This window comes from Bufo bufo, chromosome 8, assembly GCF_905171765.1.
Source record: "Bufo bufo chromosome 8, aBufBuf1.1, whole genome shotgun sequence".
NCBI lineage: Eukaryota > Metazoa > Chordata > Amphibia > Anura > Bufonidae > Bufo > Bufo bufo.
In genome coordinates, this window is record NC_053396.1 from 15,870,724 (window position 1) to 15,930,099 (window position 59,376).

Sequence of the window (59,376 nt, forward strand, 5' to 3'; positions counted from 1 at the left end):
GTACAGAGCCTCGACATCAATGCTCCCTAAAATAGAGCTTTCATCAAGATGGATATTAAGGAGGTCTCCTGTGTCTCTCACAAAAGAGGGGAGGGCTAGGACAAATCTTATCTATGTATATACCCACATTCTGGCCTAAACTGCCCACCCCTGATACTATGGGTCGTCCCCTTAACGGGGTACCACCCTTGTGCACCTTGGCTAGGCAGTAGAATGTGGCCGTCTGGGGACATACAGCAGTTTATCAGTTTTGCTCCTCTCTAACATTTATTATGCATGTTCTCACTTACCAATATATATATAGCCACTAACTTATTTACCACCTTCATATATAGGGGCTCAGATGATCACCTTATTTCTTTGTCCTATCAGCCCCTATTCAGATGTAGTTCTAAGGCACTCGCCTAAAATCCGATAATCGGCAATTTGGCTGTATGAGTAAATGTGCCACTAGCATATCGACTGTGGCTGTTGTAAGTGCGGAGGTGCGGGGGATTCTGTTGCTAGGCAGCTGGTCGTGTTGCGCCTCCGTCTCCAGGACGAGCTCCATTGTCACGTGACGACTCCTTCCGATCACAGGGAACCTGTCCTGTCTCCTGATCAGGGCCCGCAGCGACCCTCCATTCATTGTTATGGGAAATACGAAAATAAGGAGTGCACTTGGCTATTTTCGAAAGTCCCATAGCATTGAATGGAGAACAAGCAGCATCAGTGCAGACACCACTATGGGACTTCTATAATATCATAGTCGTGCCTCCTCCTCCTGAGGAAGGGGCCTCATTTATCAGAGCTGTAGGCCTGATTTCATTGCCCATAGTGACCAATCAGAGCGCAGCTTTCATTTTTACAGAGCAGTTGAAAAAATAAAAGCCGAGCTCTGATTGGTTGCTATTTTACACAATGACAGTCTTTTGGTAAATGAGGTCTAAAATGTACATCGCAACACATTTTTCACATGTCTGTACCACCACAGAACCCCAATAATACCACAAGCCGCATTCCCAGTGTCCTCATTGTGCCCTTTCCCTGTGCCAGACTGAGCCCTCATCCATTTAGTCAGTGTCTGGGATTGCCCTCGTAGCTCCCGACCATAGTTTTGTAAATCCTCTATTAGTGCCAGCCACAACACCCCTAGAATTATGGGCCCCTTGTGCTATTAGAGACATATAAGTGCCAACCAATGTCCCAATAGGTGTCATCTGTGCCCCCAGAATTGAAAGCCTCTGTGCCCCCAGAATTGAAAGCCTCTGTACCCCCAGAATTGAAAGCCTTTGTGCCCCCAGAATTGAAAGCCTCTGTACCCCCAGAATTGAAAGCCTCTGTGCCCCCAGAATTGAAAGCCTCTGTGCCCCCAGAATTGAAAGCCTCTGTGCCCCCAGAATTGAAAGCCTCTGTGCCCCCAGAATTGAAAGCCTCTGTGCCCCCAGAATTGAAAGCCTCTGTGCCCCCAGAATTGAAAGCCTCTGTGCCCCCAGAATTGAAAGCCTCTGTGCCCCCAGAATTGAAAGCCTCTGTGCCCCCAGAATTGAAAGCCTCTGTGCCCCAGAATTGAAAGCCTCTGTGCCCCCAGAATTGAAAGCCTTTGTGCCCCCAGAATTGAAAGCCTCTGTGCCCCCAGAATTGAAAGCCTCTGTGCCCCCAGAATTGAAAGCCTCTGTGCCCCCAGAATTGAAAGCCACACTGCCCCTACAAATCTAGGCAATATTGGTAACATAGGAGCTATCAACACTGACACCGATGGTGCAAGCCCCAGTACCCCCATAACTGCTAGCTACAATACCCAACTAACAGAGCAACCACAGCGCTACCATAACAGACAGCGATTGACCGCCCCATATTAGTGCCAGCCAAAGCCCCAATACATTTCATCCATTGCCTCCTCAGTTCCCCCATAACGGATCAATATCTTCTAAGGCTCAGCTATTGCCCCCTATAAGTTTACACCATATCCATAGTTGTGCCATAACTGACAGCCGCAGTGCCCCCACAAGTGCCAGAGCCCCCTGCAGAACCCTCTTTGACTTCACTACACGAAGCTTCCCGTCAGATGTACGCCGCACCAGGTCACCGCACGTCATGAGAATCATCTCTGTACAGAGAATTCATCCCTCCCCAACTCTGTCCCCGCCCGCCTCGAGGCCTGAAACATTGGATTATCGGACTTTCATGGACCGATAAAATTTGTTGTGATACCTAGTATAAAACACACTGCTATCGTTTTGGTTTTAATCAGAGGACTCTGTACTGTCCGTGGGAAACATCTGAGTTACAAACATGTGCCGGATTATCAGAATGTAAAAAATACTATATAAAATTATATAAAAGCTACATGTGTCCGTGGCCAATAGAACTTGGAGCCAAGACATAGAGTTTAGCTCTTTTCTGTGGCCAAGCAAAGGACAGCTACACAATGGACGTCATAATTTCCAAGCGCTAAGGTGACGTCATCATCTACGCGCCTCCTCCGCCTGCGTCTTCGTCTGCCTTCCTCGCTCCCTTGCCCAGTACTGAGCCCGGAAGCTGACTCTTTCTTGTGAGAAGTCTCCATTGAACTCTATCTCCACTTGGCTTCCAAGAGATTCCCAGTAGAATAAATTATTCCCGTGGAAGGCCGAGGATTTTAACGTCTTCATGTCTCGAATCTGGAAAGTACAACAAGATATGTTACATTTTTTTAAACATACAGTCTGTGATACAGGGCCATATTATGTCCACCAGCACAGTCTCATCTAAATGTGTAGAGGTATTATATTGCTAGGATATCCCATAAATGTCCGATAGGACCTGGTCCCACCTCTGGGAACCAGTCCTATCTCCTGAACAGGGCCCCCGAAGAAAATGGAGAGGACACTGCGCATGCGCAGCGTCCTGTATAGCAAATGCAATGTGACCGCATTCGCTTGCAAGTCACAATGAAGGCTTGAAGACTTTTGTTAATCATCCGACTGGCTTTCTGAATTAGAATCACTTGTTCAAGAAACCTCCGGCATTAAAGGGAATATGTCAGCTTCGAAATTCCGCCCGCATTAAAGTGAGTGGTGTATAGTGTAAGTAGTGAGGAGTCCGATTATGTCATTTTTATCTTCATACCTGTATTCCAATGCAGTGCTCCGACATACCAGCAGTAAAATGCATGGAGAGGACTCCTATTTGAGTCCTCTCCATAATGTGCATGAGCTCAGGAGTCCTCTCCATAATGTGCATGAGCTCAGGAGTCCTCTCCATAATGTGCATGAGCTCAGGAGTCCTCTCCATAATGTGCATGAGCTCAGGAGTCCTCTCCATAATGTGCATGAGCTCAGGAGTCCTCTCCATAATGTGCATGAGCTCAGGAGTCCTCTCCATAATGTGCATGAGCTCAGGAGTCCTCTCCATAATGTGCATGAGCTCAGGAGTCCTCTCCATAATGTGCATGAGCTCAGGAGTCCTCTCCATAATGTGCATGAGCTCAGGAGTCCTCTCCATAATGTGCATGAGCTCAGGAGTCCTCTCCATAATGTGCATGAGCTCAGGAGTCCTCTCCATAATGTGCATGAGCTCAGGAGTCCTCTCCATAATGTGCATGAGCTCAGGAGTCCTCTCCATAATGTGCATGAGCTCAGGAGTCCTCTCCATAATGTGCATGAGCTCAGGAGTCCTCTCCATAATGTGCATGAGCTCAGGAGTCCTCTCCATAATGTGCATGAGCTCAGGAGTCCTCTCCATGTATTTTGCTGCTGGTTTGTGGGAGCATTGCATTGGAATACAGGTATGAAGATAAAAATGGCATAATCGGACTCCTCACTACTTACACTATACACTGCTTACTCTAGTTTTGGGGGTGTTTCGGAGCTCATAGACTTCCTTTAAAGGGGTTCTCTGGGCTCTCCTATATTGTTAGCCTATCCTCAGTATAGGTCATTAATATCAGATCGGTGGCGGTCGCTGTATGAGGCTGTATGAGGAGATGGCGCACGCAGTGTGCGCATACCGTCTCCCTTCTCTCTTCCTGCTCTGCTGCTGTATGACTATGGCAAAGCAGCGGCGAGCAGGAAGAGAGAAGGGAGACAGCACGTGCACACTCCTCATACAGCTGATCGGCGGGGGTGCCGGGTGTCGGACTCATGTTTCAGTCACCATAATCTGTTTATCATAATCAACACAAGGTCAAAGACCTCATGGAGGTAAGATGTTGATTGCAAATTATATGACTGAAGCTATTAGGTGTGATTAAACTGCCTCGAGAGAGGTGTTAGAACAGCATTGTAACAATAGATGACCCCTCTATTCAAGCTTGTTTTTTCGGATTTCACATGAACAGCTTTTTTTCACATCTCTTTTCAATCAGTTCCCCCCCCCCCCCCCCCCCCCCGTGTCTAAGGCTGAGTCCACATGACGTTTTTGTTAACATATACGTTGGGGAAAAAGGACGCAAAACTACATTCTGCATAGGCCTCTTTCCTTTCTCCTTAAAGGGGCTGTACCATGAAAAAATATTCTACAGTTTTCAAACCAGCACTGGGATCTGAATACTTTTGTAATTGCATGTAATTAAAGATGTATCATAGTCGGTGAATTATTCAATGAAATGTATCTGTACAGTACAGCGCCACCTGCTGTTAGTTTTCGTATTTCTGTCTGGCTCACTGAGAAGGCCGCACATGCTCAGTTTCATCTTTCAACTGCCTCGTGAGCTGTGATAGGGAGAGAGCTGCAGCGAAAGGACACACCTCCTGAGCTGTGATAGGGAGAGAGCTGCAGCAGAAAGGACACACCTCCTGAGCTGTGATAGGGAGAGAGCTGCAGCAGAATGCACACGCCCCCTGAGCTGCAGCAGGAGAGACACTTATTTTGAGCTGCAGCAGAATGCACACGCCCCCTGAGCTGCAGCAGAATGCACAGGCCCCCTGGGCTGCAGCAGAATGCACACGCCCCCTGGGCTGCAGCAGAATGCACACGCCCCCTGGGCTGCAGCAGGAGAGACACTTCTTTTGAGCTGCCAGCTTGATATAAATCTTGCAGAACAATTGGAGCAATGAATGGGGAGATCTCTGAACCCATGTGAGGTACAGGGCTGGTTTTAGCTTTGTTAGAGGTTGTCATGTACTATATGATGTCTGATTTAATTTTTTTACATTAATCATGAGATAACCGCTTTAAAGGGGTCATCTACCTTCAGCAAATGGCATTTATCATGTGGAGAAAATTAATACAAGGCCGTTACTAATGTATTGTGATTGTCCATATTGCCTCCCTTTTCCATCTCATTATACAATGCTCATTTCCATGGTTATGACCAACCTGCAGTCCAGCAGTGGTGGTTGCGCTTGTACACTATAGGAAAAAACACCGACCTATGTGCATTCCCACAGTCCCAGCCACCAGAGAGTCTGGCGCCGTTTCCTGTAGTGTGCCAGTACGACCACCACTGCTGGATTGCAGGGTGGTCATAGACCCCTGGAAACAAGCCGCGTATAATGTGATGGAAAAAATTTATCCAGCCAGCAAAGGAAGCAATATGGACAATCACAATACATTAGTAAGTGCCTTGTATTAAAGGGGTTTTCTCACTTCTGCAAGTGTCATTTATCATGTAGAGAAAGTTAACCCCTTCTACACCAGGCCAGTTTTCGCTCTTCTGCCCAGGCCATTTTTTGCAAATCTGACATGTGTCACTTTATGTGGTAATAGCTTTTAAACACTTTTATTTATCCAAGCCATTCTGAGATTGTTTTCTCGTGACACATTGTACTTCATGATAGTAATAAATTTAAGTCAATATATTTCACCTTTATTTGTGAAAAAATCCCAAATTTACCAAAAATGTAGAAAAATTCCCACATTTTCAAATTTCAATTTCTCAACTCGTATAATAGATAGTGATACCTCATATAATAGTTATTACTTTACATTCCCCATATGTCTTCTTCATGTTTGGATCATTTTGAAAATGACATTTTATTTTTTGGGGACGTTACAAGGCTTAGAAGTTTGAAAGCAAATCTTGAAAGTTTTTGGAAAATTTCCAAAACCCACTTTTTAAGGACCAGTTCAGGTCTGAAGTCACTTTGTGAGGCTTACATAATAGAAACCACCCAAAAATGACCCCATTTTAGAAACTACACCCTCAAGGTATACAAAACAGATTTTACAAACTTTGTTAACCCTTTAGGTGTTCCACAGGAATTAATGGAAAATGGAGATGAAATTTCAGAATTTCACTTTTTTGACAGATTTTACATTTTAATCCAATTTTTCCAGTAGCAAAGCAAGGGTTAACAGCCAAACAAAACTTAATATTTATTACCCTGATTCTGCGGTTTACAGAAACACCCCATATGTGGTCGTAAACTGCTGTATGGGCACACGGCAGGGCGCAGAAGGAAAGGAATGCCGTACGGTTTTTGGAAGGCAGATTTAGCTGAACTGGTTTTTTGACACCATGTCCCATTTGAAGCCCCCCTGATGCACCCCTAGAGTAGAAACTCAAAAAAGTGACCACTTTTTGGAAACTACGGGATAAGGTGCCAGTTTTATTGGTACTATTTTGGGGTACATATGATTTTTAATTGTTCTATATTAAGTTTTTTGTGAGGCAAGGTAACCAAAAAATTTATGTTTTGGCACAGTTTTTTTATTTTTAACAACATTCATCTGAAAGGTTAGATCATACGCTTGTGCAGGGGCTCGTTTTTTTGCAGGAAGAGTTGACGTTTTTTATTGGTACCATATTTAGGTACATATGATTTTTTGATCATTCATTATTACACTTTATGGGGCAAGGTGACCAAAAAAATGGTTGTTTTTGCGCAGTTTTTATTTATTTATTTTTACAGCGTTTACCTGAGGGATTAGGTCATGTGACTTTTTATAGAGCAGCTCATTACGGACGTGGCAATACCTAATATGTCTACTTTTTCTTATTTATTTAAGTTTTACACAATAATAGCATTTTTGAAACCAAAATAATATTTTTGTGTATCCATAGTCTGAGAGCCTTAGCCTTTTTATTTTTTGACCAATTGTCTTAGGTTAAGGACTTATTTTTTGCGGGATGAGGTGACGGTTTGATTGGTACTATTTTGGGGGGCATACGCCCTTTTGATCGATTGGGTCTTTTTTGGCATTGTTTTTATTTTTTTCGGTGTTCACCTGAGGGGGTAGGTCATGTGATATTTTTATAGAGCTGGTTGTTACGGACGCGGCGATACCAAACATCTTTAGGGTATTTTATTTTCTTCATTTTTATCCCATTATAAATGTGCGTATATGGGAAAATGTTAGATTTATATTTTTTACATTTTTTAATTTTTTATTATTTTTTATTTTTCCACTTTTTTGACTCAGATCCACTTGGTTTATGAAGATCCAGTGGGTCTGATGGCTCTACAATACTGTATAGTGTACTGCAGTACAGCAGAGCAGCGGCCCGATGGGAAGGAGGGAGCTCCCCCCTCTGTTATGATCAATCGGGACACTGCCACAGCAGCGCCCGATGGAGGAGGGAGGGTGCTTCCTCCCTGTTAACCCTTTCCATACAGCGGTCCCTACGGACCGCGGCATGGAAGGGGATAAACGTCCGACATCAGTGCCAGCACCGATGTTGGCCTCTACAGTAGATTGTCAGCTGTATGTTACAGCTGACAATCTACTACCGCTCGGCCATCTTGAAACATTGTGGGGATGGGGGGTCCCGCTTTTCCATCCTTAAAGATTGTGGAGGAGGGGTGGGAGGGGTCCGCTCGGCCATCCTGAATGTTGGGGGGGGGGGATCAACACAGCAGAGCAGCCCCAATCTCCTCAACACTCACTGAGGAGATCGGAGCTGCGCTGCTGAATGCTGCGATTAGTCAGTCAAATCTGACTGACAAATCGCAGCGATTCAAAGGCAGGGACCACGCTGATTGGGGGCACCCGATCTCTGCTGTCGGGGCACCCGTTTAGATGCCGGTGTCACTGCAAGCGTACTTGTGGTGACACTTTGATCAGATGCGGTAACTAACACCACATCATGGCGTACACAGTACGTCATTGGTCATTAAGGGGTTAACTTCCTCTACATAATAAATGTTATTTGCTGAAGTGAGACAACCCCTTTAAGATGTAGGTTCTGAGTCCTTACCAAAGGTGTTGGATTTTCTGCGCCGGGCCATACGAGAGCCTACTCACCAGGATATAATTTGCGTGCGTCTCGTTGTGCCCTGGATTCAGATCCATATACAGGGCGTGGATAGCGATGGTATACATGGGGGGCACATCAATAAAGACACGACAAGCAGGGGAGCCTGACTTTGGCTGCACTGGATTCTGGATGTCGCCTTGCATCTCAAATAATTGAACGTCACAGTCTGCAAGAGGCACGGAAATGAATGACAGGGAGATGCATCTATAGCTATGACTGAGTCCCTTATGGTATTGGGTGCAGAAGTAACAGTCATGCACGGGCCCTGGAGCCCTATCAGAAAACGCTGATATTATAAATGGCAATACATACAATGCTTTATAGCCGGATATAATGCAGTAGTTTCCCACTTTCCTGCAGCCCTGATTTTGGAACGATTTTACCACCTTGACCACCCCATGCGACCCTAGACCAAGCGCCTCCAACATACAAGTACGGGCTGTCGAGGTGTCCCTAGTGCAGTAGGTTGTCCATCGCCGCTCTAATACCTTGGTGGTAGCTGTCGGTGGCTGATCTGCTCCAGTACGCCAGTACAATACCATTACCAGGATGAATTTGGCGCTGCCTCACTGTTAGGGTGTTCGATCTCGCAATCACGGTCACCGAAGAAAGCCGGCTACATGACTTCCTCCACATGGCTCTGCCGTAAAACAGCACCAGCTCCTCTATGGTCAAAAGGAGAACAGTATTATGTGATATATACAGTATTGTGTCAAACTGGTAAAATATTACTATGGATTGGAGTGAACAAAATTGTCTGTGACCAGCTAAGTGGTCCTAGCACACACTTTAAAGAGAGTCTGTCAGCAGTTTTGACCATGCAAAACTGCTGACAGCACTAGGTAGGGGCTGAGGAGGACAGGACAAACATACATTTTGTAGAGCTTTTATCATATCGTGTAATGAGAATATGAACTTTGGTTCCGCCAGATTCTGATCCTTGGGTGCACTGAAGGCGGAGCTTCTCTGTGTTGAGCTACTTCTTAGCCCCTCCCTTCTACTTTAAGGGACAGCTGTAGCATCCAACCAGGAGACCGCTATAGCTGTGACTCAGAGCAGAGTAAAGCCGCTCCATGCAGAGAGCATTTAACCTCCATTGCACCTTAGTGCTGTCAGCAGTTTAGCATTGTCAAAACTGCTGACAGATTCCCTTGAACACATTGGCTACGGAGCGGTACATAAAAAACTAGTGAAGACACTGAAACTAGTTCTTGTAACTTTCACTGAGGAAACCTACTGGTGGTGCAGTTCAGGGAACTGGATAGGACTTTGACAACAACCACTTCTCCCAGTGGCCGTCCAATTGAGAAAATACAGTCCTTTTCAAGAAATCCAGTCGTATTTATGACTCCGGATGAGTTGGTAAAGAGGCGGCCGCAGACACCTGCATGAGATAATGAGACTGATGAGAGGCGAGATCTCCGCTACAGAAACTGCATACACACAGGTGAAAGGGTCACTGACTGTTTGCAAAACCCTTGATATGTCATAGAGACAGATGAAAACTTTAGATCGGTGGGGGTCTGAGTGCCACGGCCCCCACGGTCCCTAGAATGAGGGGAGAGAAGCACCTGGATAATGCACTCTCTCTCTCTCCTCGCTGCACAAGGCCGGCTCCATAGCAGTCTATTCATTTATCCATCCTCTGTAGCAAGGAGGGAGAGAGCGCGCGATATCCGCATGTCTTTCTCCCCTCGGGAGGGGATTGATGGGTGTCTCAGCGTTCAGACCCTAACCAATCGAAACTTTTGGTCTATGTCTATGACATATCAGAGGTTTTGTGAAAAGTGAGTGTCCCTTTAATTACTATGACATCACCATATATATGTCTTACTGTACTGGTAGCCCCTTTAGTAAATTCTATAGGCTGATTAATGCACACCACTATTTAACTATATCAATGGAAAGAGCTGCTCTCTTGTAGATAGGAACAGACACGGACAGTGAGCCCTGATCTGGAACCCAGGCCACTTTTCCGATCTACTTGCAGTTCAAGCCCTAGGTAGCAAGACCGCAACTGGTCGACTGTCCCTATGCTACTAAGGTGCAGAGACAGACAAAAACAACACAAAGGAATGGTCGTACGAAAATAGGTCAGAACCATACTGATACAGCAGTACTGAAACCACAGTTACCATTTCCACCGTCTCCATCCATGTGCTTTGGAAGGTCTCCTGGTCTTTCAGACATTGGCACCGCTTTAAAATGAGGTCCCTGGTTAGGGGCAGCAGATGTCAGTGGTGGGGTGGTTGTCACGTCTGGTTGTGATGTCTGTGTGTCCAAGCGGCAGGGATTCTCCGAGCATCCTCTCAGGGTTATGGGTTTTGGGGAGTTGAGGCAGAACGTGGGGCTCACTTGCTCATGGCTCTTGGAGTTGATGCAAAACTCCTGACGTCTCTGAACGCCATTTCCGCATGTAACCGAGCACTAAAAATGAGAATGTACTGATTAAAGAGAGTTGTATTATTCCTGATGGGCTCACTGGACTGAACCCAAATTTACAACCCAAATCCAAACCTTGAAATTGCATTCCCAGCCCCAATAACCGGGATCGCACCAAGTCCTCTTATCGCATGGTGCCAAGGTTCATGGTTGCTCCGTACCTGAGTCCAGGCCCCTACATCCCATGTGTAGAAACAGCTAGCGATAAAGCAAGGGATGACAGACAGAGGTCTCTCCTGAGATGGACAAGATGTTGCATCCACTTCATTCTCGGCTCCAGCCGCCGTCTCCATACATGACACCTTCTGCTTGGATATTCCATACCCACAAGCTGCAGAACATGGACTGACTTCTAATACTCGCCACCTTGCAGTCAACGAGAAGATGACAAATATTCCAATCAAGATGTCTACCTGTAGACTACATGGAGACCCCCGAAATCTCTAGACTCATGGGCCATTATTACCTTTCTTATTTTGAACTGGCAACCCCAAGGCTTATTGTTTTTTGGGTCACCTGGCCTTCACTGGCCAACCACGAGGAGCACAGACCAAGGCTTACAGTGCTGCTATATGTACAAGACCTCATGAAACCTGACTGAAACCTTGTTTTGGAATTATAATGTGTGCCCATATGGCCAGCTTAAAGGGCATCTGTCAGCAGTTTTGTATCTATGACACTGGCTGAACTGTTGCATGTGCGCTTGGAAGCTGAAGACATCTGTGTTGGTCCCATGTTTATATATGTGCCCGCATTGCTGAGAAAAATTGAGTTTTCATATATGCAAATGAGCCTCTAGGAGCAACAGGGGCGTTACCATTACACCTTGAGGCTCCGCTCTCTCTGCAACTGCTGTGTCCGCTGAACTTTGATTGACAGGGCCAGGCAGTGTAAATGTCATCATGCCTGGACCTATCAAAGTGCAAAGGGTACGGCAGATGGAGAGAGAGCAGAGCGTCTAGGTGTAATGGTGACGCCCCTGTTGCTCCTAGAGGCTCATTTGCATATATAAAAACAATCATTTTTCTCAACAATGCGGGCACATATGAACATGGGACCAACACTGACGTCTTCAGCTGCCAAGTGCACATGTAACAGGTCAGCCGGTGTCATAGGTACAAAACTGCTGACAGATGCCTACTAAAAGTTAAGGCCACAGTGAATTTACTGACTGTTGTAAATCTTGCCTTGCATCCATCTCATGGAGTGATAGCATATCCCTAGGATATGGCATCACTTAAGGATGACTGGGGGTCCAACATTTGGGACTAAATACCAATCCTAAAAAGGAAGGGGAAGCTGCACTGCCAGGTGGTCGGGGGGCACCGATGTGCAGAGAAAAGATAAAAGGTGACAAAGTGACCCTATGGGGGTCTCAGAGGTCAGACCCCCACCAACTATAAAGCGATGGCATATTCTAGCTATATGCCATCACTTTATGAGATGTAAAGACCCCTTTAAATTTTGCAGGTCAACAGCAGGGACCTGATCCCCCCTATTCACAAAGAAACCAATGCTGATAATAGAAGTTCATTATGAAATAGCAGTTGCACAACGTGTACCTCGGGGGGCACGGTTGTCGGTTGCAGGGTTCCTGCTCTTGAGGATGAGGTAAATGCTGACATTCATTATCTGCAACTATTGTTTCTTCAGCTTCTCCTTCCTGGGCGGCTCTGGTGCAGTACAGGACTCTCTGCAAGACACCCCCTCCACAACTTACACTGCAAGATCCTGCCTTATAGCGCCACCTGGGGGACGAAATGGCAGCACAACATTGGAAAAGATTTGAGGTAACAGTTTTTTCATATTATACCATTAAAAGGGGGTATTCCCACCATAGACTTTTATAGCAAATCTGCAAGATGCCATAAATGTACGAAAGATGCAGGTCCCTCCTCTGAGACCCACACCTCTCTCCTGTTCCTGCTGGCAAGGTGGCTGCTGCATCCGAAGGAATGGACGGAGAGGTTGCCGCATATGTGCATGGCTCTCTCCATCCTCTTCTATGGGAGTTAGTTCAGCAAGCATGCTCAGCTGGCACCTTGACTCATCACTAATTATCTTCCTGATGACTAGCGGCCGCCATGACATGGCTCAGGGGACTCCCTTTCTAGAGATAGCTATGGGTTCCAGAGGTGGAACCAGCATCTCTTAGACATCCTGTGGATGTGCCATAAATGTCTAATATCGCATTAAAGCATGGACTCAACCGAATGTCAAAACCTGATTGCGTATGCAGGCTTTACCTTGAAGACACAGACATTTATGGCCTAGACGTCTCCCTGCCCGAAGTTATTAGAAGATGAAGTAGGGTCCTGTCAGCCACCATTGTCAGCTGATTCGGGGCTGGTGTCCCAGAATGTATGTCTCTCCCTTATCAGCTGTCCTACCCCTTTTCGTCCTCCCACTGAATGGGATTTATTGGTTATAGTGATACAGTACTGTAGGGTTGGCCTCGTCCCTAATTTTAAGAGGTGAGAACCTGTGCTGGGAGTCCCTGTCTACGGGCAAAGGAAGTGGAACAACCTCAAGATCATGGTAAGGAAATGGATGGGCAAACCACCATCAGTCTGGCCATCTGGGGTTATCAGGGGGGTCTCGTGGAGTCATTCTGCACCAGAAGGGTGATCCAATTTAATTATTCCTGTGGGACCCCCTACCCTGACCGTAAAGGGCAGTCAGTCTGAATAATCATTGTGGAGAGCTTGTCTCCTGAGCATTATTACCGGACAGGGCAGGGCTCCATGGCACACTTTTTGGTGGGGTTTGGACGGGGGCTTTGGCTGCACTTGGAGTGAGGTAATCGATGGGCGATGCCCTTGTCCTTCCTCACACAAGCCACAGACAGCGGGATTATTCCTCCTCCACAAGTCACGGGACATGGGGACAACTCATTTACTTCCCATCTACAGTGGAAAAAACAAAATGATTAAGAATAATAAACCACATGTAAGTTCTAAAAATGATTATTGCTGAAGTAACGCATAAAAGCAACAAATAGTAATAAACAAGTATTATTAAACCTCCTCACACCTGGGACTGTATGCTGGTGGTCCTCATAAGCCCTGTTATAATAGGGGAGAACCTGGACCCACAGAGAAATGGGAGAGGACCACGCGCTGGTGCCTTCTCAAACAGCTGATCAGTGGGGGTCCTGTTGTCGGACCCCCACCGATCAGATACTGATGACCTATCCTGAGGAAAATCCTTTTAACCCTATGTGACAAAACGGCTCAATATTTTCAATAAAGGCCAATAAAAATTATTTTTAGCCCAAAATGAGTAGAATGCAATCATAGAGAAAATGGCCCAGACGGTGTACATAGCTTTTAAGTAATACTGCCATACTGCCTTATAGGTGGTACATAATATTTCCATATCATGTCCAAATAATATAGTATAGTTAGAAGAAGCAAATTTGATATCATGCATAGGGTTTCATTACTCTGGAGGGCAGCTCTGAGGGCGACATGGCTTGTGCTGTGTCTCCGGCTTCAACGTTTGGTTACAGTTCTCCTCCAAGGTCTCCTCTTTGGCATAAAAGTCAACACAAAGATAGCGGAGCTCTGAAATACCTAAGAAGGTGATAATGTTATAATTATATTAGGACATAAGATTGCAAAAGAGACCATAAGTAAAAATGTAGAAGTCTCAGTCCTCAGATGTACTCCCTATAGCTACGGGATAGTCCTGAAGACCTTGTCACCCCAAGCAGATCTTGTCACCTTTAGACAGGTAGTTCCTAGTATTTAAGGCTGATCCGCAAGTATGTGGACATCCAAGGATATCCAAAGGTGGTGTCAAAGCATTCAAGAAATAATTACTGACCTGTACCACAAGTGACAGAGCATTCACTCTGGACAGGACTCCACACGTAGACATCTGTCCTGTTGCATGAGGTGCCGTTGAGATGGATCTCGTTATTTATAATCTATGGCAAGAAAACGACCAACATCCAAAATCTACTCGTCATTAAAAAAGCATTTCCCTCTTGAGCTTCAGCCAAAGGTGATACTCACTCTATCCCAGCCGACAGGACACACGCTGACCACACACTGGACCAGGGCTGTTGGCTGCTCTTGCTCTAAGCAGTTAGAGTCATCGACTATGGCTTCCTGGCCAGACTGTGACTGCACGCAAGAAACGTTACGCTTCGCCAGGCCTGATCCACAGACCGCTGAGCAAGGGCCCGGCTCTGACACTTCCCACCTGCAAGCAGAAAAGGTTTCATATCCCAAAGGAAGAACTGAATTCTGCATATACGGTATCTAGCAGCGGTATAAGAGTGCGAAGGAGCCCTCCTTCCATGTTGGAATTGTTCCTGTGTTTTTTCAGTGAAAAATGTATCATCTGGGTTATTCTTAAGGAACATGGCGGAGGTCGTGACAAACACAGAGCAGTCAGCAGCTGGGATAGTGGGGAGGTAAAGGACAGACGCCATGTTGGTAGAGAGAAGGCGCCCTGGCTCGCCAGCATAGGCACATAGGTTTATGATGACGTGACCCTCCTGGGACTCTCATGCTTAAAAGGAGACCCCCCTCATCCTGACAAAAGTAATTTGGGCGTGGTATAGTGTCTGGACCCAACGTCAACCTCAGAGGTTATCTAGGCGGCCAAGGTGAGTCCACTTGCTTGCACACGGAAGCTATAGGGAGATGTTAGTGTGAAATGAGAAGGTCAGCCACCCCGGGGGCTATCATAATGAGTGGTTTGACTGATATTCCCCAGCCCTAAAGTCACCACATGGTTCACCACACTCAGTGTGCTCCATCCTCACCATGCCCCTGGCTCTACACCTGTATACATCAAGACGTACCTAAAGCTGTTATCCGATGAATCCATTTCATACCAAAAATCATGAAATTCTGTAAGCAGCTGTTTTAAAGAAATTTGCAATATTTCTAGCATAAAAATGACCTTTTACATTATGTTTCACTCCCATGTGCCCCCTTGGTGCTGCTGCTAATTTGTAATATGTGCAGACACAATCAGTCTTCTTCCCCCTCTGGCAACTGACAGTACAGTTCCTCCTTTGTCTTCCTGTAGCTATACTGGCATCCTTCTGCAGAGGCCGACAAGCAGGCAGAAAGCTGTTTTGTGGGGAGAATGACTGAGCATGTGTGTCCACCCATTAGTTGGACCTGCACATTGCTATACACCTTGAACACCAGGTGGCGCCATACTATGCATATAAATGACATAGCCCTTCACTGGGCAGTTTTTGAACAGTATGCGAGTGGCAAATATTCTCAATTTTTGTAATCTATTAGATTAATTTAATATTTAATGGTGGGACAACACTTTTAAATTAAGAGGATAATAGATGGCCTCCTCCAACACCCCCCGCCCCCATCACCATCTGCAGCCATTTTTTTTAAATTAATAGCACTTAGGATAGAATGCAGCAGGAGGGCAAGTTTACCAAAGAGGCAAAATCAGATCCTTCACTATCTAAGCAGCTCAACCACCTTGTCTTCACCATATTTTTGTTGCTGTCTACAGATATCATACTATTTGCTCCGACCATTGCAGGAGGAGGGGATTTGGAAGAAGTAATAGAGTATGTATACAGAGTGAGTCAAAAGTCTCAGGACACCCTTTTATTTCAGAATCAAAAGGGAAAATGAAATATCTGAATACCCCAGCAAGTAATGGGTGAGGGGGCTTCGTTTTTAAGGCTATGTCTGGAACATGGCCGCCATCTTGAAAGCCACCATATTTAATCAAGGGCAAAAAAAAATTCAATGGGAAGGGGGTCATGTAGCATATCAAAAAATACCCGAATTTTCTCAGAAATCGATTGGTGCAATCAGATTTGCAATATCTCTTGTGGTTATCAACTACCCGGAATGTTCCCTGTGATGAACAGCTTTTTGACGTGTTCAATGTGTCGTCCCTGGTGCTGAACACGAACTTTGACGTTTTGAACTTTCTGTGTTGTAAACTTTTGAACCACAAGAGATAATGCAAATCTGATTGAACCAACAATTCTGGTCTTCTTTGATATGCTACATGACCCCCTTCCCATTGGAAAAATGTGCCCTTGTCCAATATGGTGGCCTTCAAGATGGCGACCATGTTCCGGACATAGCCTAAAAGATAGGCCCCCTCATCCATGGATTATTCAGTTATTTAATTTTCCCTTTTGCTTCTGAAATAAAGGGTCTGCTGAGACTTTTCACTCACCCTGTACTCTGGTTTCTGTAGACAAGGAAATCATGTAATATATAAACTATAGTATCAGGAAGCGGCCGCATAAAACCAGTCCTCTCGCAATCCCTTTTTATTTTAGGGTGTACCTTGCAGGACAGGCCTCTGGGTGACAGGTAGTGAAGGTGTTAAGTCTCGGTGTGTGGGCACAGTAGAGGTCAGCTACAATGGTCTCCATATCCTGCTGCTTTTGGACACAGTGCACTGTCCTGAGCATGACTCCACCACCACAGGACACTGTACATGGAGAAGACGCCTTCACATCCCACCTAGAGATGAAGAAAAAGTCAACGTGACTAATCCCTACCCAACAAAATCTTCAAAACTCTCCAAACTACAGTTAAACTACGTACCTTGGGGGGCAAGGATCATTTCCACAGGGCTCCTTGGTGGGTCTGATAAAATCAGAATCATTACATAACTTGGCTTCAACCATCTCTTGGAGCATATGGTCAAAGCATTCATGAAACACCATCTGGACACCTGGAGGGAAGAGGACATTCTCCTTAATGTCTCTGGTCTGAACTGCGACTGAAAAATGCAGATATATCATATTATTCATACCTCCTCCACAAGTGGCTGAGCACGGTCCCTGCACCGATATCCATGCATAAGAATGGTCCTCCTTAGGAACATTGTAACTGTAAGCAATGTCTGGATTGGTGATCTCTCCGTATTCTGGACCATATTTTCTGAAAACCTATAACCATAAACCAAACTTATGCCCATCTCAATAGTTATTGTTATTGTGCGTCCATTTGATCTCAGGTCATAACGAATCTCACCTGTAGTTCTATCTCAGATGTGGTTGGGCCGTCAACGCTGAGTCTTTCCTGATGAGGAAGCTTCTCGGGTGTTAGGAACAGTCTATACTCTATCCGATCATCTTCCAAGACTGAGGGATGGGTGACATTGGAAGAGATACTTTTCTTTCCATTTGCAATGTATTCGCCATTTTTCTTAACAGCTGTGCAAAAATCAAAAAGTAGCTGAAACGTACAATTTCTGCATTTGCAAAATCAGTTTTCAGGTATGTTATGGGTTCATATATGGCGGAATCCCTAATAAAATGATTGCATGCTTCACGACCCCACCTCAAGCTGTGGAGCATGGACTACTGTAGTCTGCCTGATGGACTGTGTTTAGTATAGATATGATGCTGACTGCCTAAAGCTAGGAATATCCTTTGTAGGACCTTGTACGCCTTTGGAATAGTTGACAGGACACTAAGTATCACAAGCCCTTGTTTTAAACTCCAACACTAACATGTCCTTACTCTTACTCCATTGCTTGGTTGGCCCACAGATACAGACTGCATAGACCAACTAAAGTGCCCAAATATTGTGACCTGTTTAGTGCATCGAAGACTAGAGGCTAAGGGTTTGTAGGACTTCTTTGCTTACCCAAATGTGTGAAAAGAGGCTTCCGGTTGGTCACTTCGATCGTCATGGAACCCTCAGGAAGTGTTAGAAAAGTGACATACACTGCAACACAACAAATTGTAAAGTATAACATCCGAAAATTCTATATATCTTTCTATAAAGATGTGACATTTAGAACATATCCAAAAGTCTTCCAAGGGTTTAGGTCCACAGAGGTAACCCAGAGGGGTCTGATCAAGGTATGCCCAGATCTATTACTGGTGACCTGCAAAGGGTCATCCCTTTGTCCAGTAATTAGTATTCCGGCAACTACAACTGGTGTTCAATATGGTGGAGAGAGTTGGCGGTATGAACCAGAAAATGGAAGAGGGTGTCCCCTTCATCTACACAACCATGCACTAGAACCTATACACACCACCATGAAAGCATTGTAATAAATAAAAGACGCTGCGTCTTATTATGAGTTTCTGATCACTCACCACCAGCTGTCCCTTCGGTGAAGGCTCCGCTGACTCGTCTGCAGGTGCTGTTGTCTCCACCACATACCCTGCAGTGGTCCACCACCATCCCAGAATCCATGACTCCGTCACAGCCAAAGACCTGAGCAAGACACCTGCATTACACACAGGGTAATTTCATAAGAATCGCTTCCCACCTACGTACTCCTATAGTAACATTACATGGTGCAGACTACCTTATTACTCAATCGAGCCCTGATTTTGCTTCTAAAGGTCGTATTGTGCACGAATACAATTTTTCAATGTCCAGTTTGTAAGCAAGGATTGTACTGAGAGCCTTTTTGCAGGGACCCCACTTATCATTGATTTAGACGTTCCTGACTACCATGTCACAGGGCCATGAAAGTTGCTCCACTATCGACACCATTGTTGCGCTGAATTAGCCTATGGGTTGATCACAATTTGTCATCTATGCTCTCCAGTCCCATGCAATTTGAGCTACCAATGCATCAATACTGCATGACATGTGCCCAGCATACTTTATCCCGCAATATGTGATTTATTCTTCTGGTTCTCACCTTACATCTTCCCTCTATGCACAGCTTGAAAGCAGCATCTGTCTCAGCGCTTGGCTCACACCGAGTACCATCCGTAAAAGCGTCTCCTCGTTTCACCATGAAGTTCTGCCCCTGAGCACGGCACATGTGTTGGCACAATGTGTCTCCTGAGGAACAGTACAAGCAGGGTCTGATACCAAGGTGTGCTGAGAGCTGCATCCATGATGAACATTCAGTCAAACTGTTTTAGTCCTTGTACACCTAAAGGCTATGTACAGCTTCAGAGGCAGTTTTCTTGTTATGATTGCATTTTATTCATTTTGGGCTAAAATTATTTTTCCAATTGGACTTTATTAAAAATATTGAGCTGTTCTGTCACAAAGGGTTAACTGTTTGTCCAGCTGTGTGACTGGTACTTTTTACTTTCACTTTGTGCAGTCATCTAATAACCCTTATCTCTAATTTACTAAGAGGTCATAAACACTTATTTAAGCCACATTCTTATCAGTAACATAACTGAGCTATAATGAGTGCCTATGAGGAGTTAAGGAGCCGTCAGGTGAGCTGGCTGACAGAGCAGAGAGAAAATTCAGATCCTGCTACTAGAGCTTCTCAGCCCTGTACAGAAAAAAGGGCTCCATATTTGTAATAAAGACCAAGTAAAAAAAATTATTTTAGCTCAAAATGGGTACAATGCAATAATAAAAAAATTATTGACCCTAAAGGTGAACATAGCCTTTAGCATAGCTTCTTCGGCCACGAAAATCAGTACTTTTGTCCAACATTTAAATTGTTTGTATGCAAACCGTTAAGGCTGGGTTCACACGAGCGTGTCCGGATGCGTCCCGGTGTGTTGCGGCAAACCCGCGCGAGTAGGAATGCAATTGCAGTCAGTTTTGACTGCGATTGCGTTCCGATGTTCAGTTTTTATCGCGCGGGTGCAATGTGTTCTGCACGCGCGTGATAAAAAACCGACTGTGGTACCCAGACCCGAACTTCTTCACAGAAGTTCAGGTTTGGGTTAGTTGTAGTGTAGATTGTATTATTTTCCCTTATAACATGGTTATAAGGGAAAATAATAGCATTCTGAATACAGAATGCATAGTAGGTGATCAATTGAGGGTTAAAAAAAAATAAAAAAATTAACTCACCTTCTCCTCTTGTTCGCGAAGTTCCCGTCTCTTCTTTACTTCTTTAATGATGAGTTGTGGGCTAAAGGACCTTTGGTGACGTCAGATCACATGCTCCAATCACATGGTACATCACCACGGTGATGGACCATGTGATCTGACGTCACCAAGAGACTGGGAGCTACGCGATCAAGAGGAGAAGGTGAGTTAATTTTTTTATTTTTTTTTAACCCTCAATTGATCACCTACTATGCATTCTGTATTCAGAATGCTATTATTTTCCCTTATAACCATGTTATAAGGAAAAATAATACAGTGAATAGACTGTCACCTAGCAACCATGCGTGAAAATCGCACCGCATCCGCACTTGCTTGCGGATGCTTGCGATTTTCACGCAACCCCATTCACTTCTATGGGGCCTGCGTTGCGTGAAAAACGCAGAATATAGAGCATGCTGCGATTTTCACACAACGCACAAGTGATGCGTGAAAATCATCGCTCATCTGAACAGCCCCATAGAAATTAATGGGTCCGGATTCAGTGCGGGTGCAATGCGTTCACCTACCGCATTGCACCCGCGCGGAAATCTCGCCCGTGTGAACGCAGCCTTAAATGCTATGGGCTCCTTTGCCCTTTTTCTTTTTGTTCATTTGCTTCCTATATGCTAAAGCAACTTTCTAAATAGTTCCTATCACCATTTTGCTGCTGTGAAGTCCTTCACATAGATGGCTGCCCTGATGAACCAGATGTAAAACTGTCTGTCTCTGCGCTCTCTCTGTTCTCCCCTTCTCTTCTCTCAGTGTTGTAGAAAGCAGCAAAGAGTGGGAGGAGGTTGCACACAACACATCAGAGAGTGAAGAGAAGGAAAAGCATCCAAGGAGGGCAGCTCACACAGGTTGTTGGAAAACACAGGAGGAGAATCACAGAAGTGTCTAGAGAAAGCAGAGTACTTGAGCAAACTCTACAGGGGGAGGAAAATGACATATTCTTCAACATCAGTGATTGTCAGTACTTGGGAGATCTTTCATAGGGAAATCAGTCCAAGAGAGAGCTGGTGAAGGCAGCAGCGTCCTGGACACACACATGTCACAACTAACATGAATTATTGGGAGGGACATGCTACATGAGAAGTCTGCAACTAACAGCAGGCTGCAAAATGCATATAAGGTAGTCTGAAAATGAATGGAAGAATGAATTTTGCAGTCTAAGACATAGTGGAACTTTTATTTTTATTCAGGATAACCACTAACCACATATTTCCATATCAGAGGTGTCTATAGACTTGGTCATTGGTACAAAAGGTGAGGCGTAAGGTACAGGGCGATGGGCTTTAAACCTGGCTTGTGTGGCTATCCAGCAATAGGGCTATGCTACAACGCACCAGTGTAGCAGGTGGGCTGTGTCCTAGGGGGACTAGAGTTGTAAACATTTGAAGATGTGGTCCATTAGGACTGAGGATTACATAGCAATGTTTTGTTGACCTGGAGATCAGTTATTTCCAGTTGTGCACCAATTGTGCTCTGAAAATGTATAAACCATTATAATGTGTGCAGCATTTTCCATGATGACATCATCAGTCTTGTGAGATAAGGACTGTTACTGCTGGACATGGTAGAGACCATTACAGTTTCTCATGTGCTAAAATGAAGAGCTTAGAAGACATTTCCCTCACCGTGTGCAAACCCAGCCACCGATGTCCAGCGGTAGTAGGAGGCCTGACCTTGAGAGAGGAAAAGCGGTTTATCATTGGTGGCTGAACATTGCCGTGTCATGAACTCCAGTTGGGTTGTGTCACAGTCCTGAAAAAAAACATGCAATCTTTTGATACAGCAATGGTCTCCAACCGGAGGTCGCCCAGCATGACCTGACAGTATAAGGGCCACAGGCTGCAAACCTCTTCAATACAGTATATGGGGTATAAAATACAGTAAATCAATTAGACATTCGGTGACCTACCTGGGTATTACACATTTCAGCCTGAAGACCCGGTCCTTCACAGTTGCGACCACCAAATGCAGGTCTGTGGGAAGGAGAGCAGAATAGGAATGAACCATATAGTACCATATCTCTGCCCAAAATTACATTATCAGATTGTCTCCCAGCACCTCCACCCCATGCTACCCAAACTCGAGTGACGCATTCCTTTCGCCAGGCGCAGCTCTATATTTCTGCTAGTGGCTGCGTCTGGTATTGCAGCTCAGTCCTATTCAAGTGAATGGAACCGAGACACAATACCAGGCACTGCCACTAGCAAAAGTACAGCGCCGTTCTCCTTCAGTAAGCCAGAAGTCGCCCCCTTATGAATCTAATATTGATGGCCTATCTTAAGGATAGGCCGTCATTATTGTAGTCCTGGAAAAGACCAGGTCCAAGCAAAGTCCTGCAAATAGTCACCAGATGACATTGGTGGGTGTCTGATGTGAGACATACACCAGTTCTCCACATGAATATCCCCCCAGAATCGATCTACAGAAGATTGGTGATGGAAATCTATCACCACCAGCATTGCATGTGCTATAGAGCAACACATTACCTTCATCTTCTAGTATCATCTTCTCATATGTCTATAAAAAATGACTCGGCATAGACAAGAGAAAGTATTTTTTCCAAGGTGATCATCCCCTTTAACTAGTGTATTACCTTGGGTTGTTGCACCGACGTTTCCTAAAGATTACTCCCCCTCCACAACTTCGTGAACAGGAAGTAAATCCGCCCCAGCTAGACCAGACTCCATGGACCACTGAAACTGGATTCAGTTCCTCAAGAGAAGTACAGCGACCCTTATGACACCACTGAGGAAAGAACATAAAGGAGTCACTGGATGCAAGAACCACTCCTTGTACGTACTAGTTCCACACTTCTGTTCACCCTATAGACCAGTGGTCTCCAACCTGGGTCTCCCCACCTTTTGTAAAAATACAACTCCTTCCATGGCCGGACATACTTACCAATGTTTAGTTGGTAAAATCAGGGCATTGAAGCCTCCCTTTGGAAAGCCCCGACCCTGACCCAGGAACACTTACTTATGGGCATTGCTTAAGTTAGCCCCTCACATTTTCATCTTGTGACTGTGCAACATATAGTGAATTCAATGGATTTGAGAATGAATAAGCTTACGCAGGCTAAGTGAATAAATATATTTACTAAGTTTGTTAAATATAAGATAAAACAGAGAAATCACATAAAGAATAGTAAAAAGTAAATAATCATCACTGGCCATGCAATATGGGGTGGGACTTCGGTCGCCACGTCGTAGCACATGGATGGAACCCCAGGGTGTACAATAGATAGGGCAAATCAATACTTACATCCTACCTAGAATGAAGTCTTCAATGGAGTGCCTCAAATGTATGTATGTCACAGAGTTTAAACCTGTTAGCCCCCCCTCCAGTGTGCAGCAAGCATGTCTCCGAGATCACTCAGGAATGTGGTCTTATCAGCACAATGGGGAATGGGTACTACTGTGTAAGGCAAGTCATTACACAGAATGGTAATAATAAATGGGAACAGAATTAAAGGGACAGAACCAATGAGTACTTAAAAAATACCCTTACAATACAGGCTGTCAAATTTGGGACAGTTGGCTACTGTGCCCTGACGGCCGCAGTCTGGTTGGTATAGGGCTTAATGAGTAAAGCTCCGTCGGTCAAATTACTAAATTTTACCTTGTTCTCTCCACATTCTGTGCCATCCAGCAATGGGACAAGAAGACGATTGCAGCTGGTCCGGTCTTGTTGACTGATGTGACAGGAGAGGACGCTGCACATGTCCTACAAGAAACAGTGACATTACTAACGAGAACACCGAACAAGACATTTCTGCACTCTGAAAACTAATAGGTAAATATAATATAAAGTAAAAATTAACATTGAGCCATATAAAAAAAACAAAAGGAGGCATATGGAGTGGAGCAACATTTGACTGCAGGATCTGACTACACAAGGTTTGTAGTCTGTAACCACGGAGACTCATAGACCAGCATAGTCTACACAAAACGGTGAGAGATTTTTAATCAAGACTGTTTGAAAAGTTTTTTTACATTTTTTAATTTTAGATGCACCGGAACAATGAAAACAACCAATTACAAAAGTAAAAGTAAAAACTCTCCCTACCAGATCATTATGAGAAAACGTGCAGGCCAGGGCTGAGCTACCGAATGCGATTTTACATTGTTCGTCTGCTCCGTAATACAGACCAGGCTTCCAGCCGGGGATACTGCTTTCTAATGCTGGGAGGTCATCAATACAGTTTGCTTGGTCACTGCTGCAAGGAAATGAAGACAGAGATTTTCAAGAGGGAATGAATCAAACTGAGATGTAGCAGAGCTAGGTGAAGCCACTTATAACAAATCAGGATAATATGAGTTGGGCCAAGAGGGTCGAGTGCTAGGTACCTGAGAAACTGAAGGAACTGCTCTCGACTACAATCCGACCATGTGAGATGGACACTGTTGTGACTTCCCTCAGCCGACATGATTTTCCCGCTGCCACTGCAGCTGTTCCCTGTGCCGTCATGATTTATTCCAAAGCTACGGGGCAAAAGGATAAAAAAATATCAAGAAGACCTAAGACTACTAAATTTATAATCACATTTAGGGCTCATGCACACGGCCGTTCCGTGCATTGGGGACTGCAATTTGAGGTCCCCAATGCACGGGCAACGTCCGTGCGGATTCTGCAAGCTGAATGGGTCTGTGGTCCATCCGCACTGCAAAAAAGTAGCGCATGCACTACTTTTTTGCGATGCGGATGCACGGACAGAAACCCCACGGACCCCATTCGACTTGTCATTCCCATGTACTGATCTGCCTCCTGCTCGTAACATTTTTTACCTGTGTCCAATTTCGTGCGCTATGGTGATCCCCAAATCAAACCCTGTGTCTTCGGTAATGACACAACTCCAGGAGGAGGAGCAGGCGCTGCCTAACTGGGTGACACCACGTACTTGCTTGTTTCCATCAGGTAACTCAAGGTCAAACCTTCAAAAAGAGAATCTATATTCGTCAAATGTGTGGGGAGCGTTTCTTTCCAAATACGTGTTCAAAGGGTTACTAATCTTCTCTGCAATCTACACAGTAAGAGTCATTCACACATCATATGCCTACTTCTGCATCTGGGTCAATTAACTGATTTTAAAGGGGCTGTACAGAATTAGGAAAAACCGCCTCGTATAACAACCCATCTATTTACTTCAATTGAGCTCAATTGCAATTCAAGACACAACCCATGGACTTGAAAAAATCCAGCACAACCACTGGTTGCCCTGATTCTACTGTATTCACTATCCCAATACAGTCATCTTAGCCTTAAAGGGATTATCAATGAGTATAAAAACCTTCCTGCTTTCTTTCATACTCAGCACCACAGGTTACATGTGCTATTGCTGGTCAGCCTTATTTGCTCAAGTGGAGCCAAGTTGCAATACCAGACACAATCCATGGACTGATGTGGAGCGGTTTATGGTAAAATCTTCTTGTAATCATGGACAACAAGAGTGACTGCAGTGGGATGGTAGTACAGTAGGGAACCAGGGTTGGAACCAGATCCAACAACGACGTAGCTGAACTAGGACACCAGGTTCTTCTTTATCAATCATGGGAAGATTTCTGAAGACCAATGCAAGATCTCCGCATGGCTTGGTGGTAGAGTCCGAAGTGCAACCTGATCGAACAGGGACATAGTAGGCCTTGGACTACATGCTCTTCCTTGTACCATCATGAGAAGATTTCCAAAGATATTTTTATACCTGGTGATATAGAGGACCAGATCTGCGTGTTGTGGGTCAGAGTCACCGAGAGGATTCAGGGTTCTGCTCCACTCACAGACACTCATCAGGGAGGACATAAGGTTGGCGCTAATCTGGATGCCAGCCTGATGAAAGAAAAGTTGGAACAAACATGGTGACACATCCTAATGGTTTTACCATTCTATATATGGGGATTTGTGTCTAGGTAGCTTTCAGCTTGACCCTTGGCAGATTTGGCCAGGTAGGTCCTGCAGAAGACAACTAAGAATTGTACTCAAAAGCCACCTGCACATTATTCTGCAGCCCTTGAAAGACTAAATATTCCACCCAACATGAATAAATGATTGATGGATAAATAATAGCCACAGGAAATAGTGTTCACAATCCAGACAAGACTTCATTACCTCTGGCTCAGTCAGAATGATCATTTTCACCAGGTGGACACGAAGTGTGGCTCCAAGTGAGACATCTCTCAGTAATTCTGACCCCTATGAAGCAACATACAAAGCCTAAGTATCTCGATAACTTGGAAGAAGCACTCTTGAACTGTAGAAGACGTAGTGTCTTCAGAAGAAATACCTTCACAAGTTGTCATGTGGATCGCTAGGGCACAGATGCCATACAGTAACTTGATGCTCCAGGGCCTCAAAGCTAAATCTGTAACAGGGCCCAACCTACAACGTCTCATTTATAATACTAGAGTGTTAATACATGACTTTGGACTCCACAGACACCAGGGACTGCTACATCTGCACACCCAACATCTAAGCTTCTTTTGGTCTAGGTAAGTTTAGGGTAATTTTTCTCACTAGCAGCCACTATGAAACATTCAATACATGATGGATTATATTTGTTTATTGAGATTTGAGAAGTGTAACTTAAGCCTTCTCTGCAGACTGAAGACATCTCAAAGATGATGTGATCTCACAGGTTCCTTGAAAGGCTTCTTTCTCGTTGTGAGTACTAATTCAATCTACTAAGTCAAATGGTGCTTCAACCAAGTCAACAAAATTCTTAAACATCAAATACACATACTGTACGTACAATATTGAGGTTGGTAAGTATATATCTTTCCGTGTCCTCCTGGTGGAACTGGTAGACATCGTGACCTACGACAATGAGAAGCTCCAAATGTTTCACCCCAAGAACATCTCTCTTCTGTAGCTTATGGATATGAGGAACGTTCAGTGACTCTACAGGTGGAAGTAAAGAAGGGACAGAAAGTAAGGTTTTAGGGTCAAAGTAATGTTCTAGGTTCAGTCACATATGGTTTAACGCAGTATTCTCCAACTTGTGGCTCTCTAGTTGAAGCATGCTTTGAGTTTTTGTTCTGCAGCAGCTAGTTGGAGACCATTAGTCTAAATCATCCCCATTAGTCTAAATCTTGTACCTTTGTATTCCACAGCCACCTTCTCAACTCTAGAGACTATATGAGCGTTCCATGGTTCCTGCTCATGACTCAGTAGCAAATGTTTCTTCTTTATAGGCTGGATGAAAAATTGGTCCTTGTCCATGATGAAAAACCCACTCTGAAAGGAGAAGACAACAGGTGACCCTCATGAACTAATCTACATGAATACTTTATAGAGTAGGACATGGTAAGGATTGAACCCACTATTTCTTCTTCACAATACGTAATCACAGATCTCACTCCTTCTGGATGCACCATAGTTCCCACTGACCCACATGAGTTTTGACGCAGATGGTGTAGGGTGGCATTTACAAAACGTTCTGTAGTAAGACGTTTTTCGCCAACCGGAAAGGTGAAGACGTATCTCTCCCGAGGTGTGTGTAGGGTACAAACACTGACAGAACATTGAGTAGACATCTTAGGGAGTTCTTTACAGGTACATGTCAAGTTTCCAAGATCCACAGAAGAGGCTGGATAAAAAAAAACAAAAAACCGAAAAAAGCAAATAAAACAATAAATATATAAAACTTTCATAAAAAAAAAAATCTCAATTTTTTTTTACCACAGGTGCAGAAAACTATATTATTTTGACAGGTGCTTTTTCAACTGGAGATGACAACATGTTTGCTGCACACTATTTTATTACATTTATACTCAAAGCCAGATGTCTTACAAAATAAAGTAATAAAACAAATTAAATTTAGTCCTTTTTATAACGTTACCTGCAACATGTTCCTGGCCAAAATACAAAATCAGATCTTCTGGCTGAAGGGTTTTCAAAAACATCTAAAAAGATTGAAGAGAGGACAAAAAGTGCAGCTTAACTTTAAGGCATTAGGGGTCATTTAGTGGTATGGATGATTTAATTTTATTTGCATCATTTAATAAAATATTAAAAAATATTGCTGGACATTTGGGGTTGAAAAAAACGTCTCCAGACTCCATCAGACCAGGGATTTTTGAACCATAAAGAAATCTGAATGAATGGATGCATGAAGGCAATATTTCATGATCTGTCAGCATATTAAAGGGACAGGTCGGTACGCCTACTAGACAAAAAGGCACAAAAACATTTAGTGAACTCATAGACTCATAGCATGTCCTGCTGCTGGAACCCCCAGAGATCAGGTGGAAACTGTCAGCAAGTGTTTCCTGCAGCGCCACCACAGGGGAAATGAAGAATTACAAAGTTTGCATTATAATCAATGGGAATGCACATAAGAGGTTACACCCTGTATATGCTCTCCAGCCAACAGGGTCTTTACATTTAGGCTTTACGGAAATTTATCTTAAGTAAATAATTAAAATATAATTCAAATTTAAATATATTTTTACATTTCATTATTTTTAATGATTTTACCAAGGCTGATAGAGCCAATAAACTAGGATTTTCTAACACCTAAAACCGCTCTGATGCAGCCGAACATTCACAGCACAACATGATCTGAAGGCAAGGGTCATATTCCAAAAGCTTTCTGTACTAAGCTGAATGTAAACACGTGCAGCAGAAACCTCACAGAACAAGTACCTCTGATGTCCTCCATGGCACACAGAGCCCAGGGGAGGACAGGAGTAGTAGTAGTAGCAGCAATGGGAAAATAGGTTGGACCATAGTTGCCAAGAGAAGATATCTGTTGGATTGAAGATTTTTCAGCCAGCGGATCTGAACCGGACCAAACATAAAGTACACCTTGGTTGTTGATCAATCACAGAGCAGGAGGTCGGGAATTCCGGGGGAGTGAGGGATATGTGTGTGTAGGGGGCTGGGCGTAGCTGAACACTTAGACGGACGGCTTACAGGACAATTTGTATTGCAACTTTTGGCAGAGAAGAATATTTACCAAATGTTCACAAGTAAAATAAATTGTTATACAGTAAAAATAGACATAACCATCCGTGTAACTTATCCTGAATTACATCCTGTGTTAACTCCAGAGCTGCACTCACTATTCTGCTTGTGCAGTCACTGTGTACATACATTTCTTATCCTGTACTGATCCTGAGTTACATCCTGTATTATACTTCAGAGCTGCACTCACTATTCTGCTAGTGGAGTCACTATGTCCATACATTACATTACTTATTCTGTACTGATCCTGAATCACATCTTGTGTTAACTCCAGAGCTGCACTCACTATTCTGCTGGTGAAGTCACTGTGTACATACATTACTTATCCTGAACTGATTCTGAGTTACTTTCTGTATTATACTGCAGAGCTGCACTCACTATTCTGCTGGTGCAGTCACTGTGTACATACATTACTTATCCTGTACTGATTCTGAGTTACTTTCTGTATTATACTGCAGAGCTGCACTCACTATTCTGCTGGTGCAGTCACTCTGTACATACATTACTTATCCTGTACTGATCATGAGTTACATCCTGTATTATACTGCAGAGCTGCACTCACTATTCTGCTGGTGCAGTCACTGTGTACATACATTACTTATCCTGTACTGATCCTGAGTTATATCCTGTATTATACTCCAGAGCTGCACTCACTATTCTGCTGGTGCAGTCACTATGTCCATACATTACTTATCCTGTACTGATCCTGAGTTACATCCTGTATTATACTTCAGAGCTGCACTCACTATTCTGCTAGTGGAGTCACTATGTCCATACATTACATTACTTATCCTGTACTGAGCCTGAATCACATCTTGTGTTAACTCCAGAGCTGCACTCACTATTCTGCTGGTGCAGTCACTGTGTACATACATTACTTATCCTGTACTGATCCCGAGTTCCATCCTGTATAATACTCCAGAGCTGCACTCACTATTCTGCTGGTGGAGTCACTGTGTAGATACATTACTTATCCTGAACTGATCCTGAGTTACATCCTGTATTATACTCCAGAGCTGCACTCACTATTCTGCTGGTGCAGTCACTGTGTACATACATTACATTACTTATCCTGTACTGATCCTGAGTTAGATCCTGTATTATACTCCAGAGCTGCACTCGCTATTCTACTGGTGCAGTCACTGTCTATATACATTACATTACTTATCCTGTACTGATCCTGAGTTAGATCCTGTATTATACTCCAGTACTGTTAATATCAATTCTGAGTGGAGTCGCCCTTTAATTAAAGGGTACTGGAGTAATTCGGTTCATAGGGCATTTGCTGTTGGTGCAATCACAGCTTCTGCCGGGCTATGTACTAACAGAATGACGTAATGTTTGTGTAGGTAGATAGAAATGTTCAGTGAGGTGTTTCAGTGTCTACAGGGAACAGACACTAGACTGCCATCAACAAGCACAGCTCTGCTACATCTGAATTGTAACCACAGAGGAGTCCCTGGTACCATTTACTGCTTACTTCCCAAATACACCATGTAGCGCGAACATTTTGATATTTAGCAGGGGCGGAATGTGAAAAGAGTTACCTAGTTTAGGAAACCCATTTTCATTCACCCTGTTAGGGCACTGTGGTCCACTTTTCAGGATCCTTATTTTTTGGCCATAGAGGAGAACAGCTACAAAGAGCGCCTCTCTCGCTCTCTCTGGAGGACCTTTCTCATCCTCCATTATACGGACATCACATTGATTTTAATGGGCACGGTGTAATGCTTAATTTCTCCTGCGGTGGCGCTGTGGTGAAACTGAACACTTACTGCCAGGTTTCTCCACAGTTGATCGCCATGGATCTCAGGAACACTTTGTGATCAGCTGATTGTCAGGGGACCCTTCAAACAAGCAGGGATTGTCTGAAGTGGAGGACCCATTTAAATATAGAGCAGGAGGAGCTGAGCAGATTGATATATAGTTTTTGCCTACTCTAGACTTATGAGTCCAGTGGGCGGTCTCATTCAATCCTCCTGTCAATCAAAGAGCGAGACCGCCCACTGGACTCTTGAGCACCGGGGAGCAAGTGACTGTCATGAATAAATGAAGAGTTGTACTGAATATTGTCCCCGTAAAACTACATATCAATCTGCTCAGCTCCTCCTGCTCTATAACCTGCAGCCCAAAGACAGGACGCAATGCTCCACAGAACAGGGTCCCTTTAACCTGTTGGGGACACATGATGTCCCGGTACTTAAGGACACATGACGTACCGGTACGTCATGTGTAGTTCCAATCACCGCCGCACGGCGGGCAGTGATCGGAACTGGGTGCCTGCTCAAATCATTCAGCAGGCACCCTGGGACAATGCGCGGGGGATTGCAGCAAGCCACAGGTCAATTCAGACCTGCGGTTTGCTGCGTTTCCGGGTTATTCGGGTCTCTGGGGGACCCGATAACCCGGAACAGGATGGTGATCGGTGGTGTGATAATACACCACCAATCACCATCCTGCGAGGTGATGGTGACATTACCTCTCAGGATCGGCTCTGATTGGCTGCAGGGGCGGGCGCTTTAAATTATTGAAGCGCTCCTCTTCTCCTCCTTTCTGTGTCCGGGTGCCGAGGAGAGAGGAGTGCTGCATCGATCTTCTGACCCAGCACAGTGCCAAAAAATATTTTATTTTATTTTTTCTCATTTTTTGGCCTTTTTTTATTTATTTATTTTTTTGTCTGTTATGTTTAGGGATAAGTCCGCGAACACCCGTGCCCCCACACACACGCACACCAAATAAAGATTTCCACGCACGCACACACACTCCCCTATGGCCCGCCGGATGTTCTCGACCGAGGAGGCATACGCCCATCTTGCCTCCGAGTCTGAGAGTCCCAGTGAGGACGAGGATGACCCCTCTTTCCTGTTGTCATCCTCGTCCTCCTCCTCATCTAGCGATGATGATGAGCCCCCAAGGTGGCGAAGACGCCGCCAGGCGGAGCAAGGGGACCACCATGCTAGGGACCCTGTGGCCCACCCTACTACGAGCAGCTCTGGGGCTCGTACTAGTTTTCCGGCCCACCAGTTAAGTCCACCGGAGCCCCCTACCGGTGAACTTGCATGGTGTACCCCAGAGCATTTTGAGCCCGCGATTTATGATTTTGTAGGCCAACCAGGAATCCAGATTTCCACAGTGGGCTTCACTGAATACGACTACTTTAGTCTTTTTTTCAGTGACCACTTTGTGAACCTAATGGTGGAGCAAACAAACCTGTACGCCCAACAGTTCGTTGCTCAACACCTGGGCTCCTTTTTGGCCAGGCCCGGTGGCTGGACTCCAGTCAGTGCAGCCGAGATGATGACGTTTTGGGGCCTCGTGCTGCACATGGGCCTAGTCAAGAAACCTAGTGTCAGGCATTACTGGAGTGGGGACGTCATCTACCAGACCCCACTTTACAGTACGGCCATGACACGCTCCCGGTTTGAGGCCATCCGGAAATGCCTGCATTATGCAGATAATGCAGCATGTCCCCCCCAAGGTGATCCTGCCTATCACCGCCTGTACAAAATCAGACCGGTCATCGATCACTTTGGGGCCAAATTTTTGGAGGCCTATGTACCTGGAAGGGAGGTCGTGGTTGATGAGTCTCTCATTGCTTTCAAGGGAGACTCATTTTCCGCCAGTATGTTCCCTCTAAGCTGGCGAGGTATGGCGTGAAGCTGTACAAACTTTGTGAGAGTACCTCAGGGTACACTTACAAGTTTTGTGTGTACAAGGGGCGAGATTCCCGTATTCAACCCCCAGAATGTCCCCCCACTCTGGGTGTTAGCGGGAAACTTGTGTAGGACCTTATGTACCCACTGCTAGATAAGGGTTACCACCTGTACGTGGATAACTTTTATACTAGTATCCCCTTGTTCCAGTCCCTCGCCGCCAGATCCACATTCGCTTGTGGGACCGTGTGGAAAAATCAACGCGGCCTCCCTACCCACCCCCTCCAGGTACCTATCCCCAGGGGTCAGACCCGTGCCCTTACCACTGGAAGCCTGTTGCTGGTCAGGTATAAGGACAAGAGGGATGTCCTTGTACTGTCCACAATTCATGGTACTGGCATCACCCCTGTCCCTGTGCAAGGTACCGCGGCAACGGTCCTCAAGCCCGATTGTATCGTCGCCTACAATCGGTATATGGGAGGAGTTGATCTCTCTGATCAAGTCCTCAAGCCATATAACGCCATGCGCAAAACCCGGGCATGGTACAAAAAAGTTGCGGTCTACTTGGTACAGGTTGCCTTGTACAACTCTTTTGTGCTGTCCCGGAGCGCTGGCAACACAGGGACATTCCTTCAGTTCTTAGACCTTCCTCCATTGATCCATCCCACTATTATTCAGTCCATTCCAATAAATCCAAAAACCACCAACATAGCTCATTTTTTTCGCCCACTAGGCCACAAATCTGTAAAAAGAAAAAAACAAGGAGAGGCTGTAGAGCAGGTCAGCGCAAAAAGAAAGATTCCAACCCCTCGCAGCCAACATTGATCCCCATACCGGATCCATCACCCCTTTCCCATGGCATCTTTAATCTGTCTAACCATATACTGACACCCAATGAGATTGCAGTACTCTCGAAAGGACTCTCTTTTTGTCCCACCAGCAAAATCAAAGAATTTGATCTTTTTCTTGACCTCAATCGTTATATCAAGAAACTTACTCTCAAAAGGCACTTTAAGATAAAGGAAAATTCTAATACTAGGTCCAATGTAGAGCCCAATACTATATCCCCTGACACGGAACAGTCTGCAGCCCCACCTCCATTACCTTCTGGTCTCAAACCACCTTCAACCTTTTATCCCATGTTATATATCTTTTAGAATGCCCATGCAACCTACAGTATGTGGGGCGCACGATCCAGACATTGCGCAATAGAGTAAATAAATTCGCATTGATCAAAGATCAAGAAGAAATTTTGGAAACACAGCGTATCTAGACATGCTGCGGAACACCATGAGGGCGGTTCAGCTGGATTTAGGGTAACCCCAATTGAAAAAATCCCGTGTCACCTACATAAAGATATCCAACACATTAGACGTAGAGAAATGTACTGGATTTTCAAGTTGAATAGTCTGCATCCATACGGCCTCAACGAAGCTTTTGAGATCAATCTATAGAAAGATCAGATCGGCATGTGTATCTATTTACTGATATATATATATGTATAATTGTTTTATATTCATTTTATTCTATTTATTATTATAATTTTTTCATATTCATCTTCAATTCCTTTTTATATTTATATTTATTTTTATTCTCACTTTTATTTTTATTACATTATTATCATCATCATTTTTTTCACCTTTGTTTTTATATATATTTCAAGCGTATATCAACATTTATCATTTATCATGGTGTGATATATATTGACCTAAACCCTTGCCCCCAACAAAGTAGAGGGGTTTATTTGCCGAAACGTCCTATATTTATATTTATATATTTTATATTTATATATTTATATATTCCCTATATTTATATGTTTACCTATACATTATAGCGCCCCCAAAAAATAACGTGCCTTTTGGCCACGAGCTCTTCTTAGCAATAATGTGCACATCTGCATATTTACCATTTATTATATTATATATATATTATACAGTTTTACTCTCCATATAGGATTTCTGCCTTGTATATTTATTTATCATATAAGTACATCGATTTCTGTTTCTTTATATATACATATATCTATTATTATTTTTATTTCTATTTTCATTTTCATTCATTTCTATCCTTATATGTATCCATACCTATATTCATTTGTACCCTCTCTACAATTGTGGACAATATATGTATATCATTATATACCATTACAAGCCCCACGTCTCCGACCTCTCTCCCCCCATCTTCCCCCTACCATTCCGACTAGTCCAGTGGGTATCGAGTAATGATCGCGGTCATGCGCCCCCCTGTAACAGCCGCCTTATGTGTGGACATTGAGAGCGCATATGCTCTGCAGAGCAGCGTCTCTGTAGCCATGGACACTGGCCATGTGATTGTGAGAGTTGCGATCACATGACCGGGTGCCCGTGCAAGTAGGATAGCTGAGCAGAGCGCAGGCGCCGGGTACCATACACAGGAGTTGCTCCGATCACATGACTGCATCACTGCGGTCATGTGACTCCTGTCCTCCGTCCCTATTTTTAATAATCTTAAGAGTGAATCGCCGACTAGATGTTACATACCTTCCCCCCCCTATATAACTTCTAAACATTGACTACAGTTATATATTGTGATTACATGTATATTTTGAATAAGCTATTTGTATATCTGTGACACATTACCTGCAGCTAGCCCCTCCCATCTGTGGGCAGCTCTCAGGTAATCCGTTTTTTGGCGTTTTTTTTGGATCTTTATATACCTGTACTGACATTATTCATTGTGACTACTGTTGACCTGATGAAGGGGACAATTTGAGCCCCGAAACGCGTTGTTCTATTTTATTTTATTTTATGCAATTAAAAAATATTCACCCATACTAGACGGATTGGATCCTATGTGTTTTGCGCCTGATCAGAAACCTTCCTCTCTACAAGCATCCTTTGGGGGATTGGGCCTCCGATCCCAAAGATACCTCTTCTGCGGCTGCATCCACGGATCCGAAAAATCTCTCTCTTTTTATTTACATATCTACAATAGTGTTGTGTCTATTATTGCACAACCTAAAAAGGTGAGCACCTTTAATTTGTCTTACAATTAAGTTTGTATTGAACATACTACCCTATTGTGCGCCCCCCATACCCCTTTTTTTTGTCTCCATGTACCCCTCCTGACCGAGGGGGACTCTAGACTCGCCTGTGGTTTTCAAGACTTCAGTTCTATGAGGCAGTCCTCAAAGACCTGATCTTTTCTGACCGGGAAAGAGCAGGCCGGAGTACCTCGGGAACTGGAGGCGCCCGGATCGTCCCTGGCCAACACTTTCCAGGTGTGGTCCCCCATACTGGAAAGAAGAGAAGGACCCAAAATAAGTGCACAGGAGGGGGATACGGAAGGACACCACCACTCAGTGTGACACATGCCCCGATCATCCGGGCCTCTGCATTATTGGTTGCTTCAGGGAGTACCACACTTCCATGGAGTACTACATTTATATCCCAATTTAGCCACTGACTATCGGATAAAAAACTGGTTCTCAGACTTGAGACACTAAAGGAAAAAAAATATTTTTTAAAAAAATATTATTTTGTAAAACTAAAAAGAAAAAAAAGACATATTAGGTATCGCCACATCCGTGAGAATCTGCTCTATAAAAATACCCCATGACCTAACCCCTCAGATGAACACGGTGTAAAAAAAAAAAAAAAAAAAAACGTGCAAAAAAAGGTCTTTTTTTGTCACCTTACATCACAAATAGTGTAATAGCAAGCAATCAAAAAGTCATATGCCCCCCAAAATAGTGCCAATAAAACCGTCCTCTCATCCCGCAAAAAATTAGCCCCTACCTAAGATAATCGTCTAAAAACTAAAAACAAACTGACTCTTAAACTATGGAGATACTAAAATGTTTTTTGTTTTTTTTTATAAAAGGATAATATAGGGGGCGTGGCCTGACCGGCGATGTAGGAAGTCGCATCTCTCTGAGCTCCCGTCTGCTCTCGGCCTAATCCTCCGAGCTGGCTGCCTCGTTTTCACACCGGATCGCTGCCACAACATCTGCGGTGCCTCATCGCCCTACAGACCCCTCCATGATCATGACGAGGTCCGGTAAGAAGGACCGGGAGGTGGCGGGGCCTACACCAGCAAAACAAAATGGCGCCACCGCGCCTGACAAAGAGGCTGAGATTGTGGCGCGGCTGGTACAATACGCCCGTTCCTCCTGTCCTGCGGGCGGTGCAGAGGATGGGGGCCCCCCTAATCACAAAACGGCCCCTGAAATGAAGGTGTCTGACGCCCCTGATAAAAAGGCCCAAAGTGCCCAAGATGGCGGACACCATGAGGGCCAGAATGGATCCATCCCAGAAACCTGCTGTATGGCTGCAGACCAGGCCCACTCGGCCCAAGCAGGGCCCTCAATCCTCCCCCTGCCACAGATTGAAGATCGGGTGGGTCTTCGTTCCGCCGGTAAAGCGCGACTTAGCCAAGGTCATTCATAATATCACGCTTCTGATAAATAAAGCGGACGACCTGGAAAATAGGTCCCGCCGTAACAATCTTCGCTTAATAGGAATTCCAGAGAGAGCTGAGGGACAATATCCTGTCCGATTTTTTTGAACATTGGATCAAAAATACGGTTGCTAAGGACTCCCTATCTCCCTTCCTTGCTATTGAAAGAGCGCACAGGGTGCCATCTCGTCCTCCGCCTGGGGGGGGCCCTCCCAGGGGGGCCCTCCCAGGCCAGTCTTGATAAAGCTCCTACATTTCCAGGACAGGGATGCCATTTTTTCGTAAGGCCCGGGATCATCCGGATCTCTCCATCGGTGGATATAAAGTCTCCATCTTCCCGGAATTTTCGGCAGAACTGCAGCGACGTAGAGCCCGCTTCCTGGATGTAAAACGCACTCTAAGGTCCCATGGAATTCAATATTCTATGCTCTACCAGTCTAAACTACGGGTGCAATTTCAGGGCAAAACCCGCTTTTTTGAGTCGCCGGAGGAAGCATATCGGTGGACTGAACAATCAGGATGCCTTTCTGCTATGCGGGAGAAGATTCGTCATTGCAGACCTGAAGATTTTCGTCTGCAGCTATGACGGACATTTGCCTTCATACCAGGGCGGATGAGTATTCTGCTCTTTATTTGCACTAACCTTACTTTTTTCTTGAAGGACAATATCCGTTGTTGCTAAAGATTTTTTGCCCTTTCCTGTTGTAGGTTAATACAGTCCTGATCAAAAGTTTAAGACCACTGGAAAAATGGCAAAAAATCATATTTAGCATGGCTGGATCTTAACAAGGTTCCAAGTGGAGCTTCAACATGCAACAAGAAGAAATGGGAGGGAGACAAAACATTTTTTGAGCATTCAATTAATTGAAAATAACAATTAAACTGAAACAGGCTGTTTTTCAGCTGATCCAAATTTTAGGACCACATGCCTTTAAAAGGCCAAATCTGTGCAAAGATGTGGATTCATTGTCATATTCTGTCAGGTAGTCACACGTTGTGATGGCAAAGGCAAAAAAACTCTACCTTTTTGAACGTGGTCGGGTTGTTGAACTGCATAAGCAGGGTCTCTCACAGCCGCCATCGCTGCTGAGGTGGGACGCAGTAAGACCGTCATTTGGAATTTCTTAAATGATCCTGAGGGTTATGGAACAAAAAAGTCAAGTGGAAGACCCCAAAAAATGTCATCAGCACTGAGTAGGAGGATCCAATTGGCTGTTCGTCAAGACACTGGATGATCCTCGACCCAAATTAAGGCCCTTACTGGTGCTGACTGCAGCCCCATAACCATCAGACGGCATCTGAGACTGAAGGGCTTCAAAAACAAAAAACATCTTCAAAGACCTCGTCTCCTTGAACGCCACAGAACTGCTCGTTTGGACTTTGCAAGAGAGCACCAAACATGGGACATTCAAAGGTGGGAGAAAGTTTTATTCTCTGATGAGAAAAAATTTAACCTTGATGGTTTCCAACGTTACTGGCCTGACAAGCAGATCCCACCTGAGATGTTTTCTACGCGCCACAGTGGAGGGGGCGCCATAATGGTCTGGGGGGCTTTTTCATAATGGAACAATGGAGCTTCAGGAAGTGCAGGGGCGTCAAACGGCCGCTGGCCATGTCCAGATGTGGCAGAGAGCATTCCTCATGACTGAGGGCCCTCGTCTGTGTGGTAACAGGACAACGCTACAGTACACAATGCCCGCAGGACAAGGGACTTCTTCCAGGAGAATAACATCACTCTTTTGGCCCATCCTGCGTGTTCCCCTGATCAAAATCCAATTTATTTTCAACTATACAAAAAACTGCGAAATCCTTGATGATGTTCATGTGATATTGTTTATTTAAATAAAAAGTAAACTGATTTAAAAAATAAAATAAAAGGATAATAAAGTATAAAACCTAAATAAATTTTAAAAAAGGAGACATATTAGGTATCGCCGCGTCCATAAGAATCTGCTCTATAAAAATACCCCAAGACCTAACCCCTCAGATGAACACAGTCAAAAAAAAACCTGTGCCAAAACAGCTATTTTCGGGCAAATTTTCCATTTTAAACTGTTTTTTCCAGTAACAAAGCAAGGGTTAACAGCCAAACAAAATTTAATATTTATTACCCTGATTCTGCAGTTTACAGAAACACCCCATATGTGGTCGTAAAATGCTGTATGACCAAACGGCAGGGCGCAGAAGGAAAGGAACGCCGTATGGTTTCTGGAAGGCAGATTTTGATGGCCTTTTTCTTTTTGGCACCATGTCCCATTTGAAAAACCCCTGATGCACCCCTAGAGTAGAAACTCCATAAAAGTGACCCCATCTAAGAAACTACACCCCTCAAGGTATTTAAAACTGATTTTACTAACTTTATTAACCCTTTAGGTGTTCCTCAACAGTTTATGGCAAATGGAGATTAAATTTCAGAATTTCTATTTTTGGTTACCTTGCCTCACAAAAATGTAATATAGAGCAACCAAAAATCATATGTACCCTAAATATAGTCCCAACAAAACTGCCACCTTATCCCATAGTTTCCAAAATGGGGTCACTTTTATGGAGTTTCTACTCTAGGGGTGCATCAGGGGGGCTTCAAATGGGACATGGTGTAAATAAACCAGTCCAGCAAAATCTGCCTTCCAAAAACCACACGGCGCACCTTTCCCTCTATGCCCTACTGTGTGCCCGTACAGTAGTGTACGGCCACATATGGGGTGTTTCTGCAAACTACAGAATCGGGGCAATAAATATTGAGTTTTGTTTGACTGTTAACCCTTTCAAAATTTCAAGATTTCCTTCTAAACTTCTAAGCCTTGTAACGTCCCCAAAAAATAAAATGTCATTCCCAAAATGATCCAAACATGAAGTAGACATATGGGGAATGTAAAAAAATTACTATTTTTGGAGGTATTACTATGTATTATAGAAGTAGAGAAATAGAAATTTGGAAATTTCCTAATTTTTTCATTTTACCAGTGTCATGAAGTACAATATGTGACGAAAAAACGATCTCAGAATGGCCTGGATAAGTCAAAGCGTTTTAAAGTTATCACCACTTAAAGTGACACTGGTCAGATTTGCAAAAAATGGCCTGGTCCTTAAGGTGAAAATTAACCTGGTCCCTAAGGGGTTAAAGGTGTCGTGCCAGAAAACCAGCACCTGGATCTGAATACTTTTGACATTGCATGTAATTTTAAATTTTGTATAGCCACTTAGTTATTCAATATAATGTATCTGTATAGCGCCACCTGCTGTTTGTTCTTTTCCTTATTTCATGTCGACTTCACTGAGGTGGTCGCACATGCTCAGTTTAAATCTTCAACTGTCACCAGCCATATATTCTGTTAGAAGCTGTGGCAGTTAAAGGATTAGAGCTACAGCCAAAAGGACATACCTCCTAAAAAAAGGACACACACCCTGAGCTGCAGCAGAAAGGACACACATCCTGAGAAAGGACACACATCCTGAGAAAGGACATACCTCCCAAAAAAAGGACACACACCCTGAGCTGCAGCAGAAAGGACACACATCCTGAGAAAGGACACACACCCTGAGCTGCAGCAGAAAGAACACATCCTGAGCTGCAGCAGAAAGGACACACACCCTGAGCTGCAGCAGAAAGAACACATCCTGAGCTGCAGCAGAAAGGACACACACCCTGAGCTGCAGCAGAAAGGACACACATCCTAAGAAAGGACACACATCCTAAGAAAGGACACACATCCTAAGAAAGGACACACATCCTAAGAAAGGACACACATCCTAAGAAAGGACACAGATCCTGAGCTGCAGCAGAAAGGACACACATCCTGAGCTGCAGCAGAAAGGACACACATCCTGAGAAAGGACACACATCCTGAGCTGCAGCAGAAAGAACACACACCCTGAGCTGCAGCAGAAAGGACACACACACTGAGCTGCAGCAGAAAGGACACACACCCTGAGCTGCAGCAGAAAGGACACACCTCCTGAGCTGCAGCAGAAAGGACACACATCCTGAGCTGCAGCAGAAAGGACACACATCCTAAGAAAGGACACACACCCTGAGCTGCAGCAGAAAGGACACACCTCCTGAGCTGCAGCAGAAAGGACACACACCCTGAGCTGCAGCAGAAAGGGCACACATCCTAACAAAGGACACACATCCTGAGCTGCAGCAGAAAGGACACACATCCTAAGAAAGGACACACACCCTGAGCTGCAGCAGAAAGGACACACACACTGAGCTGCAGCAGAAAGGACACACACCCTGAGCTGCAGCAGAAAGGACACACATCCTGAGCTGCAGCAGAAAGGACACACCCCTGAGCTGCAGCAGAAAGGACACACACCCTGAGCTGCAGCAGAAAGGACACACCTCCTGAGCTGCAGCAGAAAGGACACACCTCCTGAGCTGCAGCAGAAAGGACACACACCCTGAGCTGCAGCAGAAAGGACACACACCCTCAGCTGCAGCAGAAAGGACACACACCCTCAGCTGCAGCAGAAAGGACACACACCCTCAGCTGCAGCAGAAAGACACACACCCTGAGCCTAAATCTAACAGAACAATTGGAGCAATGAGAGGGGAGATCTCTGGATCCATGTGAGGTCCGGGGCTGGTTCCAGCTTTATTAGAAAGACATTGTCATGTATTATATATGATGTCTGATTTTCCTTTGTTCACATCAGTCCTGGGATAAGTACCGTTTTCGGCCATGTAATATGAGACCAGCTGCATTATGACATCTCTGCAGCCATAGATAAGACGACACCTGTTCTTTACCCAAACACCACAAGAGACAAGACGCAAATCAAACCCTGTAATAACCACAATCCACGAGTATAATTGGAGGAGGAATTTGGATTTGGCAGGAGTCCGCAAAATTTATTAACGGGATTCTATACCAGCGCGTAGGTGACGTAATTAGAGGCAGCGGCAGTTTTAATGTGATGTTTTCTCCAGACGAGGTACACGTGGAATAAAAGGCAGCCCGGACTCTCTTCTGGCCGACCAGCCATTACATAACGCACCATTTTCACTCAAAAGCAAGAGGGAAAAATGTAATTATAAAGGATCCGTCAGCGAAGACAACACTTTTATTTAAAGGGATTGTGTTGGATTCGAAAAACTTGACTGTTTTCCATCAGAAACAGCGCCACCTTTTGGACATGGGTGATGTCCGGTACTGCAGCTCAGACCTAAGTTGCAATGCCAGACACCAGCCATGGTGGAGAAGAAGAAAGCAGCCATGATTTGCTAATAGGTTTGAGCTGCAATACCAGACACCACCCATAGAGAAAAGGGGCGCTGTTTGCAGATGACAGCAGCCATGTTTTCCAAATACGACTGAGCCGCAATACCAGACACCACCCACAGACAAAAGTGACGCTGCTTGCGGATGAGAGCAGCCACATTTTGTTTCTTCAGCGATTGGATCTTTAAGTCGCCCTCTACTGTCCAGTTGCTAAAACTTCTGGGAAAGCTGGGTCCTTACAGTTGCAAGAATTATGAGCTACTTTACCGCTTTCTTAAAGGGGTTTGTCTAATCAAGAGGGAGAGCAACAGGTTAGTGCACATATTACTTTAGTAAAAACAGTGATGTGATGCAGTATGATGGCCAGTAGGTGGTGCTATAGCACAAGATTTCGTTCTTTGCAGTGTCTACAATCAGCATAAATGACATAGTAGAAGGTAAATCAACTACATGGATTGTCTTAGCTGTGGTATTAGCTAAGGACATTTTGCAATAACTACCACTAGATACCTGTCCATATTAGAGCAACACCAATATATCAACTAACACACTAGAAAGTCCATTACATGGATATGAAAGTCACTACAGATTTACTGTATGACCCCAGTACACAAAATGCATGCAGATTCCCTTATGAGCGGGTGCCATGTACCTCCATGCAATCAATGCCAATGGAATGATGAAGCATAATGTGGCAGCCACATGGAGGAGACTGCCAGCAGATGTTGGGAGATTTCAGCCCTGAAGACTACAGAATTGTGAATTCAGCTCTGGAGTATAATACGAGCTTCAACTCTGTCATTCATTCCATGGTACTGTACATACATAATTCAAAACAATTGCAATAAGCATGAACAAGACGAGTTACAAACTGATACAAAAGGAGAAAGAACCCTGCCCACGAGGGCTTCCCATCTAATTCTGATCCTACTGCAGCAAATCTAGACTTTGTTTTGGGCATTGTGCAGCTTGGGGCCCAGCAGGTGGGGTCGTGTGTCTCATCTGTGGTGGTAGTGACTCATCCAGTTGTATAATGGTAGTGACTCATCCAGTTGTGCTGTATGTGATGCATATCTGTGAGTTCAGTGACCCAATGGTTCACTGCTAAAGGGTTAATGCTAAAGGGTTAATGCTATGGTTCACTGCTGAAGGGCTAATGTACAGTACTTCAGTAAGCGTAAGGGAAGGTATGCAGCGGTCTGCTGCACTGAGCCCACTCCATACATGGCGGGTGCCAGCTGTATAATACAACCACAATGACTGATATCGGCGATTACACCGACCCTGGTCATTTAACCCCTCAGATGCCAAGTTAAGTAGCGATCACGGCATCTGTGGGGTTAGACAGAGGGAGGGGACTCCCTCTACCTTCTGATCAGAGCCCCTGCAGCAAAATTGTGGGACTCCGATCTGTTACCATGACAGCCAGGGATCTTCTGAACGTTTCCAGTCCTGACATGGTTAACTGCCTGTAAAGCCAGGCATGAGGCACAGCTCAGCAGGCAGAGTGTCAGAATCCCATGGACCACAATAGTATTTTATTATGGTCTATGGAACAAGCGATCAGAAGATCGCAGGTTCTATCCCCCTAAGGGGGCTAAAAGTTATTGTTAAAAAAAAACATAAAAATGTAAATAATTTCCTTTCACCGTTTTAGATATAAAATAAAAAAAATAAACATATCAGTTATTGCTGTCCAAAAATGTCTGAACTATTAAAATATAAAAATATTTTTTCTGTACGGTGAACAAAAAGGGGGCCCGATCTTTACGGGGTTAAAGGGGCAGTGCATGGACTGAGTCAGTAAAGGTAATACATGCTTATGCTTTGGACTTTACTGCCCATGGTTAGGGTTAATTGCTTCTGGCACCCGCCATTCTTCTGAGACGGACTGGCCATCCGATCTAGGTCTGCACCCAGCAGTTTGGGTATTGCAGATATATGGAAAAAGGACTCGCCCGCTTGTGGTCAATAGGGAAGATGGTATTGTGTACCCAGATAGAGAATATATACTGCCTTTGGGAAAAAGCCTGCCTTGTGATATTCCTCAGAACTGTGCCTTCTACTTATGTTTATACTGTGCCACCCATCATCCTCTGTTATTGATCATAGTCAGGCTGACCTGGTTACTGCCTCCATCATCCGCCAGCCCCTGCTTCAATGCTCCTGCCTTGCCAACCATGCACCACCAAGGGCACCCCAACCACCACCACCACCTCCAACCACCACCACCTCCAGCCCAGGGGAGACCTGCAGAGAGACAAGCCACTGTGAGGACTATGATGCCCCCCTTATCGCTACTTCTGCCACTCTCACCTCCCCCCTGCGGGCTGCGCTTGCTGCATGATTCATGTAGGGGGGGGTTAGGTCTAGGCAAGCAAATGAGGGGTAATTTCAAGGGCAATTCTATCAGATGCCAGGTGCCCCCTCCCCATTCATAGCAAAAAATGATGCTGGGGGTTATGACAGGACATTGCTACCCTCACCTTGACTTACTAATTCTCTAGTCTGTAAATAAGTAGAGTCCTATGCAGGTTCACCCAACCTATTCCAAATGGGGACCCCGCCAATCTTCCTCTCCGTGAACATTACAGTAATAACCCCCCATCCTCCCCAAGCTGCTGCAAAACTACAACTCCCAGCATTCTAATTCAAAATCATTCATGTCACTCTTTTTCCCAACTCTCTGCTACTTCTGTATCCACATGGTAAAATAATAAAATAATGTGCAATACTCAGACTGACCAGCAGATGGAGCAATAGTATCGACTTTTCTTGAAAATTAAAACCCCCCAGTGTGAACTGGGCAATGAAATTCTAGGGAGAGAGAGAAAAAATCCCAGGATTTTAACAAAAGAAGAAAGAGTGAATGGAGGAGGAATTCTCACCCTCACAGCTTCTCCAGGTGGAAGGATAATCTATTCCTGACTGTCCTTACTATCAATTGCATGAAAGTCACAGGACTAGTGACTGAGGTAGGTGGTACTGGAAACCGGGCACTTACCTTCACTGCCTGGACTGCGCCTTTAAAGGACCACATGGAAATGTCTCTGGTTGGTTTCTACTCCACCTGCAGGACATCAGCCCAGAGCCTGGAGAAGGGGCAGATGTTCTGACACCCACCGGGGGACAAGCTGAAGACCTAAAACTAGGGGCTGCATGTTGTGTCCATCGCCACCAGTAGCAAGTCTTTGCTGGGATGCCATTTTCAGACAAGGACAGGAGCCTCCAAGGTGTCTACAAGTCAACATCCCACCAGCATCACCCCCATCATCCAGGAGAGTGCGGCAGGACGATGTGCAGCGAGTGTTACACCAACCAGACCTTTGTCTATGATGATGGGAGCACCCACAAATATACCGCCAGGTAAGGCTTGGTAAATCCCCCCACCCCTGACCAGGACCCCATAGACCGTGAATGGGTTAATGGGGAAACGGCTGGTTATTATGTCCTACGTATCACTGACCTGTCACATAGAGGAGCATGATGGATGGACCATGGGAGTAGTGGATCATGAGAGTTCATACTTTAGAATTATCTGGGGTGGACTACAAGCCCCATTTGGCATTGAGTTTGGCATGATAGGAGCAGTAGTTCTAGGATGGTTACCTAAGACTGGTGGTCTGTGTATTTGTAGACACTTAAAGGAAGTGTAGAAGTTTATATATAATCTGCAGCAAAGTGGTAGCAATAGTCTGCATCTCCGAAGAGTCCACTGGATGGATGATCTGCAGAATATATACAAGGAAGGTGGTAGATAACAGAGAGCAATAATCTGCAAGAATCCACTGAATGAATGATCTGCAGAATATGTACAAGGAAGGTGGTAGATAACAGAGAGCAATAGTCTGCAAGAGTCCACTGAATGAATGATCTGCAGAATATATACAAGGAAGGTGGTAGATAACAGAGAGCAATAGTCTGCAAGAGTCCACTGAATGAATGATCTGCAGAATATGTACAAAGGTGGTAGATAACAGAGAGCAATAGTCTGCAAGAGTCCACTGAATGAATGATGGGCAGAATATATACAAGGAAGGTGGTAGATAACAGAGAGCAATAGTCTGCAAGAGTCTACTGAATTAATGGTCTGCAGAATATGTACAAGGATGTGGTAGATAACAGAGAAGCAATAGTCTGCAAGAGTCTACCGAATGAATGGTCTGCAGAATATGTATAAGGAAGTGGTAGATAACGGAGAGCAATAGTCTGCAACAGTCCACCGAATGAATGGTCTGCAGAATATGTACAAGGATGTGGTAGATAACAGAGAAGCAATAGTCTGCAAGAGTCCACCGAATGAATGGTCTGCAGAATATGTATAAGGAAGTGGTAGATAACGGAGAGCAATAGTCTGCAACAGTCCACCGAATGAATGGTCTGCAGAATATATACAAGGAAGGTTGCAAATAGTAATAGTCTGCAAGAGTCTACCGAATGAATGGTCTGCAGAATATGTACAAGGAAGTGGTAGATAACAGAGAGCAATAGTCTGCAGATCTCTTGTGAGGACAGACATGCGATAAGCACCTAATTATGTGTGGGGAGTAATGCTCTGCAGATCCCAATGAGGTCAGAACACTAATAATGAGAACCATATATCTGGAGACAAGGCAGTAATGATAATAATCCCGTCATATGCAGAAGTAGTATGTGTCTGACCCAGTGGACCAGGAACAGAGCAATGCTCTGCAGAAATGGAACAATCTGTGATAACGTTATGTTCCTGTAAGGGCACAAATGAGGGACAAATATTCCGGAGCTTTCCCGGGGCGGTCAGGCCGGAGACTGGAAGGTAATTCTGTCCGTCTGGGTTAGGATTCCAATCTCAGCGTTCATGTCAATGTCAGTGACTACAACTCCCAGCATGGCTAAAGTGGTGAATATGGTGATAAATGTATGGACAATAAATGTGATATGACGCTGTATAAATGTAGATGCTGGTGAGAATCATCCGACATAAGTCCTTAAGGTGAAATGGCGCCGCTGATGTGATGTAGGCTGCCTCTGGTATTGCAGCTCAGCCCCATTCACTTAAAGGGATTGTTCCAGATTATGACATTGATCACCTCCCCTTAGGTCATCAATATCAGATTGGCAAGGGTCCCTCTCCCAGCACCTGTGTCAATCAGCTGAGCACTGCGGGGGTCCCGGGGGTCCGACCCCACCAATCACATATTAATGATCTATCCTGAAGGTTGGGCATCAATTTCAGAATTACCATCGACTTTATTGTTGTGTCCAGTACTGCAGCCCAGGGGATGAGCATAGGTCAGGCATGCTCAACCTGCGGCCCTCCAGCTGTTGTGAAACTACAACTCCCACCTGCTGTAGGCTGTTCAGGCATGCTGGGAGTTGTAGTTTTGCAACAGCTGGAGGGCTGATGTCGCTTCTCTGTACACGGCCATCCCCCAGGATCTCGCCATCATCTCCTTGGGTTGGTTGTTGAGTCTCTATTCTAATTTCTCATCACCCTTTAGAGATTTCCTCTGCAAAGTTGTATTATTTCTTATGCAGCACAATTACTTTATGTTTAATGGGAGGTTTTTTTCTCCAATGCAGAGGAGTCTCTATGGGGGCCCGTTTCTCACCATCGCTTGCGGCCGTACCATCATTCGGATCCTTCCTCAGTGCTAACCACTGCCATTTACGTTTTTCTTTAAATTCTCATAAGACCCTAATATCCTTCTTGGATTTGTGTTTGGTGGGGGATGGCCGTGTGCACAGTCGCACGCACAGAAAGGAAACCGCAGGAAACACCATCCTGCATGCGGGATCCTGCCATCCTGCACACACTGTCCATAATATATCCGCACCCTGCGCAACTGCTCCTCCAAGAAATGAAGACTGTCACCACCCGTCTCCTGGCCAGGAATTATCCCAGCAGACTTTTAAACCGATCCAAGAACATGGTTTCCACTGTGTCTCGGGACAATCTAATTTTCCCCGACAAAACGCCCAAGCCTGGTCATAAAGAGAAGCAGGTTATTTTCTCTACGAGTTACAGCTGTGAATATTCCCAAATATGTAACATTGTCAAAAGACATCTTCATCTTCTCAAATATGACCAAGTCTGGGGTGATGTTGTAAAAAGCGGTGTTAGACGTCTTGCCCGACGTGCTGTCACTTTAGCCAATATGGAGAGCCCCTCTCTATACCAGGACAAACCTGGCTGAGACACATAGGCAATTTCAAATGTGGGCATAAAAGATGCACATATATGAGGATGGGCCCGCATATTCTGTCTACAAGCACTCACACCGTTCAGCAATACATAACATGTTCCCTGTGTAATCTACAGTACGTCGGGTGCACATCTAACTGTTTCAAAGTCCGAATTTGCCGTCATATTTCGGATGTACCCCATGCTAAAATAAAAAATGTTTCTGCCGCTAGTTTGCATTTCGCCGCGGTTCACAATGGTAATACAGATAGCATGTCAGTACAAGGAGTGGAAAGGGTTAACAGGCCAAGCAGAGGCGGTGATCACAAGAAAAAGCTGCTCAATCGCGAGCGCTTCTGGATCTTCAAAGTAGGCTCACGGATACCGTCAGGACTGAACCGGCGTCCTGATACTATCCTACATTACTAACATTTTTACTTCTCTTTTTTATTACTGTAATTTGTAGATTTTATCTTATTTTTCTATGTCTTTCGGCACGTTGTCATTGCTATGCACTTTACCTGTGGAGGATGTCATCAGGAGGTGCGTCCTGTACCTGTTCTCGGGGGTTCACTATTTAGTCTCGACCTCACCTCCCACTGATGCACATCATGACTAAGGATCCGCACCTGTAGTGATCCGAAACCGGTCGATTTTCTGCATTGCTGTGCGTTGGTTTTTATCTGCACGGGATCAAATAAAGCCTCGAGTATTTTTCAGTGAAGCTGGACCGTCTTTCTTTCTTTTGGGATCCGTTGTGCGCCCAAGGTTCAGGGCGAGGTCCGGGCTCCTGGCTTCCTGTGGATGAGCGCGGCATTTTCCAGTGTTGCTCCATTCACTTCAATGGGTCCGTAATCCTGGAGATGCGGAAACTGAGGCACGGATCGGGAACCCCGCGGAAGCACTACGGAGTGCTTCAGTCGTGTTTCTGGCCGTGCCTCCGCACCGCCAAAAAGTATCGCATGCACTACTTTTTAGCATTTCAAGTAAATGGGTCCGCGATCAGCATGCGGCTGCTCCACGATCTGTGCCCATGCATTGCGGACCGCAGCACGGGCACGGAACCCCTTACGTTCGTGGGCATGGGCCCTAAGTGTGCCTGCTGGGAGTTGTAGTTTCACAGCAGCTGGAGTGCCGAAGGTTGCTGATCCTGGGTGTGTCCTTTTTTCTGATTTCAGAGACAGCCATCTTCTCTCCATTTGCTAGACAGACGAACCTCTACTATTCCCAGTTATCAGCCATTTCATGCTGGAGAATGCGAGGCTCCAATAGGAAGTATAGAGGAATCCCTGCTATTGTGTGTGACTGGGAATGCCCGCCACCAACCCCAGAAGTGCCCAGGGTGCCCCCATCCCTGTGCTGATAGTCACTGCTATGCACTAAGCCTCCTACTGCACGCAGTGATCTAGTGAGTTATTCGCGTTCAGAAGACGTTCAATTACATGAATCAATAATCGCTCGTTATTGTGATCGTTGCTTCTTCGCCCCGTGAGCATTTACTGTGCTGCTAATGACGAGGGGACGTGGCGGCGACTAACGGTAATCTTTCAGTCGTTCGATCTCTGCGCGCTATTACACGCCATGATAGTTTCTCCAATTCTCATGAATATAGAAAAATTCTCTCCATGTAATTGGCCTTAAGACTCCAGTAAATTGGGTTAATTAATGCACAGTGACAAATACCGCAAAACATGAATAACCGCTGCTAAATAGTGAGAACCAGTTTTAAATATATGATAAAAGCTGCAAAATAGTGCTAACAGGATAACAGGCCGAACTGGACGGACAAATGTCTTCTTTTGGCCTTATATACTATGTTACTGTGTAAGTGCTGCCAGACTGCAGAATAGTGATACATGCTGCCAAGTGGCGATACCTTGTGCCCACACTGCTCTGCTGCCCCGGGCTCATCTGGCCGATGACTACTCCCCCCATACGAGCCGAGCGTGCATCATGTGCTGCATACATGGATGTCGGTAGGATAAGGGGGTGATCAGACATGTTCTAATCCTACAGCCCAATCCTTCTCTCCGGAAACCTCCATACACATTAGATGGTTTGGTGGACCCACAGCAATTGGGGAGGGGGGCGTTCGGACGACACTGATCTAATGTGCATGAGCAGCAGCTTAACTAAATGTCCCAAAAGTAGAGTGTGATCCCCGCCGGAGGGGGGGCTATTACCTATGGTCCATTCTTACCCTTGGTGCCTGTATATATGTGTAGGTAGGAGCTGATTGCTGCCGTGTACAAATATTGTGTGGGTGGAGATTTCCCTTCAGATTAGAGACTCCGGAGAAGACTTCTTTCTCGGAGCCGGAGGAGATCCCCGTTCCACCTGCAGTAAGTCAGAGTCAGCAGATTCGCCGCGGTTCAGAGGGGAACAGCAGAGCCCACGGGACAGCATCAAACAGAGTCTCCAGACCACCTACGGGTCCTACGTGAGACAGAATGAGGCGACTCAGCGCGCCCGGGGACACGGCTCCTCAATCTGCCCTGAAGGGAACGCTCCGCGTGCTTAATAATATGCGGATCCCTCGCAGAATGTGTTGTGCCAAAAGTGGCTGGTCAGCAAAAAAAAGTATAGCCGCGTCTCCGGGGAGAACGTGCAGGATTTGTCTTCGAGCTCTGGAGATAATGAGACATTGACAGCTGAATGTGGGCAGATGAGAGCGTGAAAGGACAGAGCCAATGCCAACATGTGCTAATGATCCAAATCACTTCCCAGCCCCCTACCATATAGTATCCAAGATGTTCTAAAAAGGTCTCATTTCTAGAGGCTAAAGTGAAGCTCTTCTGTATCTCTCCACATATATATATTACTTTACTATTACTGCTGGAACCAGGAAACCATCAGCAAGCAGAATAATGGCATCTCTTCTCCTTCCTGACAGGCCTGTCTTAGTAGATACCTATATTCACCCACAATGGAGCATCTTTTTAAAAAAACAACTCTCTCCTGTCCTTCTGTAATTCCTCCTGGAAATATATGACTACAGTGACACCTGGGTATTACCAGTTCCTTTGCCAGTAGGGTATGTTCCTATTGACAGGAAGAAGGGCACGCCCTATCGTGAATGGTAGCACCGACGTGTCAATTTACTTACACATTTCCTGGAGGAATAACAGAGGAATGACACGGGGAATAGATGTATTTACTAAAACAGACAGGTCAGAAGAAGTGACAGGTCCATTTTAATGCACACGGCTTATTAACACATGAGTATCCAAATAGTCTGGCACAACATAAATGACTCATACTCGGATCTGAAGGGGGCGCCAACGTGTTAAGAGGACAATGAGACCTACAGCCTATCAATGTAGAACAGCTTTGCGCACTAGTGACTCATAATAAGGCCTCTTTCACACGACCGGGTTTTTTTTCCGTTTACGGGCCCTTTTTTTGCGTTCCGTATACGGAACCATTCATTTCAATGGTTCCGCAAAAAAAAAACTGAATGTACTCCGTATGCATTCCGTTTCCGTTTTTCCGTTCCGTTGAAAGATAGAACATGTCCTATAATTGCCCGCAAATCACGTGCTGTGGCTCCATTCAAGTCAATGGGTCCGCCAAAAAAAAAGGAACACACATACGGAAATGCATCCGTATGTCTTCCGTATCCGTTCCGTTTTTTTGCGGAACCATCTATTGAAAATGTTATGCCCAGCCCAATTTTTTCTATGTAATTACTGTATACTGTATATGCCATACGGAAAAACGGAACCGAAACGGAAACAAAAAACGGAACAAAAGCAGATAAAAAAATAAAACAATAAAGGGAAAACCAGTGCGAGGATTACATGGAATTTTTTTTTCCTATGGCAATGGCATAGCGGCCAGGTGAGCGGCCAAGGCGGCTGTCTCCACTCAGGAGTTCAGGAGGAGGAAGGGGGGGATAGTGGACGGAACAAAGGGGGAAGAGTAACAACCAAAATAATCAGATAATACCATGGCTCGAACGAGCTTGTTGCTGAATGTGGACATGGCAGAGTGGGACCCCGTTCAAGCCTTGCCATGGGGCCCCCGTGGTGATTTGCTAAGGGCCCTGCCCTGGAATAAGAGGTGAAACAAGCTCTAAGATTTCCTTTCAAGATTTGGGATGAGAAGAGAAGCCTCTTTTTGAATTTTGCAAATGCCCGCTAAGGGGTTCTGCAGCATCTTAGGCTCCCTGGGGGTCATTTCTATTAGTTTTCACAGCCAGCTCAATGCTAATAGCCTGGCACTCCGGCGGTTTTTGTATCCCGGGCCCGTCGTCGGCTTTGGCCGCACACTTGTTTACGATGCTACGCTTCTGCTTTCCCCGCTGAACGACACATCTTCCAATTCACGGTCGTCACAGGAGGCAGCAAATATCCCTGACAGTTGCACATTCTCGTAGCTTGGCAGGTCTCCTTCAGTAAACAGACCCCCCTCATCGGAGCCGGGCCCACGCTGGGCCTCATCTTGTCGCGCAGATGGACAGAACCAGTCAGGAGCAGGACATCACAAGTCCAATACCCGCCTTTGATCCTTAGAAAAACAACAGATAATCAGCCCCTGTTCCCGGCCTCCGAAAATATTTGTCTACGACTAGTGGCCCTTTCTTTTTTTTTTTTACGGAAAAACATTGAAAACAATATACAATAGAGCGATCCAGATATTACTGGAATACGAGCCGGAAAAACATTGACCCCAAAGGAAATTGGGTTTATTATTGTTTTTGCTTTTTTTTTTAAAGTGTCCTGGAAGTTCACACTTTTTCAGGATAGGTTTTCTATAGACCGGGCCATATATACAGTGTCCTAATAAAGCCGCTAAGTAATGGACACGTCCCACTCACCAGGTGACCTCTGACCGACCAGGGAGTCACTTCTAAATAGGACTCGGTGCCATGGCCTCTGATAAGTGCGTCCCATAGGGTCGATCAGCTGTAAGGCCGGCCACACACATTAGATAGCCATTGGCCCAGCTTTCTTTCTCGACCCTATGCTCGCTTTTAGAAAGCCGCTGCCAGACTTCTCCAGCAGGGGCTTATCTCCCCCAAGGCCAAATGGATTGGGCATGTTGAAATCCAACAGCTCCATCCTTCTCTCCTATGACATCTGAGAGTTGGGAGGAACCTCTATACGTTGGATGGTTGGCCAGTCCCACCGAAATCTTCAGGTTCCACCAACTTTTATCTAGCCAGCTTTAAGGGGTTGTCCCATCTGACATCCCCTAAATATCAGATGGATGTGGGACCCACAAGTGAAGAGAGAGCAAGCCACACATGCACGGCCACCCTCCATTCACTGCTTTAGGAGTTCTGAAAACAGCTGAGTGACTGGAGAGGGGGCGCCGCGCAGGCGCAGCTCGCTATCCCTTCACTTCGGGAGTTTTGCTCGTCCCTATCTGACATTCATACGGTATCGATATGCCTTCAATGAGGGAAAACGCAGAAAGAGGAAAGTGTATGTGGGCAAGTTACAGAAGGATCAAGCATGTTGAAATTCAACTGCCCAGTCCTTCATTTCACTGACCTCTGAGTCAGGACACTCCGCAGACATCCAGCTATTATATATTACCATCATGTACCATCAAGATGCTATGGCGGATATGAACGACAAGTCGCGCAGCAATGTCATATGACCAGCGCCCCGTGCAGTAGTTTACACGCCCCCTATAATCACCCTAAATACTATCACAGCGTACAAGTAACCAAGCCACACAGTGCGCATATAACGCTGCCCCATCAATAAACTAGAGAGCGGCGTCCTTCCGCGGTTTGGGGGCAGGAAGCGTCGGATCCGGGGTGCAAGCATCAGGGCCTGTAGTGATCAGTGATGTATTCTGCTCGGTGCGTTCCGTGTTTTTGTATGTAGCGCAGTATGAAGGTGTTGGCCCCCCCTGTGTTTGCCGCCTGTGTGGGATTATCTTTTTACAACGTTCCCCTTTGGAATAATTAATAATAGAGAATTTTTTCCATTCAGCTCCTGCCAATATCTGCGCCGGCCGGGATCCAGAGGATTGACTCACATTTACAAACCATTTATGGGATGAGAAATAGATTAACGCTCGTGGCTGAAGTCATATTGGATTCCAATAACGTGCGTCTCGGGGTCTGTGGGCTCTAAAGTGCTCAGAGATAACTACAGCTGGAGAAGGCATCTGGGCGGGCACCAGGGAAAAGTGGGCAATTCTTTGTTGATCTGGTACTACCCCATATAGGGCGCCATTCAACTCTAGGCGAGGCGATCTTAACTCCCATTATCCGTGTCAAACGAAATAGTTTCGCCTTGGTATTGAGGGCCATAACACTGATAGTGGGACTATCAGTTTAAGGGCTCATGCACACGACCGTATGTGTTTTGAGGTCCGCAAAAAACGGATCCGCAAAAAATACAGATGACATCCATGTGCATTCCGTATTTTGCGGAAGGGAACCGCTGTTCCTTCATAGAAGTGTACTATCCTACTATAATAGGACATGTTCTAGTTTTTTGCAGAATGGAAATACGGACATACGGAAACGGAATGCACACGGAGTAACTTCTGTTTTTTTGCGGACCCATTGAAGTGAATGGTTCCGCATACAGTCCGCAATAAAAAAAAAAACGTAACGGACGCGGAAATAAAATACGTTCGTGTGCATGAGCCCTAAAGGGAATATCCACATTTGTATCAATTTTTCTTCTCTCAGTGCATCGGAAATGGTCAGAAGAATGTCAGAATGATTACAGGATCTGACTACACGCAGGGTTTGTTGTCTGTTACCATGGAAACGCGTGTCTAGGAGCTGTAGACACAAAATATTAAGGCCTCTTGCGCACAAACGTTTTTTGCATTCATTTCAATGGATCCGCAATAAAAACGGAAGGTACTCCGTATGCCTTTCAAAGATAGAACATGTCCTATTATTGTCCGCATAACGGACAAGGATAGTACTGTTCTATCAGGGGCCAGATGTTCCGTTCCGTATTTTTTGCAGATCGTTTTTTTGCTGACCGCAAAATACAAAAAAAAAGGCATATAGTCGTGTGCAAGAGGCCTAAGAGTTTGTGAGGGGCCCAAGGTAGATATAATGTCTTTGAGTGCAGGCTAACAAAATGTCTTGATTATAGGAGGCCGGATTAAAGGGGTCGTCTCCAGAATAGGACCCTCGAAGTGAATAGAGGGCAGCCACCATTCATTTCTATGGAAGTTCTGAAAATAGCCAAGAGAGCTCGCTTGGCTATTTTTGGAATTCCCATAGAAATAAATTGAGAACACTCCCGGCACGCACAGCGCGCTCTCGTTCACTTTCAGGGGCCTGTTCCGGAGATAGGAGTGGGTCTCCGAGGTGGGATCCGCACCTATATGACATTGGTGGCATCTCAGCATCTCCCTAGCGAAGATGAGACAACCCCTTTACCTGTATCATTGGTTCACAAGCTGGTCATATATACGTTTGCCCCCTCAAACCAAAAAGTTCCACTTGAAAAAACAAACAAAAACAAAAACCAGGATTTGAGTGTAGTAGTCTTCTTCTTCTTCTTTGTGTTTTGGGCTCCACTAGAAATGGAAGCAGACGGAGCAGAAGAATAACGAGGCTTTATGGTGGCGTCCTGCTAGCAATCACAGATGCAAGGCATGCATTAAGAATTCAAGTACTTCCAGATGGACTAATCCGCTGCCATTTTATTGCATTTCTAGCTCAATAAAGTTACGATTTCTGTCAAACACATGACATACCGGTGGAACTGGGGTAAGAGGAGTATATTTAGAGGGGATTCAAGATGAGCGAATCTTTAAAGGGGTTGTCCACTTACTTTCCACAATATGTTTTTTGCAAGGCTTCCTGAACAATTAGCACATCACAGGTCGGCAGAGGGAACAAATCCTATATAGCGCCACCACAGGAGAAATAAGGCATTACACAGTGCCCAATTTGAAATCAGTGGGCTGTCTGTGTAAAGCATGGGTCCTCCAGAGCAATGGACACTTTTTACTAATGCAAAATTACCAAATTAATTTCTCCATTTTTATTTCTCTTAGCTCCTTTGCCGATAATTAAAGGGAAACGTTTCATGAACTTATGAGCAGTGCTGGCAGATGATCATCAAACCCCCAAAAAACTCAGAAAAGATTACATACGTTCCTGTTTCATGGGCAGAGAATGGCTTCAGATAAACGAGTCAAATGACTATACCGTGTATTTTAACCTTTTAACACCACATCATTTTTTTTTTTTGTATTCCAGTATACTGTGCTGTCATAGAGATAAATTATAAAGTAATGTTTACCTGCAGCCACCACTAGGGGGAGCTTAGAGCATACGGTATACAGATTTAATATTGAATTCAATATAAAAACAGTATGCAGTAAGCTTCTAAGCTCCCCCTAGTGGTGGCTGCAGGAAAACATTATAATCGTATCAGAAACACTGAGTCCTGAACACTATAAGGCCCCCTACACACACACACACGATATTGCTCTGGTGTTTTTTTTATTCACTCATGTTTTTTTTTCTATACCACATCTCGCTTTTATGGCCTTTTTTCTGTGAGCCAAATTTTTTCCCTATAGAGAAAATGTCAAAATTAGGAATGAGCGAATTGACTATGGATGTTTCATCCGAAGTCGATTCGCTCGTCCCTAGTCCAAATGAAAACCAAAGAGGAAAGAAAAAAACCGCCAAAATCTTCTGCATGCTATATTTTTATAGCAAGAGATCCCAAAACATCTGGAGCTGGTGTTTTACTAGAAGAAAAAAAAAATGCCTTTAAAAATGCAAAAGTGCAGAAAAACGCCATTAAAAACCTACGCGTGAACCCGCCAAGATGGTTTACCGAGAAATTAAACAACATGGAACTTTTGATCTGCTTAAAAGAAAAATGGTGATCATTTTCATTAACCCTTTCAGCCCTACACATGTGAATGTGTTCTTATAATGCCGCTATACTATGTGTCCAGGCCCCCTGGTGGTGAGACAAGGTTGCAGCTTCGACCTCTGCATCTCTTATAGCGATACCTATTCCTCAGTGTAAGGCCTCTCTGGCTTTTTCAGTGTTTTGCGGTCCGTTTTTCACGGATCCGTTGTTCCGTTTTTCACGGATCTGTTGTTCCGTTTTTTTGTTTCCGTTGTCTTTCCGTTTATGTTTAGTTTTTCCGTATGGCATATACATTATACAGTAAGCGCATAGAAAAAAATTGGCCTGAGCATAACATTTTCAATAGATGGTTCCGCAAAAACGGAACAGATATGGAAGACGCATTTCCGTATGTGGTTTTTTTTTTTTGCAGACCCATTGACTTGAATGGAGCCACTGAACGTGATTTGCGGGCAATAATAGGACATGTTCTATCTTTCAACGGAACGGAAATACGGAAACGGAATGCCTACGGAATACATTCCGTTTTTTTTTTTTGCGGAACCATTGAAATGAATAATTCCGCTAATGTAATGTGTACAGGTGTGAAAACATAATAATATTCTAATGCAGTGAAAAAAAAAAGCTTAAGGTCATGATCTTGGCTGACAGTTAGACAAGTGCTGTAAAATTAGAGCCCAAACTGCCTGTGATCATTGATGCCTGAGCCATCAGCGTGCAATTAGGCGCCTTCAGACACGGAGCGTAGCCGCTATCTGCCAGCTACAGAGGGCGATATTTAATTACTCAGCCTCGAAAGGATTGCTGATGGGTTGATGCGTGGGGAGATATTACAGCTCGGCTTTACCAGATATTAATAATTTAAGCTGCTATTGCTTAACGGTTAGGAAAGGAATGAGACGTTCAATGTAAAGCCGCTGTCAGAGCCTGGTAAGGCTAAGATGGGAAGCCGCAAGTTCCTCAAAGGCAGAAATCAGGGTATTGTAGGACGTCCATCCTTTCCATGAATGCTGAAGATCACTGAGATGTTCGACCCTTTTATCTGGATCTATGGCATGGCTGGTACAGATGTAGCAGGGCTAAGTTTGTCAGATATGTGGGTTTTTCAATTTTTTCAGATGTAGTGGAGTTATTAGAAACTAAGCCAGATTCTGCTTATTAAAAATTCTGACTGTGGGAAATTGGGTGTCAATCAGGTTTGTAGTCACACAGCTTCCTTTCACATATCGCTATGGGGAAAAGAGGACGACTCAAGGGCCTATATGCAGGGAGGGAAACATCTAATCACTGCAATACTGTCTATGGTCAAGTCTATAACTACTATAATACTGTCTCCTATGTATAAAAATATAACTACTATAATACTGCCTCCTATGTACAAGAATATAACTACTATAATACTGCTCCTATGTACAAGAATATAACTACTATAATACTGCCTCCTATGTACAAGAATATAACTACTATAATACTGCCTTCTATGTACAAGAATATAACTACAGTGATCCCTCAAGATACAATGGACTCAGGATACAATATTTTCAACATACAATGGTCTTTTCTGGGCCATCGTAAGTTGAAATCAGACTCAGATCCAACCAATCAAGACCACTTCTCTGGTAAAATAACTGTATTAGTTGCTGGTTATCAGCTATTCCTGACTGTAATATGTATGGAATTTATTTATCTGCTTATTTTTCTTAAATCTTCATTTCATACTTGGA

General features: G+C 44.7%; 1 protein-coding gene across 1 annotated transcript; it reads right to left on the minus strand.

Annotated features, from left to right (window-relative positions):
- Positions 1-2,266: 2,266 nt before the first annotated feature.
- ADAMTS13 (ADAM metallopeptidase with thrombospondin type 1 motif 13) lies at positions 2,267-29,216 on the minus strand. The gene is made up of 32 exons (XM_040406208.1): positions 29,026-29,216; positions 28,220-28,283; positions 27,702-27,967; positions 27,477-27,615; positions 27,131-27,279; positions 26,491-26,574; positions 26,087-26,211; positions 25,173-25,319; positions 24,735-24,869; positions 24,454-24,604; positions 24,007-24,111; positions 22,982-23,133; positions 22,298-22,361; positions 22,014-22,140; positions 19,232-19,377; positions 18,675-18,795; positions 18,217-18,297; positions 17,599-17,780; positions 17,378-17,513; positions 17,167-17,296; positions 16,903-17,082; positions 14,623-14,812; positions 14,432-14,534; positions 14,049-14,178; positions 13,330-13,509; positions 12,166-12,351; positions 10,765-10,969; positions 10,297-10,588; positions 9,399-9,545; positions 8,650-8,826; positions 8,149-8,327; positions 2,267-2,642 (listed from the first exon to the last, which is right to left on the minus strand). Exons 1-32 carry the CDS (start codon positions 29,176-29,178, stop codon positions 2,448-2,450), a joined length of 4,821 nt encoding a protein of 1,606 aa, XP_040262142.1. The 5' UTR covers positions 29,179-29,216; the 3' UTR covers positions 2,267-2,447.
- Positions 29,217-59,376: the final 30,160 nt, after the last annotated feature.

Bases quoted from the DNA above. Each gene is read 5' to 3' on its own strand.
- ADAMTS13 (XM_040406208.1), bottom strand. From the start codon at position 29,178: ATGTTTGGTCCGGTTCAGATCCGCTGGCTGAAAAATCTTCAATCCAAC. The intron at 22,362-22,981 runs GTAATACACTAG...TCCTTCCCACAG, and splicing joins CGTCGGTGCAACAACCCAAG to ACCTGCATTTGGTGGTCGCA. The intron at 17,514-17,598 runs GTGAGATTCGTT...TTATGGTTATAG, and splicing joins CATCTGAGATAGAACTACAG to GTTTTCAGAAAATATGGTCC.